Genomic DNA, 72,089 nt, shown 5'->3' on the forward strand with positions numbered 1-72,089 from the left:
CGTATGGGCCTCTCCACAGGACCACCCCCCCAGGTGCCCTCTGACCGTAGCCGACCCATCAGCGGTACGGATGTGCTCCAGCGCAACCAATGCCATCTTTTTGTCTGGGATGAGTGTGTGTGGGGAGTGAAGTGTGTATGTGGCTGAGCTTGTCAGCCTCTTGAGTGTCAATCCCGACCCCGCGAATCCGACACTGTTTTCTATTGGAAGTGAAAGTATTCCACATAGAGCCGGTGCTCGTCCCTCAATAGTCGTTATATCGGTCCAGGTGCGGTGCAAGTTTTGCTCTCGTGGAACTCCATAAATCCTGCCCTGCATCAAAACTTGGGGCAGGATTCTCCGAACCCCGCCGGATCGGAGAATCAGCAGGGGGGCGGCGTGAATCCCGCCCCCGCCGGCTGCCGAATTCTCTGGCGCCGGGGTTTTAGCAAGGGCGGGAATCGCGCCGCGCCGGTCGGGAGACGTTGGCAGCGCCCCGCCCCGGCGATTCTCCGGCCCACGATGGGCCGAGGGGCCGCCCGTTTTCGGCCGGTCCCGCCGGCGTAAATCACAACAGGTTCTTACCGGCGGGACCTGGCTCCACGGGCGGCCTGCAGAATCCTTGGGGGAGCGCGGGGTGACCTGGCCCCAGGGACTGCCCCCACGGTGGCCTGGCCTGTGATCGGGGCCCAACGATCCGCGGGCGGGCCTGTGCCGTGTGGTCACTCTTTCCCTCCGTAACGGCCGCTTGTGGAGAAGAACCCCCCTGCGCATGCGCTGGTATGACGCCAGCACACACTGGCGCTCCCGCGCATGCGCCAACTCGCGCCGGCTGGTGGAGGCCCTTTGGCGCCGGTTGGCGTGGCACCAAGCCCTTCCACGCCAGCTGTGTAGCGCCAAACACTCCGGCGGCGCCCTAGCCCCTGATGGTGCGGAGGATTCAGTACCTTCGGGGCGGCCCGACGCCGGAGTGGTTCACACCACTCCTCAGCGCGGAGTGGCCCGCCCCACCGGTTAGCGGAGAATCCCGCCCTTAGTCTCAGGAATGGAGAATCCATCCATATCTGTTTTAGTCAGCATTAATTCGCAAAGCAGGGCAATTCCCTGTCTTATTTCAAAAATAGTACCAAGGGATCCTTTCCATCCATCCAATCATGCAGGTAACCCCTTAGTTTAACATTTATGTGAAATACAGCATCTCGGACAATATAGAACTCCCTCAATACTGCGCATTGAATCAAAAGTGCACACTTAAATTTTGTGCTCCAGTTCTGGATTGCCGTTTGACTCTACAAACTTTAGGCTCCATGGCAACAGGGCTTTCATGGGGCCAAACTGAAAAAGAGGTCATCAACAGTGTGGACTTCAACTTTCATATCAGACTATGGAATCCTTTCACGGGCTGCTATGGGTTGTCATGGTAATACAGTAGGTTATTTCTGGATGGATGAGCTGAGATGTCTGTCACTTGGAGTTGAGTTCTTAAGTTAGCAAATATGCTGCAAAACAATAAGTCTGAAGCAGGTTTAAAGGAGTCAAGTACCGAGTCTAGAAGAACAGCAGCCCAAAGCCTGAGGTGATGTGCGGGTCAAGTTCCACCGCTGCTTATCACTCAAACCTGGCAGCTGCAGTTGAGGTAAGCTTTGAGAGTTCTTAGAAGCACCAGTGAAGTGATTACCTTCCAATTTTGCACCAACGCCCCACCTCCAGTCAATATATGTTGAGATCCGCAACATGCATTGTAAATATTTAAATAAATTTCAAATGAACGCCGATCTTGTCTAGTGTCCAAAATTTAGATCCCTTCTCCAATAGATACCTATACTTTTCAAGCAGAATTATCCTCCTTCTACTGCAAGGTCAAGCCTATATTATATTATATTAAAAAACAATATTTACTTCTTCTCTAAAGCCATAATGACGCTGGAAGTAGGCCGGTTTAAAGCAGTTGGCTGGATAGCTGGTTTGTGATGTAGAGCAAGACCAACTACGCAGGTTCAATTCTTGTACCGGTTGATGACATTCATGAAGGCCGTCTCAACCTTGCCCCTCGCCTGAGGTATGGTGATCCTCAGGTTAAATGGCCCTCAAAGGGGAAAGCAGCCTATGGTCCTCGGGCACGATGGCATCTTTTTAATGATGTAAGAGCAGAAGTAGGCCATGCAGTCCTTCGAGTCTGCTCCGTCATTTAATTAGATCATGGCTGATCTGATGTGATAATCCTCAGCTCCACTTTTCCGCCTCATCCCATAACCTTTGATTCTCTTACTGATCAGTAATCTGTCTATCTCAGCCTTGGACATACTTAACAATCTCGTCCCTACAGCTCCCTTTGGTAAAGAATTCAACAGACTCACTACCCTCTGAGAGAAGAAATTCCTTCTCATCTCTGGCTTAAATAGGTGAACCCTTGCTCAGAGATTAGGGAATGGGACTATTTGGCGCCGCCCTTTTGGCGCCGATCAATTGGCGCCGACCTTTTGGCGCTCATCTGTTTTGGCGCCGTTCATGTTTCATCTGGGGGCAGCTGTCTGACCGCATGAAGAGGAAGGATCTACAATGGTGTACACAGCTCAAGTAGCAGCAGGAGCGGGGTACTGACCATCAGAACAGGCTCTGTTCATTTCAGCAGAGACGGCCAATCCTCTGACTACCAGCGGCACTCGGGTGAAAGGCAGCGTGTTGCTCTGTTACGTCCTGATGAATTTCTTATTCTGAATTTTCTGCGTGAAATACAACAGCAGAGTTTGACATATTCTCTGTTTTATTCCAGGGGCAGGCTCAGTGGGATTGGGCTCATCTGAGTTAACGGTTCTGGAAGAGCAAACTATAATTTCTGGCTGTATTATTTCCACATCTGAGAGCTGTTATTACCCCTGCTACTACGGGGGTGTTCCAAGGTTTAATTTACCATGAACATCGCGGTATGGAAGTGAGTGTCATGATATCCCAAATTGATCATCTGTTCACCCGCAGAAGAGCGGAGACACCAATATAACTGTCTGATAAATAGACCTGACTGTGTTCGTGAATCCAGGATTAAACAATTCCCGCAGACAGGAGCAGGAAAGCAGATTCAGTGGAGCTGTGAGTACTCGCTGAGGTTTTTGTACGGGCCACCAGCTGCTATCTAATGCTGTGCCTCAACTGCACAGTAATAGACCGCCCCGTCATCCACACTCAGAGAGCTTATATTGAGGAAACAAACATTTCAAACATTTTCTTCTTTCAAAACCTGGTCTCTATTCGCATAAGAGCATAATGCACAGACAGACGGCACGCGTCAACAAACAGGCCGTCACCTATATTTCACGCCGACAGAGAAGCAGTAATAAATATTGTCGCGATATTTGACAGCTATAGAAAAGCATAGTACACCAAACGTCTACACAACAAAGGCGCCAAAACAGCTGGGTGCCAAAATAATGAGCGCCAAATCAATTTAGCGCCAAAATGGCGGTGCCAAATGATCGGTGCCAAAAGGGCGGCGCCAAAACGTACCCGACCCCAGAGATTATGCCTCTGGTTCTAGACTGTCCCACAAGTGGAAACAACCTCTTAGCCTCCACCCTTTAAGCCCCCTGAGAATCCTATATGTCTCAATATGTACCGTCGCCCCCAGGTCACCTCCCTACAACCTTGTCCTTGTGCATGTTTCCCTTCAGATACCCAGGAAGTGCAACCTGGCCAGGCAGTGGAGGAACAGTAGGATGATAGTAATGGTGAAGACAGAGCACTGTCGCCTGGTTTCTCACAGTAAACAGTTACAGTAGAGCCACTACGACGTAGGTTAGTGATGGATTCTGCATGTGCTGAGAGACTGAGAATGAGAGTGTCATAATATACACACAAGAATATGATGGTGCACAGACAGACATTGATTGACACACAGGATGACCAATGAACACACAGAACACAGGAACCAATCACCAGACAGGACACGGCCACTATAAAGCCAGAGGGCTCTAGTTTTCCCGCTCTCTTGGGATGCAGCCTCTGAGGCAGCCAGAGTCCATGAGCAACAACACGAACATCCACCACGTGGTAGTAAGATAGTCTGGTCAGGTTAGCCTCAGGTCTCCTGTCAACTCAGCATAGTGTCAACCCACAGTTAAAGTATGTTTAATAGTTAAGAGTTCAATAAAATAGAGTTGCATTTATTCAAATGTTGGAAGCCTGTCTCTCTCACTGCTTAAACGCAGTCCTCGCAGACCCAGCATACCCAACACATCAGAGAGCACCACAACAGGCAGGGAGCAAGGATCACACAGGTTCAAGCATTGTCAGAGGGTAAGTTTATAGTAAGTTCATAAGATATAGCAGCAGAATTTGGCCCGTCAAGTCTGCTCCGCCATTCGATCATGGTTGATCTCATCCTCCTTAGCTCCACTGTCCTGCCCGTTCCCCATAACCCATTACTAATTAAAAATCTGTTATAACTCCTCCTTAAATTTACTCACTGTCCCTGCATCCACCACATTCTGGGCTAGCGAATTCAACAGATTCACAATTTTTTGGTAAAAGTAGTTTCTCCTCAACTCTTTTAAATTTGCTACCCCTTATCCTAATATACCTCTCATTCTAGGATGTCCCACAAGAGGAAGCATTCGCTTCTTCTTTATCCTTTATCCTTACCTTTTAGCATTTTGTATACCTCAATTTGATTTCCTCTCATTCTTCTAAAGTCTGGCGAGTATAGGCCTAAACTGTTCAATCTCTCTTCATACGAAGATGTAAAGTCACACAGGGGAAGAATTTAACAGTTGGCAGGTTTACCTGAGTTCTACTGACACCCCCCCCTCACCCCCCACCCCCCCCCCCCCCACCCCTCACCCCCCACAAATTAGGTCAGATCTTTGGTAGAGAGAAGGGGAGGTGTCAGGGGTGGGGTGCAGGGGGGGAAGGGGGGGAGGGGGGATTTCCAGAACTTGAGATCGAGTCAACGAAAGGCACTGACACCAGTGGTGGTGCGATTAAAAGTTTAGGATATGGACTTCTGGTGGCGGCTATAAAGGAGTAAGTCGCACATTTGGTGGCTCCCGCTCAGGTCGGACTTTTGGACCTTATTTTCTACCGGACTCGAATTGTAAAACTGATGACGGAGGCAATTGTGTACTGAATTCCCACATCGGTGCATGGAGAGAAAGACTAGAAGTGCTCGTAAAGGCAGAAACAGAAAGACAGAGAAGGCTTGGGCTGAAGCTGCAGCGGGAGACAGCATGGCGGAGGACCAGACCTCTGGTTTGTCAACCCAGCGGTCAACGAAGCAGCTGATGCAAGTTATTCAGGAAGGCTTTGCTAAGCAGAAACAGGACTGCTTGCACCCGATAAAAGCGTCGATTGAGCGGCTGGACTTAGATTTGAAGCCCAAGATTGGGCGATCCAGAAGGTGGAGAAGGCGCTGGCTGAGCAGGAGGAACATAAAATTGCGATGGAGTTAGAGGTGGGGATGCTGAGAGACCAGCAGAAGAGGCTCCTGGAGAAGGTGGTGGACCTGGAGAATAGGCCCCACCGGCAGAACTTGAGAATCGCTGGGGCATACATCGCAGACATTTTTGAGAAGCTGCTGGGGGATGGGGCATTCCCTGACCCTTGGAGGTGGACAGGGCTCACAGAGCACTCGCGAGGAAGCCGCAAATGGGAGACCCCCTGAGGGCAATGGTGGTGAAATTCCACAGGTACTTGGATAAGGAACGCATTCTGTAGTAGGCCAAGCAGACACAGAGCTGTAAGTGGGACAACAGTATCCTGCGGGTTTTGAGCAGGGCCTTATTGGCAGGGGTGGTGAACACGGGGTAGTCGGCGATCACAATCTCAGACCATGCTCCGCACTGGGTTGACCTGCAGGTTAGTAAAGACTGTAACCAGCGCCTGCACTGGACGTTAGATATGGGACTTTTGGCTGACGAAGGGGTGGGCGAGCAGCTGAGGAAATGTATTCAGAACTACCTGCAGGTCAACGGCACGGGGGAAATTTCAGCAACGGTGGTCTGGGAAGCACTGAAGGCGGTGGTCAGAGGGGAGATTATCTCGATACGGGTCCATAAGGAGAAGGTGGACAGGGCAGAGACGGATTGACTGGTAAAGGAGATACTACAGATCGATAAGAGGTATGCGGTGACCCCAGAGGCAGGGCTTTTAAGGGAACGACGGAGGCTACAGGCGGAGTTCGGCTTGTTAACCACAGGGAGGGTGGTGGAGCAGTTGAGAAAGGCGAGGGGGGCGGTCTATGAGTATGGAGAGAAGGCCAGCAGAATGCTGGCACAGCAGCTTAGAAAGAGGGAGGCAGCCAGGGAGATAGGAAAAGTAAATGACGGAGATGGGAACCTGGTTGGAGATTCAGCAGGGGTGGATAAGGCATTTAGGGATTTCTACAGTAGGCTGGATATCGGAACCCCCTGCGGGGCCGGAGGGGATGAGGCACTTCTTCGAGGGGCTGAATTTCCCAAAGGTGACCGGGGAGCTGGTAGAAGGGCTGGAGGCCCCGATCGGGTTGGAAGAGATAGTGCAGGGTCTGAAGGACATGCAGTCGGGTAAAGCCCCGGGGCCGGACAGGTACTCAGTGGAGTTCTATAAAACGTTCTCTGGGATATTGGGGCCGGTGTTGATGAAGATGTTCAATGAGGCAAAGGATAGAGGGGTGCTGCCCCCGACGATGTCACAGGCCACAATTTTGCTGATTCTGAAGCGGGACAAGAACCCGGAGCTGTGTGGATCGTACAGGCCGATATCCCTGTTGAATGTGGATGCCAAATTGCTGGCCAAAATTTTGTCCTCCAGGATCGAGGATTGAGTTCCGGACGTTATTGGGGAGGACCAGACGAGGTTTGTTAAGGGTAGGCAGTTGGTGGCCAATGTAAGAAAGTTGTTAACTGTGATCATGATGCCCCCGGAAGATAGGGAGGTGGAGGTAGTGATCGCAATAGATGCCGAAAAGGCTTTTGATCGGGTAGAATGGGATTATCTGTGGGAGGTACTGGGACGGTTTGGATTTGGGCGGGGCTTTATTGACTGGATCAGGTTACTGTATCAGGCTCCTGTGGCAAGCATATGAACGAATAGGACAACATCGGACTATTTTAGACTGCACCGGGGGACGAGACAGGGATGCCCCCTCTCCCCATTGTTGTTCGCGCTAGCTATGGAGCCGTTGGCAATTGCTCTGAGAGCCTCAAGGGGCTGGAAGGGCTGATCCGGGTGGGGTGGTGGAGCACAGAGTCTCGCTTTATGCAGACGACCTGCTTTGTATGTATCGGACCCAATAGAGGGGATGGAAGAAATCATGAGGATTCTAGGGGAATTTAGCTGGTTTTCGGGGTATAAGCTAAATATGAAGAAAAGTGAGATGTTTGCGATCCAGGCGAGGGGACAGGAGAGGCGATTGGGGGTGCTGCCGTTTAGATTAGTACGGGGAAGCTTTAGGTACCTAGGCATCCAAGTGGCACGGGTATGGGACCGGCTGCATAAATTGAATCTGGCCCGACTAGTGGACCAAATGAAGGACGCTTTTCGGTGGTGGGATGCGCTTCCGTTGTCACTGGCTGGGAAGGTGCAGACGGTGAAGATGACGGTCCTCCCAAGATTCCTGTTCGTGTTTCAATGTCTCCCCATCTTTATTCCGCGGTCCTTTTTTAAACGGGTCAACAAAGTGATCACCGGCTTCGTTTGAGCGGGCAAGACCGCGCGAGTAAGAAAGGTAATGCTTGAGCAGAGTCGGGGAGAGGGCGGGCTGGCGCTGCCAAATTTTAATAACTATTACTGGGCGGCGAATATGGTCATGTTCAGGAAGTGGGTGGTGGGGGAGGGGTCGGCATGGGAGCGTATGGAGGCGGCTTCATGCAAGGGCACCAGTCTGGGGGCGTTGTTAACTGCGCCTCTGCCATTCCCGCCGGCACGGTACTCCACCAGCCCTGTGGTGGTGGCAGCCCTGAGAGTCCGGGGGCAATGGAGGAGACATGTGGAAGCAGAGGGAGCATCGGTCTGGTCCCCAATCTGTAATAATCACAGGTTTGCCCCGGGAAGTATTGATGGGAGGTTCCGGATATGGCAGAGAGCAGGGATTGAGAGAATGGTGGATATGTTTATAGAGGGGAGCTTTCTGAATTTGAGGGCACTGGAGGAGAAGTTTGGGTTGGCGAGGGGAAACAAATTCAGGTATCTGCAGGTGCGGGACTTCCTACGTAAACAGGTGTCAATCTTCCCACTCCTACCGCTAAGGGGGATTCAGGACAGGGTAGTTTCCAGAGGGTGGGTAGGAGAAGGGAGCATCTCGGACATTTACAAAGGAACTTATGGGGCCAGAGGAGACGCAGACCGAGGAGCTGAAGCGCAAGTGGGAGGAGGAGCTGGGAGGAGCGATAGAGGATGGTTTATGGGCGGATGCGTTGAGTACAGTCAACGCGTCCGCAACATGTGCCAGGCTCAGCCTGATACAATTCAAGGTCATTCATCGGGCTCACATGACAGTCGCCCAGATGAGCAGATTCTTTTGGGTGGAAGACAAGTGTGCAAAATGTTCGGGAGGACCAGCGAACCGTGTCCACATGTTCTGGACATGTCCGAAGCTTAGGGGATTTTGGCAGGGGTTTGCAGATGTCATGTCCACGGTGTTAAAAACAAGGGTGGCGCTGAATCCAGAGGTGGTGATTTTCGGGATGTCGGAAGACGCGGGAATCCAGGAGGAGAAAGAGGCAGACGTTCTGGCCTTTGCTTCCCTGGTAGCCCAGAGATGGATACTATTAGCTTGGAGGGACTCAAAGCCCCCGAAGTCGGAGACCTGGCTATCAGACATGGCTAGCTTTCTCTGTTTGGAGAAAATCAAGTTCGCCTTGAGAGGGTCAATGTTAGGGTTCGCCCGGAGTTGGCAACCGTTCGTCAACTTCTTCACGGAAAATTAATCGTCAGCAGAAGGGGGGCGGGGGGGGGGGGGGGGGGGGGGGTGGGTAGTTTAGCTTGGAGTAGGGGGTTAATAAATGTGGGACCTGTAAGGGAGGGAGACAGCTTTTGCACTATGTTTATAGTTTCATGTACATTGCTTATTTTGTTGTTATAATACCAAAAATACCTCAATAAAATGTTTATTTTAAAAAAACTTTAGGCTATGGGAAATCGGCCAGGAGTTAATTGGAATAGTTTAGTCTAGAGGTAACTAAGACATGCATGAGGGTCTCAGCATAAAGGAGTCCAGCATCAACATGGTGCAAATTGAAGCCCATCCCTTTCAGTAGAGAACTGGTGGCCCACTCTGCTCGCACAATGTGGACCCAAACATGAGGCAAGGTCTGATGGTCCATCTCATGTCTTCCATTGCAGAACAAACCAGGAGCCACCCAATGTCTGAGTGCTGCAGTGGAAGCTTAGTCTTTTGCCATCATGGCTGTAGATTGCAATGCTCAATCTGCTCCACAGCGGGGGAGCCATCTGCCCTCCAACTGACTGCTGAGACACGTACCACATGAGCGGCAGTGGCTCCCGCGGAGCACGACCCCGCCTTCCTCTCTCAGGATAACACTACCCATCCTCCCACCCCTGCTACCCCACCACTACCCCTAGTGATCTCTGTCAGCCAGCCAGCCAGCCCAAACTGCTGTCGCCCGTGCTGAGATCATACCGTCTAGAGCCGGGGTTTCGGGCTCGATGTTTCTATGTTTCTATGTCCTATGTTCCTATGTCCTTATGTTCCAGCACAGAAGTTACTTGAGGTTGTCCGCAAGGCCAGCTGTAGTCTTTCCCGCTGAAGGTCATCAATCTTCCACCATCCATATTGCAACTACTGGGATAGCACTGTTTAGGAGCACTAGAACAGGTAGAGCAACTGCAGACAGATTCTAGGGAACAGCACAAGGTGATTAGTTGCCTTTTGTTTGCACTATGGCCTGATTTTATGTATAAAATTGGTTTGAAATGTTTATTTTGTGGTGAACAAGCAGGCACAGCGATTGTCAGTGATAGAGGGAGAGGAAGATATCTCACTCTTGGTGAAGAAACTTAGATTTGCTGTTATTAGTATTGCACTTGGATGAGCTCCCTGCAGACAGCCTGGCAGAGAACGACTGTCCAGGTTGTCCCCCACCTTCTATTCATCTTCCTCCTCCACCTCATGCGTGGAAGGCTCTTGTTTATGCAGTAGCCCCGGTTTGATTTGTTGTGAGGACTCACATACAGCTGGTACAGCAGACTGCCGTAGAATAACGGTATCATGACTGCTGCTCAGATGCCAGACACTGCCCTGCTGGTCACACTGGATGTGAAGGGAGTAGAATCCATTTTGGCTCTGAAATAGGACAGATTTCAGGCCAGTGCCTGGAAAGTGATGTGGTTGCAGTTTATGGCATCCATGTGTCAATAGTCTATTTCCATAGAATCCCTACAGTTCAGAAAGAGGCCATTTGGTCCACCGGTTTGCACCAATCCTCTGAAAGAGCACCCTACTTAGACACACTCCCCTGCCCTATCCCTGTAACCCCACCTAACCTGCACATCTTTGGACACTAAGGGGCAAGTTTAGCACAGCCAATCTACCTAACCTGCGCATCTTTGGACACTAAAGGGCAATTTAGCATGGCCAATCCACCCAACCCACACATTTTTGGACTGAGAGGAAACCGGAGTACCCGGAGGAAACTCACACAGACACGGGGAGAACGTGCAGACTCCACACAGACAGGCTCCCAAGGCCGGAATTGAGCCCGGGTCCCTGGTGCAGTGAGGTAGCAGTGATAACCACTGTGTCACCATGCCACCCGACATAGAAAGGCTGCAATCCGAGTAAAGCCACGTACTCACTTCACCTATGTCAAGAAAGACTTAAAATTTAGTCAGTTCTCTTTGAAGAAAAAAGCCTATGTGATTTCTTTTAAACAACAGTAGATGCCAAAGATCAAGATCTCAAGCTCTGGCCTGGTGGGAGTCAGCCGCGCATAAAGGTCCATCACCAATGGCAGCCAGAACTTGCCCTGTTCGGAGGTGGGCGCTGCGGGTGCAGCAGATTTCAATAAGGATGCCCTTATCAAAATTCAGACATCTTGCACATTGTCCCTCACTGTGGTTCAAGCAGATGGATTTCTCCCTGAACGCACCATGTGGATATGGTCTTCTGCTGACAGCCCTTCTCCTCCTCCCTCTTCCAGCAGTCTGTCCTGCTTTGCGAGGCCTCTGCTCATTCTCCTAACCCTGCTCCATTCCAAGGGGATGGTCTACCAGTCCAGCCATCTCTGGAAGAAACTGATTCGTGCAGAGGTCTTATAATCGGCAAAAGTCCTTCAGCACGTGCCACACCACTGCTTGCAGGTGTTTGCAATGTGAAGGAGCTGAGGAAAGCACCAAACAGTTGCAGAATCGCTGTAACAGCCAGAAGGAATCAACCAGCACCTAATCTGTAAATAGTGTAAATGGCACCGGTGGGAGGCTTCCTTCCTGCTACTTAACCCATATTCAGCTGTGCAAGGCTAAAGCAGGATGTCAGCTGGAGCTTATTGAGCTCCAAGATAGCAGCGCCGATGTCAAATCGACATTGCACACTGATTAACACCAGGATCTGCCTGCTCTACTTGCATCTGGCAGACACTAGCTCTGTGCACTAATGCTCTCACCTGGCTAGCATTCGGCACAATGCATGATCGAAGTGTAAACACTTTCGTACCTGAGCAACCCCAGTAGTGCCTAAACAATACCCAATTTTGTGTCTCATATTTTTCCCCGATTTCTATTTTTTATATCTTCCTCCTCACCATTGTGACTATAATCTCACAATTATGGAGACTGCACTATGCCAGTATCCACAGGGGGCATCAGCCTCCGATGGAGATGGGGGGCCTGTACAGGGGCATCCCACCACTTTGAACGGGTACCAGAATGCCCAATCAAACTTGGACGGCCACCCATCGCAACGCCAAAATCCCAGCGGGGGGCAGTAGGAAGCCCTTAGGTGTTGAATTGTTACTTAATGGTCTTATCTGGGTCTCGGGTGCCTGGACTGGCCTCTCGATGCCTTCCCCTCACCCACCATTTCTGTAAAATTGCAGCAGGCACAAGTGGAAAGCTGCTGAGAAGAACACCAATGGCAGGGCGCCCCATCTCATTCTGCCACTCTCCACCTGCCAACCTTCCCCATGGAGGGGGGGGGGGGGGGGCCTTAAAATTCAGCCCAAGGAAAATTATATAGGCCTAAACTTTGTGCACGCTGTACATGGATGATCAGCGGGCCCGGAAGCAGCTGTGATTTTCACTTACTGCTGCAATTGGAACACAAACATGACTTCTCACTGGCTGACAAATGGAGACCTGGTGGGTGATTTACATTCAGCACAGGCAGTTCCCTAAGGCTGACTGGAGTTGGTGAGGAGACTCAGAGTGCTGTCCAGGAGAGACTATAAAAATTGGCATTTGTTATGGCCTCAGCAGCTGCTGGGCAGGCCAGATGGGAGGGCAATGCTGGTGCGCACTCTGCCACCTGCTTTTCAGATGAGTGCCTGTGCACTCTAGTGGAGGCAGTGAGGACACGCCAGGTGGGACATATTCGTGGCACTGGATGGCAAGAGAAGGCCACCACACCTGGGGTTGTGCTCGGACCTGCTAGGCCACATAGTGGCAGTGACCTCAGGGGGTCACAGCCATTTTGAAAGATGGATGAGGCACTTAGTCTCTGCTAGGTGCAAGTCCATCAATGATCTCACGCTGGCGAATGAGTTGCCTGTTGTCTCTTTGTGTTCCTCGTACAGAGCTCCAGACGGGCACAGCAGCTCCTCTGCCCCTCTGCGAGTGACCGTGGCATCTTCCAAGGCTGTGATCAATAAAGAATGCCTAGCTATGTCGCTGGGTGCAGCCTCCGAAACGGAGCCTACTCAGGAACCACCATCTAGAGGACAACTGCCAAGGCCATCAGGGTTGATGCGGTAGCAAAGTCAACAATCTGCCCCCAGTGCCGCTGACCAGTGAGGGGGTGAGTCACCAAGACGTAGCATTCACACATGTGGGTTTAAGGCACCGTGAGCACAAGGTGAAGATTTCACAGGCGACGGTTGTTCAGTTTATCAGTATAATGTATTGCTTTTGTGTAGCTGTGGCAACCGTTTCATTTTTTGTCCCTAGTTTGAATCACTGGCAAAAATATAAAACAAGATTTTGTTTCAATGCCTTGAGTATCCTTAATCTTTGCCATTGTCGCAGGCTTTATCCGTGCAATATTATAGACAGTAGGGGTGACAAACCTAACTGCAGAGCTGGTGAGATGACAGTAGCGTCATGGCATTATATTGTCAGAAATGTGAGTGAAGGAGACAGTGCCCTTGCCTAGCCGAAGGAGCATTGAATGGACTGACATTCCTGCCTACCTGAAGATCCATCATGTCTGCCTCCTCGTCCTCACCCTGTGCCTGCCTCTTCAAATCCTCATCAGATTTATGTAGAGTCTTGTTTGAAGCACGTGGAGCTGCCTCGGCATCCTCATCCTCGAGTGGGTCGCCCCACCTCCCGTGTCAGTGCCAGGTTGTACAGAGTGCAGCAGGCCACGACAATAAGTAGCGTTCACTCTGGAGGGTTTTGCAAGGCTCGCCTGGAATGGTCCATGTGCTGGAACCTCATCTTCCGTAGCCCTATTGTCTTCTCAACCACTGCCCTTTTGGAAACAGGACACCAATTGTACCTCTCTTCCACCTCTATCCTAAGACGCTGGAGTGCCGTCATGTAGACAATCTAAACATCACACGGGCAAAGTAAAATTCCAGTCAATTGCCCTACTAATGGCCTTAACCGGCCAATTAATTGTCAACGGCGTGCTGCCAACTCTCAAGTGCACTGGCGGCAGAAATATTCACGTTGACGTGTGCGACCAAAATCTGTTTGCACAACTTCACACGATTTTGGTCACTCCATATTTGAACTCCTTTAATACTTGGGGCATAAAATAAAAATAAGTCATGTTAATTGTAGGCGACCTTACCCATGGACAGAAGTAGCAAGGAAACTCTCAAAATGGAAATTCCAGTTACTCCTGCCCTGGCTGGATTCGAGCACAGCTCCTGGAAGTGTAACCCCTCATGTTCCAAGTGAGAAGGATTTCATTCTATGCACAAAGCAAACTGCGCTTCAAATCATAGGAACTCTTGCACAACAGTTGATTGAAAACACAGGAATGACCCCATTTCAACATTCTTTGGGGCTCTGACATGTTGGTGTAATTTCTCGCCCTCACACCTGAGCATTGTGTTCTCTCCCAGGTTTCCCAGCATTCCTCTTAACTTTCTGACACCAGAAAGGAACAGAAACCATGGAGCTGGAAGTAATCCTGTCCATTCATAGGAACCGCCAACACCCAACCCCCTCCACACCTTGGATCAAACCTATGAGACCTCAGCTGAAGCCATCATTTTAATTGAAGGGTTTCATTGCAGTTAAGAATGCTGGAATGCCTTTCGGCGTTGGTGGGCCTGGAACATCCCACCAGCAGGAATGGCGAGAAGATTTCTGCTATCTCTCTTTTATGGCAGATGTATGTCTAAGGGCTTTGGGCAAGGGAACAGTTGACCTTGGCTATGGTGTCTTCTATATACACAGCTGAAATCCAGTGTCCACTCTTTCACATAAAAAATGTTGACACCAGAAACCAACATGGAATAAGAGCAGGAGAATTTTCCCCAGTGTTGCCCAACCAACATCACTAAAACCGATTACCTGCTCGTTATCACAATGCAGTAAGTGGGAGCTCACTGTGCGCAAATTGGCTGCTGCGTTTCCTAAATGATAACAGTGGCAACATTTTCAAAATATTTCACTAGCCGTAAAGCACTTTGGGATGTCATGAACAGCGCTATATAAGTGCAAGCATTTCTTTCTACTTAACATAAGATCAGCATACATCGTCCAGCGTCCATCGTCCATGGGCAGCACAAGTGGATAGCACTGTGGCTTCACAGCGCCAGGGTCCCAGGTTCGATTCCCCGCTGGGTCACTGTCTGTGTGATGTCTGCACGTTCTCCCCGTGTCTGCGTGGGTTTCCTCCGGGTGCTCCGGTTTCCTCCCACAGTCCAAAGACGTGCAGGTTAGGTGGATTGGCCAGGCTAAATTGCCCTTAGTGTCTAAAAAGGTTAGGAGGGGTTATTGGGTTACGGGGATAGGGGGGAAGTGAGGGCTTAAGTGGGACGGTGCAGACTCGATGGGCCGAATGGCCTCCTTCTAAACTGTATGTTCTATGTTCTATATCCAGGCAACGCTCAAGTGGGTATGACATCTCCTCTTGCTGTAGAGCTTCCTTTTAGTGTGAAGGTCAGGTTTGAGCTGTGCACATGGGGTTTAAGTACATCATCCAGGCTTACTTTGTGGTGAAATAATAAGAGTGCTGCAATCTTTGAGCGGCTGACTAGCAGATGAGAGACTAAATCCACGTTGTGTCTCCCTTTTAAACATCCCATGGAGCCCTAAAACAGGTCTACTGATCATTTACCTCATGGTGGTTGGTTGTGGCTGCTACAAAATGGCCACATGATGAAACCCTACAGGAGGCCCAGGGATCTGCAACATCAGAATCCATGTGGCCTCAACTGAATACCATCTACGCAGATGAGGGGTTGGGCTAACCCCACTGCTCCTAGGATGGCTGGAACATAAATGCCCCGGCCCAGGTGTGGGAGACCCTTCAGGGAACAGGAGGAGTGTATAGTAACCTGTATAAAATCGCATTTTTCTACAGACCCCGCTTCTGAGTGCTCGCTCGCCTGAGGCTTTACACCACCAACATAACAGCAATCGATGCCCTTGAATTCATTATGAGAAGCGCTATTAAATGGCATGATCGCCTCGACAGATGCTCTATCTGTGTCACATGAACGCTGAACTTCAGAGTAATTTTATCTTTGGGAGAGGGAGGAAAAAATGTTTTACATTGAGTCTGGCCCAGAATATAAGTTTTTTTTAAAAAATTATCTGATTTAGGATTAATAGCAAACATCATCGGGAGGCCTCCATCCCATCTGTCTGGGCTTGCTTTTTTACCCAGGTCCCAGGAGTGAGAAGATGGCCTACTAACACACTGCACCACCCGGTCCCTGAGTGCTTCCAAGAATTTGATTTAAGAAGGCTTGTCACGAAAGTGTTGGGAAGTTGTACCATCTGTTGCAAATCTGCACTCAATACTCAACTATTGTGTTAACCTGAATAATGATGTTTACCCTCTGCGCAGCCTCGGATATATTTGTGCTATAATTCTTTCCTCATTTGAGCTCATTTACACAGTTTCCTGCCAGTCCGCATCCAGTTTCTCATGAAAGTGTCAGTCACTTCGGCGCATGATGTACATGTGAATTGTCCGCTCTGTGATGTGATGAATTAGAGGAATTCAGTGACTGAATGTTACAGATTCCCTTTACCATTCCCAAACCCCTTTCTTTTGTTTTAATTTTAATGTAAGGTCATGGCACTTCTCCAGGTTTTACACACGTGCTACAGCTGTTGTTAGGGCAGGAGCCCAGGGCGTTGATGGGAATATAGAGAGGAGTAGCTAAGTAAACAAAGAGAGGACATGCTTTACTGTAGTACCAAGAGATAATGACAGCTCATTGTACATGGGTTCTGCTTTCTCTCTTCACCGACACTCCATTATGTATAAGGACATTATTTATTTTCAGGATCCTTAAAACCCACCGAATGAGTGCAGTGCTTCCCTTCCTGAAACAAAAAGCTGATGGCTTCAGCTAGCACTACCCACAACCCCCAAGGCCTTCTGACTTGTTGACAGGAGCACGACTACTTAACAGCAAGTCAACTCACATCAGTTATTTCTTCCCTTCCACTCCCAAAGGCTCACACTGGGCTACAGGAGCCAGCCAACCTCCTGTATTTCATTCAGTAGCCATTCGTTCTGTGCAAAGTCATAAAGTGCTGGCAGGGCGGAGAATTCACATGCACATCACGTTTCACAATGGGGAGCATCACAGTCAACCCCATTCCTCTTCCACCCCAGTGTCACGGAGGAACAGAAACAGGCCATTCAGCCCTTTGAGCCTGTGCTGACACTCAATGAGATCATGGCTGATTTGTGATCGGATTCCATATGCCCACCTTTGCCACATAACTCTTATCTTTAGTGAATAAAGTTGTATCAATCTCAAATTTAAAATGAATAGCTCATCGAGTCAACTGCCGTGTGCGAAAGAGAGCTCCAAACTCCCACCGATCTTTTGTGCAAAGAAGTGTTTCCTAATTTCACACCTAAAAGGAATGGCTCAAATTCAGAGGCGGAGCTCCCTACTCCTAGACTCCCAAGCTAACACAAATTGCTTCTCCAAATTTACCCGATCTGTGTCCCCTAATATCCTGAATGCTTTGATCAAAACACCCCTCTTCTTTTTAAGTTCCAGGGACTGCAAGCCTACTTTGTGTAATCTCTGCTCGTAAATTAACCCTTTAAGTTCCGGGTATCATTGTTGCAGATCTATGCTGCCCTCCCTCAAAGGCCTTTCTAACCTGCACGTGTACATGTGTGTATGCACAGGAAGGTACCCGCACACACATGCACTCAGGCCCACCAGCAGGAGCTGCCGGGCAGCTATCAAGTCTGGGAGCCTGTGCTGGTTTCTCTGTCCTTGGCCTGGGCCAATACTATTACCTCTGTTGCCTCGACAGCTGAATTCACAAAGTTTATTACTGACTGTGGATCAGACCTTTATTGGTTCTGTGGCTGAGATCCACACTGGCAGCGCATTTAGCCACACGCTGTTCACTCACTATATTTTGCATTCCTTTTATATGCACTTATCAGGGTGCAGGTTGATGCTGCTGAGCACTGCCAAAAGGTATTCTCCCCTTTGCACCCTGTGACAGTATCAAGTACTTCCAGGTCAGGTATAGAGTGGACCACATGCATAAGGTCTTCACCACAGATTTCTGCAGACCACCCATACTGCACAGATATGATATTTTCATCTTCTGCACTCCAGCCATAATGTCTCTTCATCCAATGTGGAGGCTTAGTGGCCGCTGATGCTAAATTTGAGGGTCATTTTGAGCTGTAGTCTAAAATCCATTGGAATCTTAATTAAGAATGCCTCGACTAATTTCACAAAGTACCTATGACAGCTGTCAGAGGGAGAAGACTTTCATCTATCTGTCCTTGTGCTTTTGAACAGAGATCCCAGAAAACTACATCTGTCATCCAGTCCCCTTCAGTCTTGATTTTAATCCACAAATATGTCATAACGCCACTCTGTCGACAACCAGTCCTCGAGAATATCGTACAAAGTCAATCTCTGCTTCTATTGGAGTTGTTCTCTATTTTGTTTCTTTACCATAGCCACACAGTTCTCCTCCTCCAGAACAACAGTGGGGGAACACGGTCCCAGCTCTTCTTTTTATTCAGAACCCTGGATGAATCCCAAGGTCCTAAAGGAATGGAGAGGGAAAATCATAGAAGTGTCCATCATACAATGCAGAAAGAAGCCATTCAGCCAATTACTCTTGTGCAGGCACTTTTGAAAGAGCTGTACACGTTTTCCAACTCCCTCTGCCCTTGTATGCCCAAAGTTCCGCATGCTTGTTCCTTTTCAAATATACATTCAAAACCCCTTTGAAAACTGCAACCGATTTGGCTTTCACCACCCCTTCAGGCAGTACGTTTCAGACCACATCTCGCTGTGTAAAAATAAATTCTCCTTATCTCCTCCCTCAATCCCAGCTCCATGGCCAATTATCTTAAAACAGTATAAGGAACCATACAAAGAGCTTGTGTGTGGAGCTGTAGTTTTCAGTTCTGTGTTTGATTATGTGAGTCTGGTAACTGATCTATGCTCACTCTGCTTGATTGATTAAGCCTGGGTATTGACTCAGAGCAAAGTAAACAGACCCCACAGAAGCTGCTCCAAGTTGCGAGAGCTGGGACAAGTATGGCGCAGACATTTTATGACTGAAAAGATATTTTAAAACTTTTATAAATACGCATGTTGCAGAATCAGTAACTGGTATCATCTCTGCATTGTTCTGAGATATATAAAATATACAACACTGCCAAAAGTGGGTTGTGAAAACCAGTAGATTAAAGGAGGAAGAGAGGAGTGAAGGAGGTAATAAAACGAACCTTCTCGCCTCCGGCAAACAAAATACCCTGACCAGACCTTAAGGGCGGCAAAATGGTTTGTGGGACCTGCAAGGCTCCACAAGTTTACTGATGTGGGGGTTCTCATGTGACGTTACTGCTATCCACTATTGGACTACTTAACGTCGTAAAAAAACACTGGATACTGGAAAACTGAAATTTTAAAACAAAAATCCAGGAAATCATGGGAATACTCAGCAGTTCAAGCAGCATGTATGGAGAGAGGAATAGAGTTGAATGACTTGATGACCGATTATCAGAACTGCAAAGAGGTAGAATTGTAATGGGATTTTCGGGGTTCAGATTGCTATCCCTTGACCCTCGCTGCAGTGTGTACCTGTTTCACAACAAAACGCTTGAAAGGTAATAAGGATTCAATCGGGCTGACGTGGAGATGTTGGGCTGAATTCTCCAGTCCCCCAGCCATGTGTTTGTCGGTGGTGCGTCGTTCGCTGCTAGCAGGATTCCCTGCTTCAGCCGCTTGTCAGTGGGATTTCCCATGGAAGCCACTCCACGCCGCCGGGAAACCCACGCGGACTGGGGGTGCGCGGCCGACAGAAATAGGGAATATCCGACGATTCTTTCCTCTGTTGGATGATTCAGTGGCCAGAATTCTCCGGTCGTTGAGGTTCAATTTTCCTGCAGGCAGTGAGTTTTACAACAGCATGGGGTGGTTACAATGGGAAATCACATTGACAATCGGCAGGAAGATAGAGTCCCAATGCCAGGGAACAGCACGCGGACGAGAAACATGTGGCTGGCAGACTGGAGAACCCCACCTAATATCAAGGGGCCATAATGTTAAAATGTGAGCTGGGCCACTTAGAATAGATATCAGGAAGCATTTTCTTTTCACACAAAGGTTAATAGAAATCTGGAAACCCTATAGGCTGTGGGTGTGGTTTAGCTGTGGTTTAGGGTGTGGGTGTGGGTGCTGTAGGCTGGTTTAGCTCACCAGGCTAAATCGCTGGCTTTTAAAGCAGGCCAGCAGCACGGTTCGATTCCCGTACCAGCCTCCCCGGACAAGCGCCGGAATGTGGCGACTAGGGGCTTTTCACAGTAACTTCATTGAAGCCTACTCGTGACAATAAGCGATTTTCATTTCATTTCATTTCAATTGGAGTTTTGAAGGCTGAGATTTATTTTACGTTAAGATATTAAAAGATATGGAAAAATGGCAGGTAGATCGAATACAGTTGTAGATGGGCGATGATCTAGTTGAATGGGGGTGCAGGCTCTGGGGGATTGAAAGGTGACCACCTGTCCCTACCTCTCTATGTAAGTGAGGACCGGATCAGCCCAGCTATGTTGTACCAAAGGTTGAACAGCCTACAGACTGTCTACATTCATGCAAAAAATTGGCTGGAGAGAACTGCACTGGCATGAGTCAGCAGAGGAGCGATGAGAGAAATGGGAGGAAAAGGAGTTGTCATGTAAAATAAAATCCTTCAGGGGCAATGGGGGAGCTACATTTGTCACTGGGAAGATGTTCCATCTCTTTCTGGGAGATTGGGAAGCCGGTTTCAGCAGAAATCTGTAAGCAAAACTGCATCCCTGCCAACCATAGCCAGGAACAGGGGCCGAAGGAAATTATTTAAACTACTTAATTATTTAGGGCTGGAAGCTTTCCCCAGACCTAATGTCAACACAGGCAGGTTTGTGGAGTTTGGACACTGATGACTGTGGCTCGAGACAGCTGCAAAGTGAGCGTCCCTTCTACTTTAGGCAGGAGTGCAGACAAGGCCTTTTGAAACGCATTGATAACCCATTTCATGTTTGTGTGTATAAATAACAGCAGGCTGATCTCTTCCAGTCCACTCTAATCTCCAGATACTGCCTGTGGTGTGCCCTGCACAGTGAGGACTGCTGGCTTGCACTCAGATGCACACTGTCAGTTTATCTTTCTGCCCCGTCGACCGACAATGCACTTTTCAACACCTCCAGCCTGTACTTTGATAATATCTTTAATTATTCTGCCAGCACATTCCTGAGTGAAAATATGTGACTGCTGAAAAACAACCAGGATGCTTGTTCGACATGTCTTCGGGAACAATGTGTGAATTAAAAAAGAGACACTGCATGGATTGAGGGCTGTGTGTGTGTGTGTGTGTAAAGGATTTTTTTTCGTAACTCTTTGAGTGCTGGGTAGAGCGAATTACTTGTTGATACTCTGGATCAGCTCCAGGACTGACATTATCTCTGCGTGGCAGAATTGGTCGCACTCTCACTATCGAGTCAAAAAAGTTTAGTTCGTGTGGTGAACCACTGTTATTGTAGTTCCACGGTTGTTCCACTGTTACTTACAGCGCTGTATATATTCTCTGGTACCGTTCGTTCCATTGTTACTCACTGTGTTATACTGTATATTGTTGTTCTTCCGTGGCTCCGCCCCCACTCGGTGTTGTATATTTTTGACTGATCTGTAGCCCTGTCTCCAGTCTGGGTACAGCAGCAGACAGGCTACATCTTAGAGTATTAAAACCATTACTTTGTTTTCTACAACTTGCCTCGTGTGTAATTGATGGCGCATCAGTTCGACCCTCGGACCAACACATGTACCACAGCCTGGCACTTCATTGTAGCACTTCGAGAACGTTGCAATGCTGGAGCTGCTGTGGTTTAGATGAGATATTAAACCCAGGCTCTACCTGCCTGTTTAGGTGGACATTTAAGTCTCCCGTGTCAGTAGCTCATTGAAAAAGCACGGGGATGTTCCATAATATCTCCCAGGCTGACAATCCTCCTCAACAAACACCACTGGAAACTAATCATTCACCCAATGCGGCGCATGGGATGTTCTGAGCACAAAGCTGTTGCTGTGTTTGCCTGCATCATCGTGACCCCTGCACTTGAAAGGAACTCTTTATTTTGAGACATTTCAAAAAGACACGGTGGTTAGCACTGCTGCCTTACAGCACCAGGGACCTGGGTTCAATTCCGGCCTTGGGTGACTGTGTGGAGTTTGGGCGTTCTCCCCGTGTCTCCGTGGGTTTCCTCTCACAGTCCAAAGATACGTAGGTTAGGTGGATCGGCCATGCTAAAATTGCCCCTTAGTGTCCAAAGATGTGTAGCTGACGTGGGGTTATGGGCATGGGGTGGGGGGGGGGGGGGGGGGGGGGGGGAGTGGGACTAAGTAAAGTGCTCTTTCAAAGGGGAGGTGCATACTTGATGGGCCGAATGGCCTTCTTCTGCACTGTAGGGATCTATGGATTCATCTGTCGTGTCATCTTAGTTAACCCACTGATGCACGATCAATAACCCCCAAAGCGAGATTGTAGGACAATTGAAGGCTTTATTGAACTAGATGTTTCCCCCAGCAGCGCAGGTACAGAATGCGGCAGCTAGGGAAACACAGAGTCTTATACTCCGCCTTACTGGGCGGAACCAGCAGTTCACCAATGATCTTACAGTATCAGGTACGTCCAACACCAATGATCTTACAGCATCAGGTACCTCCAACCTAGGGACCATAATACCCCAAATACCGACTACCACACCCACATTGTTTTATAGCTCACCACATGACTGTTAGTCCATGCCTGGTCTGTGATTTATTCCCTCCTCATTTGCGGATGGAGGATTGCTGGAATAGCTGTCTTTCTAGAAAACTCTACTGTGCCACAGGTTAGCATTGGAAAGCTCTGGGAGCAGATCACCATTCCACATCCTTGAGCTGGGAAGGTTCCATTTTTCAACATCCCACATCCAGATTCAGACACACCCATTCTGCGAAAGGTGGTGGGACACCTGCAACTCTTACAATTCCCAGATGGACCATCTGAATACGAATGGTGTATTAGTCCCTATGAGGACATCTTGCTCTTTCTCCACCACTGCCAACATTGTGGTTTCTCTCTCAGTCTTATTTCTGGTTGATGGTTCCCCTGTGTGACCACTGCCCATAAATGGGCTGATCGTTCAAGTCAATTTTAAAGGAAGGCAGGAAATGATGGCGGGCCAGTTCTGAGTTCAAAATATCCACTTCATAGAACATAGAACATAGAACATTACAGCGCAGTACGGGCCCTTCGGCCCTCGATGTTGCGCCGACCTGTGAAACCAGCCTCCCCAAACAGGTGCCGGAATGTGGCGACTACGGGCTTTTCACAGTAACTTAATTGAAGCCTACTCGTGACAATAAGCGATTATAATTTTTTCATTTTGTCAGGTTAGTGCACCACACCATTTTATGCTGATTAAGAAGGAAAATCGTGCTGGAGGTGAAAGAGTATATAATACAGCAGGGTTTTTCAAAGTGAGGTTCGCGACCTGCGGGTGGGTAGCGGGCGTGTGTCGAGAGGTCGCGGAGCAATCGATCGCGGCATTCTTGCTGTGGTTCAGATTGCAGGCGAACCTACTGGCATTTAAATTGAGAATGGCGGATGCTACTCTCTTTTAAATGAGGAGGAAATTAGGCTGTGTGCAGTCTTCCGGCCATAAGATGCAACAATGAGTAGATCAGCATGTACTGCACGTACACTTGACATCAAACGCCCTGTATGTACATGCTTTTGGTATTTAATCATGGAAGAGAACTTCTTTCATTTTCTAGCTGCCAGCAAACAAGGCAAGAGGGCTGTGAAGATGGGTCGTTTTGTTACAAGGAAGAGACAGCCAGAGGTACAAATAGGCAGTGCACCTACTGGCCAGGATCTCTCATCTGAATCTGCTGAAGAGAGCTGCTGAGGAGTCTCCACCACAGGAAAAAGCAGTGCTTGTGTTGAAAAAATGAAATTAAATGAAATGAAAAAATGATAATCGCTTATTGTCACGAGTAGGCTTCAATTAAGTTACTGTGAAAAGCCCCTAGTCGCCATATTCTGGCACCTGTTCGGGGAGGCTGGTACGGGAATTGAACCGTGGTGCTGGCCTGCCTTGGTTTGCTTTAAAAGTCAGCGATTTAGCCCAGTGTGCTAAACCAGCCCCTGTTAACTCTGTGCAGAGCTCCAGGGCCTCTGGTTAACAGCCTACAAAGAATAAACTTAACTCAGGAACAAAGCAGTACATATATGACGTCTTAGAACATAGAACATAGAAAAATACAGCACAGAACAGGTCCTTTCGCCCACAATGTTGTGCCAAACTTTTGTCTGAGCTTAAGAACAAATTAATCAACACCCCATCATTCTACCATAATCCATGTATCTATCCAATAGCCGCTTGAAGGTCCCTAATGTTTCTGACTCAACTACTTCCACAGGCAGTGCATTCCATGCCCCCACTACTCTCTGGGTAGGACCTACCTCTGACATGCCCCCTATATATCTTCCACCATTCACCTTAAATGTATGTCCCCTTGTAATGGTTTGTTCCACCCGGGAAAAAAGTCTCTGACTGTCTACTCTATCTATTCCCCTGATCATCTTATAAACCTCTATCAAATCGCCCCTCATCCTTCTCCGTTCTAATGAGAAAAGGCCGAGCTCCCTCAACCTTTCCTCGTAAGACCTACTCTCTATTCCAGGCAACATCCTTTGCACCTTTTCCAAAGCTTCCACATCCTTCCTAAAATGAGGCGACCAGAACTGTACACAGTACTCCAAATGTGGCCTGACCAAGGTTTTGTACAGCTGCATCATCACCTCACGGCTCTTAAATTCAATCCCTCTGCTAATGAATGCTAGCACACCATAGGCCTTCTTCACAGCTTTATCCACTTGAGTGGCAACTTTCAAAGATCTATTAACATGAACCCCAAGATCTCTCTGCTCCTCCACATTGCCAAGAACTCTACCATTAACCCTGTATTCCGCATTCATATTTGTCCTTCCAAAATGGACAACCTCACATTTGTCAGGGTTAAACTCCATCTGCCACTTCTCAGCCCAGCTCTGCATCCTATCTATGTCTCTTTGCAGCCAACAACAGCCCTCCTCACTAACCACAACTCCACCAATCTTCGTATTGTCTGTGGTACACCACTGGTAACTGGGCTCCAGGTTGAATATTTGCCATCCACCACCACTCTCTGACTTCTATCGGTTAGCCTGTTCGTTATCCAACTGGCCAAATTTCCCACTATCCCATGCCTCCTTACTTTGTGCATAAGCCTACCATGGGGAACCTTATCAAATGCCTTACTAAAATCCATGTATACCATATCCACTGCTTTACCTTCATCCACATGCTTGGTCACCTTCTCAAATAATTCAATAAGACTTGTGAGGCAAGACCTACCCCTCACAAATCCGTGCTGACTATCCCTAATCAAGCAGTGTCTTTCCAGATGCTCAGAAATCCTATCCCTCAGTACCCTTTCCATTACTTTGCCTACCACCAAAGTAAGACTAACTGGCCCGTAATTCCCAGGGTTATCCCTATTCCCTTTTTTGAACAGGGGCACGACATTCACCACTCTCCCATCGACTGGTACCACCCCTGTTGACAGTGAGGATGAAAAGATCATTGCCAAAGGCTCTGCAATTTCATCTCTTGCTTCCCATAGAATCCTTGGATATATCCCATCAGGCCCGGGGGACTTGTCTATCCTCAAGTTTTTCAAAATGCCCAACACATCTTCCTTCCGAACAAGTATTTCCTCGAGCTTGCCAGTCTGTTTCACACTGTCCTCTTCAACAATCTGGCCCCTCTCATTCGTAAATACTGAAGAAAAGTACTTGTTCAAGACTTCTCCTATCTCTTCACAATCAATACGCAGGGCACAATTCCCCCCCCCCCCCCCCCCAACGCCGGGTGGGAGAATCGCAGGGGCGACGGGCATGTCCCGCCATGCTGCCCCAGCACCCGCACGCGATTCTCCCACCCCCCCCAGACCGGCACGCCAAGATTTACGGGCAAGATCTCCGGCCCAGATGGGCCAAGCAGCCTGCCCAATACGACGTGTTCCCTCCGGTGCCAACCACACCTGGTCGCTGCCGATGTGAACAGCGCGGAAACGCTGCGGGGGTGACCTGTGTGGGGGGGGGGATCGAGCACCGGGGGGGGGGGGGTGCTCAAAAGGGGTCTGGCCCGCGATCGGTGCCCACCGATCGGCGGGCCGGCCTCTCTGAAGGACGCACTACTTTCCTCCGCCGCCCCGCAAGTTCACTCCGACATTTCTTGCGGGGCGCCTGCGGGGAGGATGGCAACCTGCGCATGCGCGGGTGACGTCATTTACACAGCTCCGGTCGCGTAATTTACGCAGCGCCGCGGTCCGGCACGCGTAAATGACACGGTGCCGCTCCTAGCCCCCGGGGTTGGGAGAATAGGGGGCGAGGAGCGGCCTCCGATGCAGGAGTGAAACACTCCGGTTTTCACTCTGGTGTTGGCACTTAGTCTCCCATTGGGAGAATCCCGCCCACAATCTCCCACTACTGTCCTTGATCGGACCCACCCTCGCTCTCGTCATTCTCATACTTCTCACATATGTGTAAAAGGCCTTGGGGTTTTGAGGTGTGGTTTCATCAACTGTACTAATGCAAATAAGGATGCAAAGCCCATGTGTGTTATATGCAAATGAAAAGAGAAGTTTCAGATTTTGAAAGAGAAGTGGTGGATGAAAATGTTTGGGGTTGGGGCCCCAGAGTCAGTTATTAATTTACAGCTGACTCCAAATTAAAGACTACACTGCCGTACCTTACAACATTGAAAACAAGCCAAAAGTCAACGAGGCTGTCAGCATTCTAGCGTAGCATCTCCCAGGAGTATTCAGTGCTGAGTAAAGCAAGCATTTTGTTGCTATTACCCTTCACGACGACCTACATGTGTGAGGTTGTGTTTTCCGTTCTCACAAAGATGAAGACAGCACAAAGGAGCTGGCTGGACTCTGCACCTGATTTGCGTATTGCCCTCTCCTCCTGTGAACCTGACTGGAGTGAGATCGTGAGGACCAATCGGGCTCTCCTTTCGCATTAAAGGTAAGAGAACGTGGTGTGTGTCATGAAGGTTGGCCGGCATGGGTCCCGAAGGTCAGTCAGTTGGCAAAAGTGGGCCCTGAGAAAAAAGTTTGAAAAACACTGTAATATAGAATGTGCATCTATAATGTGGAGTGCTGATACAAAGGAAGGGATGGGGCAATGAAAACACTGTGCCTGACAAGCAATAGCTGGGCAAAAGATCTCCCTGGTGAAGCATACACACAAAGCAGCAGATTTATTGGCTGGTCTCAATCAGGGTCATACTTAGGGTCCAGCAATTTGCCTCACTGCCTCGTCAAAAGAACAGTAAGAAGTCTCACAAGACCAGGCTAAAGTCTGTTTGTGAACCTGCCTCCACTTCCCCTGATAAAGGAGAAATTCTCCGAAAGCTTGTGATTTCAAATAAAACTCTTGGACTTCAACCTGGTTTTGTGAGACTTCTTACTGTGCCCATCCCAGTCCAGCGCCGGCATCTCCACATCTTGAAAAGAACTTCAGCCTGGATTCATACTCTTAATCACAATACAGGATCCTTTGTAGGACCTGGCTTCATTGAGATTACCACCCCAACCTTTGGCCTACCTGCTGACAACCACTTTCTAGCCTCCGACTTCCTTGGGTAAGATATAGAAGCGCTACCACTGCGGGGGGAACTATACTAAAACCCTCAGAGGTGGAAAAGGGCAAAGAAGATTAAAGATTTGAAATCCTGTACAATATATCAAACAATGAAAACTGTTTACACGCCAAGGGAAAGATCACTGTCAAAGCCTTTAGTTACACTTGTATTTGTTTCTGTATTTACTGATCAAGGATTGAGTGTGATGAGCTGCATTCAAATGGATTAGGTGAACAGTTGATGTTTGTCAAAAATACTCACGCAGTTATAGAATTCCCCTTTTATATAAGTAACGGTAGAATTGAGCAAGGGACCACAAACCTGAAATTCTATCGAGGCTGGCTGCTGCAGTGGCTCAGACACTGTCCTTGTACACCTGGGATCTAGGTTCAACCCAACCCCACCTGACCAGGTGAAAATATCCTCCATCTGTTGCCTATGAGAATCCCACATGAAATGAGGCTGGGACATTTCATACTAAAAAAACCCTGTTCACAATCTCAGATAGATAGGATGGTTGGTGTGGGTCATGTTCAATTGTTCGGTTGTTCGGTGTTTAATTATGCGTGTCTGCTGACTTTCGACTGCTCACTGTACGTGATCAGTTAAGACTGGGCGTGGTCAAAAGAAAAAATAATCTAAAAGCTGAGGTTGTGAGTATGAGGGAGCAGACATTTTAAAGCATTGAATAAAATGCCTGCTCAAAAGTACAACTTGGAGTGGATCATCTCTGCATATCACCAAGGCATCAATACTAACAGTGTGAAAAATTGAGCAATTATACAGTTGGAAGTATTCTTCTGAGATTGGGGTTGTGGCATGTTGATGGAGAAATTTAAAGAGAGATTTTATCACAGTTTATTGTGTTATACCTGCTCTGTGAGTGTTTATGGGATTATTAGCTATTTGAGATTCTCTGAGATGCTTCCACCACTTGATTTAAGATTAATTACTGGCAGTGTAGACCCCAGGAGTATTAATGATGGTCAGGATGCCTTGGACACTGGGTACTCAAGGAGCAGGGAGCTTCCTTGGGATGGATGATGTGCTCCCTTGGTCCATCACGGAGGGTTTCTTGCCTAGGGGTTCAGTCCCAGTGCTGGGTACTTAAAGTTGGATCAAGATCTGTTCTTTGGTAGTAACAGCCCTCACTTTGATCAACACAAACTTCACATAAAAGGAAAGATTATAGAAGACAACTAAAGATTAAATGGTTAATTTAGCTCTACAGACTAATTTGAAGAGGCAGTATTGGGACAATGAAACTTGCGAACTAAGAACAGTAGTTGGATTTCCCTGATGAATAAGAGATCTGATATTGGTACTGAGCTATCCCGACAAAATAAGTCCCAGGGTACTCTAAATTGTTTTTAAGATGAATCGATGTTATTCACCTCAACCACTCCAGGGCAGCTAGGTAGCACAGTGATTAGCACAGTTGCTTCCCAGCTCCAGGGTCCCAGGTTCGATTCCTGGCTTGTGTCATTATCTGTGCGGAGTCTGCATGTTCACCCCGTATCTGCGTGGGTTTCCTTTGGGTGCTCCAGTTTCCTCCCACAGTCCAAAGATGTGCAGGTTAGGTGGATTGGCCCCGCTAAATTGCCCTTAATGTCCAAAAAGGTGAGGTGGGGTTACTGGGTTACGGGGATAGGGTGGGAGGTGTGGGCTTAAGGAGGGTGCTCTTTCCTCGGGCCAGTGCAGATTCGATGGGCCGAATGGCCTCCTTCTGCACTGTAAATTCTATGTCTATGGTCAACATTTGAAAAAACATCAAGGTAATGAGGTTTCTCCTGAATTCCTTACCGGGGGAAATCTTAGTAATAATTTTATTTTTGTGACACGAGGTCTGGATTCCCCCCCCCCCCTCCCCCCCACCCCGCCAATAGCAGCACAACATGTTCCCAATATCAATGCAATCAAATTCCTTCATAGCTTTAAAGAGGTCATTCCCTCAGCCTTTAAGTTTCTCAAGAAAAGGAACTGAGTCAGCCTTCACTTGTAATCTCTCTGCTTTGGTATCCTCCTTGTGAAATGTTTTTACACCTTTTCCAGTGTCTCAATATTCTTTCTGTAATATGTAAATCAGAACAGTACATAGCACCTCGTTAGGATTTTCACTTCTGATCCCTGTCCAGTGGATAGCACGCATGTGGGTAACCAGATGAGGACAGGGTTGGTCTGGGCTGCGACGCTCCCAGGGGCTAGCGAGAGGGAAAACCATCCAGGATTCCTGCTTCAACTACGACTCACTGAATCTTGATGTACCTGACATGACAATGTTTGAAACTGACTCTGAGTGCTCAACGCTTACAATTATTTGCCCCCCAACCCCCAGTCTCACCTGCCTTGGTGAGCACATTTACAAAATTAAATCAATTCTCCTCTCTAGGCATGACAAAATTACATCTGTCCAAGACGTATCAGATCCATTAGTGGTTGCGGTTACCAGGCCAACATGTTCTACATAGTGGAAAAGAGGAGAGGAAGCAGCAAATGCAGGCGCAAGAATATGAGGCGCAGCTAAGTACACCAGATGGTTCAAGGACTCTACTCCAACACAAAGCGTGCGAGAGCAGGCTCTTGTGATCAATGGCAGACAGAATCTTGCATCATTATTGTAACAACATGGATATTGTATGGGAGATGAAGGGTTAACAATGTCATGTAAATAATCTAACCACCAGATAGTGATCAAGAGCAGTCACATAAGATCACGTAACACCCTTGATTCTGGGGGAAGGTGTTTCGGCATGAGAGAGAGTAGTCGTGTGTTTGCGAGTTCTGTCGACAAAGTTATAGCATAGTTTAGTGAGCAACCTTTTGTACTTAGGAAACAGTGCAAATCTAGTTATAAGTAGTGTTAATAAATTAGCTTTGTTAATCAACTTAGCTTGATGATCTTTGTTGAAAACTATATATTAAAGCCATCCTTACCAAGAGAACAGAGAACATCACAATTATCAAGCTGTGAAATTCATGTTTAATCTAGGAACGTGGAATTTTTACCTCCACTTTATCACAAGCATTCAACAAATTAGAAATTGCTGTGAACAAATTCCCTTTTTAAGGATACGCATAACGTTTTCCGATCGTAACAGGAATATATAGAATAACAAGAGCACCAAAAAAATCATTTTGTCGTACATTGTTCCACTAAGTTAAGCAGACAACGGGCCAAAATACCTGATGTGAAGCCATCTGGCACTGGACAATGGCCAGACCGGCTAAAACAAGCACTGTCCAAGACAAACTTAGATGTCTGGCCAACCCAGAAAGTCTCCCAGAGGTAGGAATGCTTTGGGTAGCCATGCCAACCTATTTTCAGACCTATTTTCTCCCTTCACCCAACCCCATCTCCACACGACAGAAAATATTGAACTCACAGGGTCAAAAAAGTTTTTAATGTTTATTAAATCAAGCAACATACTCATGAACGGCGCCAATCACAGAATGTGTACTCGCAGAAAAATGCAGTTGGACTGGGGTAGGCGGAGGTCAGTGTGGAAGTGGTCCGAGATGGATCCATCTGTGATCAACACCATCGGAGTTTAGAGAGACCAGGTGAGAGGGCAAGATTCAGAGACAGCCAAAGGGAGGAGGGTTCACTTAGAGGGGGAGGTTCTGGGAAAACAGGAGAGCAGTAAAGTCAGAGGAGACAGAACAAAGGGAGTTGAGGTAGAGACTGAAACCAAAGAGAATTTTCAGAGAGGAAAGGAAGGAGAATGTCTGAATAAGGAACAAAGAATGATGCTCAGAATGGCAGCTGGGAGAAAGATTATTAAAGAGGGGGGGGTGAGGGTTTTTTTAAACGGGATACAGGTCTCACTGACGAGGACAGCAAATATTGCCCATCCTAATTGCCCTTGAGAAGGTGGTGGTGAGTTGCCTTCTTGAACCGTGGTGAAGGTACATCCACTGTGCTGTGAGGAGAGAGTCCCTTGATTTTGACCCAGCGACAGTGAAGGAACGCCGATATATTTCCAAGTCAGGATGGTGTGTAACTTGGAGGGGAACTTCCAGATGGTGATATTCCCATGTGTCTGCTGCCCTTATCCTTATAGATGGTAGCAGTCATGGATTTGGAAGGTGCTTCCTAAGGAGTGTTGCTGAGTTCCTTCAGAGCATCTTGTAGATGGTGTACACAGCTACCACTGTTTATTGGTGCTGCAGGGAGTGCAAATAAAATGGGCTGCTTCATCCTGGATCCTGTTGAGTTTCTTGAGTGTTGTTGGAGCTGCACTCATCAAAGCAAATGCAGAGTATTCCATTACACTCCTGTCTTGTGTTTTGCAGATGGTGGTCAGTCTTTGGGGAGTCAAGAGGTGAGTTACTCACCACAGGATTCCTATCCTCTGATCTACTCTTGTAGCCACAGTATTTATACGGCTATTCCAGTTCAGTGACTGATCAATGGTACCTGCAGAAATTTGGCAGTGGGGGATTCAGCAGTGGTAATGCCATTGAATGTCAAGAAGCAATGGTTAGATTCTCTCTTGTTGGAGATGGCCATTGCCTGGCACTTGTGTGGTGCAAATGTTACTTGTCACTGCTCAGCCTAAGCCTGAATACTGCCCAGATCTTGCTGCATTTGGACATAAATTTCTTCAGTATTTGAGGAGCTGTGAATGGTGCTGAACATCAGTGAACATCTTCACTTCTGATCTTAGTGCAAAAGTACTACAAAAGAAAGGGTAGATAAAGATAAACTTTTTCCACCCATTGGAGATTCTAGAACTATGAGGGCATAGTCTAAAGGTTAGGGCCAGACCATTCGGAAGAGATGTTTTTTTTTAATTGAGTGTACCCAATTATTTTTTTCCAATTAAGGGGCAATTTAGTGTGGCCAATCCACGTTACCTGCACATCTTTGGGTTGTGGGGCTGAATCACACGCAGACATGGGGAGAATGTCCACACGGACAGTGACCCAGGGCTGGGATTCGAACCCGAGTCCTCAGCATTGCAGTCTCAGTGTTAACCACAGCGCCACATGCCGCCCTATCAGAAGAGATGTTAGGAAGCACTGCTGCACACAAAGGGTGGTAGAGGTTTGGCATTCTCTTCCAAAAACGGCAATTGATGCTAGGTTAGTTGTTCATTTTAAATCTGAGATAGATAGATTTTTGTTGAGCACAGATATTAAGGGATATGGGCCAAAGGCAGGTATCTGGAGTGAGGTCACAGATTAGCCATGATCTCACTGAACGTCAGGACAGGCTCAAGAGGCTGAATGGCCTACTCCTGTCCCTATATTCCTCAGAAAGGTAATTGATGAAGCAGCTGAAGATGGTTGGGCCTAGGATATTACCTTGAGGAACTCCTGCTGTGATGTCTTGGAGCTGAGACGATTGACCTCCAATAGCAACAACTATCTTTCTCTGTGCCAGCTATGACTCCAGCATGTGAAGGGTTTCATCGATTTCCACTGATTCCAGTTTTGCTCGACCTCCTTTGCGCCACACTCGGTCAAAGTCTACCTTGATGTTGAGGGCAGTCACTCTCGCCTCGCCTCTGGAGTTCAGTTCATGTATCCATGTTTGAACCAAGGCTGTAATGAGGCCAGGAGCTGAGTGCACCTGGCGGATCCTGTGGTGAATGTAACTTAGTAATTCACACTGTATTTACCAATACCATTGTAAGCGCAGTAGCGTTATCCGACCACTAGGGGGAGTCGCTCTGGGAATGCTCAGGAGTTTGTACAGGGCTCCACTCTTGGCTCCGCCCACAACTCCTCCCCCTAGACTGCTGCAGAGCCAGCCTGCAGTTCATCGAGAGTTCAACGGGTAACAGGCTGGCTCTGTAGTAAGTAGATTGAATTGATGGTTCCATCAGATCCCAAACTAAGTGTCAATTTATTGCTAAGCTAGTGTCACTGGATCGCATCACTTTACTGCTGATCAAGTGTCAGCTGATGGGTGGTAATTGGTTAGGTTGAGTTTGCCCTGTACAGGACACATCTGGGAAATTATCCACATTGCCAGGTACTGGACCAGCTTGGCTGGAGCACTGGAAGCAAAGTAAATCATCTTAACATGCATTGTTAACTTAATAAAATTATAATTAATAAAAATGAAATGCATGGACAAAGGAACATGTATAAATTAAAGACCATTCATTAGTGACACTCACAGAATCATGGGCAATCATGAAATGTAACTCCCAAAACGCCAATAAAAGTCTCAAAATACCATTTAATTAAAAGCAAGTTTGACTTGCAGTCAGCGTAAATCAGAGGCCCTGTTATTATGCTCTAAGTCACATCAATCTATATAATATACACCAGGGATGCTAATCACTGTTCCAGGGATGAGGGATTGCAGTTATATGAGCAGACTGAAGAGACTTGATTGTTTTCTTCCGCGCAGAGTTGGCGAAGAGGTGATTTGAGAGGGGTGTTTAAATCACAAAGGTGGAGTAATAAAGAGAGAGACAATTTGTGTCGCAGTGGTAGCATCCCTACCTCTTGGCCAGATGCTCTGGGTTAAAGTCCCACTCCAGGACTTGATGACCACAGGAGGTAATATGGCCAAACAAGTTGGGCTGGATTCTCTGATTTTGGGGCTATGTCTGGAGGATCAGTGGCATTTTATGTGGGAAAAATCGACGCGGCCCCAGCTTCGATCCTCCGACAGGTGAGGGGCTAGCAGCCGTGCTATGTAAAATGCATGGCCTTCCCGATATAAAGGCCTGGAAAATTGCCAGGTCTGTGGCCGCGCATTTGCATGGCGATCATCTGCAGCGGTCGTGGCGTACAACATGGACCCGACCTGCCAGATAGTGCCCCCTCTGGACACCCCTTTGTCACCCCCGGGCCACACCCCACCGATTCCCCCAGCCCTCGCTGAAGCCCACCAGGCCAGCAGCATGGTTCCAGCCTGACTGTTGGCGGCGCTGGACACAGTCCGCAGCCCACACGCTAGGTTCTCGATCACTGAGACCATGAGTCAACCGCGTGGTCGGGAACTCGGCCCATCGGGGCGGAGCATCGGAAGAGGGTCTTCAGGTACCATCCTGAGACCGCCCCAAAGACACGCGCTGTGCTCCTCGATGATGCCATTTTGGAGAGGACGGAGCACCCGAAAACAGGCACCGCCCCCGATTCCATCGTAAAAAGGGATTACGAAATCAGCGTCGGGGAACGGAGAATTTTGTTTCTGAGAATTCTGCCTGTTGATTATCAGCCTGGAGGTCCTTCCAAAACGTCTGATGGCAGGAGGTGAGGGGATCCTGGTCAACAAAACTGCAGAAGGCAATGGCAAACCATTACAATACTTTGGGAGGGGGGACGCTAAAGAGAAGAATCATGAGCCTTGATGCTCACTGGGCTAAATCGCTGGCTTTTAAAGCAGACCAAGCAGGCCAGCAGCACGGTTCAATTCCCGTACCAACCTCCCCGGACAGGCGCCGGAATGTGGCGACTAGGGGCTTTTCACAGTAACTTCACTGAAGCCTACTCGTGACAATAAAGTGATTTTCATTTTTCATATATTCCCTCAATCAAACTTTCCCCTTTCAAGAACCACTGAATCACAGAAAGATACTAGTAAAATCATAATAGCCAATTTTTGGCATCTGGTTAGAAATATTGTCCAATATATATGCAGCATGGGTGATTAATATTAAGAGCAACAATTTTATAATACAGCGATAGTTTGTGTGCAACCCAGAGGTGATCCAGCCATGGCTATAAAAACGAGTATAAATTTTAGTTTAACAGCATTGTGCGATATTGTTAATTTGACAAGAAAATATCCCATGAGTTATTTACAACACTGTGCCGACAGTAAGACTGATTGTAGTGACTGCCTCAGCCCCCATTAATATGCTCTGACATTGCACCTTTTCGACAAGGTGACAGTAAATTCATATCAGGTTTTCTGGTTGGCTTTTCAAAAGGGATTGGATCCACAAATCTGCCCGAAGTTTGGGAGCAGCAGCCGTTCCTATTCGCTGCCTCCGTCAGGACAACTGATCCGAAGGTCCGGCTGCCAACTAAAGCTAGTCTCTCAGGTTTGCTGCTTAGTTTGGATTCCGCTTACAACAGCGGGCTCAAGCCCGATCCCGTGCCCGACCACCACCCGCTTCCCACCATCCCCACCCACCCCCCTCCAACCATCCCCCAGGACCCTGTGTTTGGCACTTGCTGCAGCCCCTATCCCTGATTTGCCAAGCGTAATCTTGCACCAATTCAATAACAACCCATTGTCACCAATAGCCTCTTAGGGTATGGCACCTGAAGGAGGAGGAAACCCACACAGACACGGGGAGAACATGCAGACTCCGCACAGGCAGTGGCCCAAGCCGGGAATCGAACCTGTGGAGCTGTGAAGCAATTGTGCTAACCACTGTGCTACCGTGCTGCCCTTAAGATCTGAAATTGTTGAACTCAGTGTTAAGCATAGAAGACTGTACAGTGATGAAACAAAAGAGGAGGTAATGTTCCTCAAGTCTACCTTGAGCATTGGAACAGTGCAAGAGGCCGAAAACGAAGGGCCCAGAGTAGGAATGGGGCGGAGAATTAATATAACAGGTGATGGGAAGCTCAGCATCAGGTTTGTGGACTGATTATAAGTGTTCTGCAAAGTGGTCACCCAATGGCATTTGATCTCCCCAAAGTAGAGGGGACCAGATCCTGAGCAGTGAACACAGTCAACTGGGTTGAAAAAAGCACAAGTGAATCAGTGCTTTGCCCGGAAAGGTTTGAGACCATGGACTGCATGATGGAGTGAGAGGAAATAAAAGGACAGGTAGTATATCTCTTCCACTTGGCTGGAAAGGTGATTTGCAAATGGGATGAGGTGTTGGGGGTGATTAAGATCTGGTCTAGGATGCCAGGGAGAGAATGGTCCCCATGTAATGTGGGAAGGAGAAGGGAAGATGCGTTGTTGCTGGCATGATGTTTGAGGTGGCATTCATTGAATGTGGCAGTGATGAGGTGGAAGGTGGGGACAAGGAGAATTACTTGTGGTCCTGAAGGGAGGAAAAGGGATGTAAGTAGAAATTGGTGAAATAGGACAGAAATGGTCAAGAGGCCTGTCAATCATGCTGCCATGATGTGGAGATGCCAGCGTTGGACTGGGGTGAGCACAGTAAGAAGTCTTACAACACCAGGTTATAAGTCCAACATGATTGTTTCAAATCACTATCTTTCGGAGCACTGCCCCTTCCTCAGGTGAATGAAGAGGTAGGTTCCAGAAACATATATATAGACAAAGTCAAAGATGCGAAAATACATTAAATACTTGCATTTGCAGGTAATTAGGTCTTTACAGAGAGAGGGATAATCCCAGGTTAAAGAGGTACGAATTGTCTCAAGCCAGAACAGTTGGTAGGATTTTGCAAGCCCAGGCCAGATGGTGGGGAGTGAATGTAATGCGACATGAATCCAAGGTCCCGGTTGAGGGGTTGAGGCCGTACTCATGTGTGCGGAACTTGGCTATGAGTTTCTGCTCGGCGATTCTGCATTGTCGCAGAACCATGCTGCAGTGGGGGGAGAGGGGGGGGGGTATAGATGGCTGTGGTGGAATCCTTCATCCACCGCCCTTTCAGTCTCCCTCAGATCTTCACTCCAACTCCCAAAGTGCTTCGGTGGGTCCTAGGAGACAAGGGGCATCACTTGAAGACACGGGGCTGAATTCTCCGATCGCCAACACCGATATCGCGTTCGGCGAGAGGCCAGAGAATCCATTTTTATGCTGGGATCGGGGGCGGAGGTGTTTGTCCAATGCTCCGCCCCCTCGAATACGCCACAGGCCATCAGGACGGCCTCAGGATGTCACCTGAGGCCCTCCCCCGATGCTTCGCCCCTGATGGGCCAAGTCCCCAACGGCGTGTGCCGCGTGTCCTCACAACTTTCGGGGACCTCGCATGGTAGCTGCGGACTGTGTCCATCGCCTCCACAGTAGGGGGGGGAGGGGGAGCCATTCCCCTGGCAGGGCGGGCATCGGTGGGACCTGGGGGGACTGGCCGCAGGTGGTCCGGGAGTGGCAAGGGAGGTTACGGGGGCCAGTTTTTGGCAGGCTGGGTCTGCGCGCCGCCGGCGCCATATTGTACGGCCTGGCCGCCGCCGCGCGCGTGGGCAGCCACAGACCCGGCCATTCTGCGGCCGTATCCACAGGTACCTGGTGCAGCTGCTATCGGACGGAGGATCAGTGCGGGGGCGGCGCCAACATTTTGGTCGTAAGACCAGACGGATCCTGCGGACATAGCCGCAGGATCAAAGAATCCAGCCCATGGTCACTCACTCCTCCAGGGGAGCCCCAGACAAAGGCACAGAGGTGACACAACCAATGCCACTGGCTCAGTAGGACAACATGTGAGAGAGCCAAAGGCCTTCTGAACAATTGCTTCTGGTGGCACCCTCCAAAACGCTCCTGTGAGGGTATCAGTCATTGTGGTGAGCTCTCGATGACATGGCTGACCAGAGAGGTGTGGATCTTTAGCATGATGAGACACAGGAATGAGGCAGCTCAATGGGGGAGGAACAGGAGCAGGAGGTGAAAGAGGAGGAAGAAGAGGAGGCAGAGGGAGGTGAGACTGGACAGAGAGGTGTGCCGGTCACATGACGGGGTGGCTTATCCTGCCACCGTCGGGGAAAGACGGGGAAAGACTCCCTCTTTTCCGTCACAGCCTCCAGAACCAGTTCATCAATGAAGTAAGGACAAACCCTGCACTGCCAAGTCCCCAGCTCTTCTGTGACATCTCACTTCCCTCTGGCATGTTGAAGACTTTTAACCAGACCTTAGATCTCTCCTTCAGGTCAACTAACAGCCTCAGTGATGGTAAATTCAGTCCTACACTTCATCTGACTGACCTCTGTCCTCACCTCATTGGCTCTAAGTGGACAGGTCACCCATCTTCATACCAATTAACTCCCCATGAAAATCTGAACTTTAATTCGCTTTTCACCAGAGGCAAACCCAGCTTCTGTTCCCAGCCTCCATGGCAAAATATTTAGCCCTTGGAGGCATTCTGTCACAGAAGGAGGACATTTAGATTTAGATTTAGATTTAGAACAGTACAGCACAGAACAGGCCCTTCGGCCCTCGATGTTGTGCTGAGCAATGATCACCCTACTCAAGTCAACGTATCCACCCTATACCAGCCCATTCAGCCCATCAAATCTATACTGGCTCTCTGCAGAGCAATCTAGCCAGTTCCATTTCCCTTCTCTAACCATGTAACCCTGTAAATGTGTTTCCTTCAGATGCTAATCCAATTTCCTTTTGCAAACATTCATCATCTCCGCTTCCACCACCTGCATGGACAGCAAGTTATAGATCATGGCCGGAATTCTCCAGTTGTTGGGATTCTCTTTTCCCGCCAGCAGCATACACCCGCTCATGGGTTTCCCAGCAGCATGGGCTGGCTTCAATGACAGGTGCTGAGAATAGGGAAACCCGCTGCCCTCGAATGCGCCCCGCCAAGAGACACGCTGCTGGTGGAACCACAAAGTCCTATCCATTTCACTGGCTGCGTTAAAGGTTCTTCCTCACAGATCGTCTCTATTGCTTGTCCATGCCTTTAAATCTGCGTCTTCTAGTCATTGTACCATCAGCTACGGGGAACAATTTCAGTTTGTCGACCTATCTAATCCTCTCAGAATCTTGTCCACCTCTATCAAATCTCTCCTCAACTACCTTTGCTCCATAGAGAACAACTCCACCTTTTCCAACCTAACCTTGTAGTGAAATTCCTGGTCTCTTATCCCTGGGTAATTCTGGTCATTCTCCTCCTGGCTCACTCAAGGGTCCTCACATCCTTCCTAAAGTGTGGTGACTGGAATAGGAAGCAATAATCTATTTGTGGCCTAGCCATAGCTTTAAAACATTCACCCTTAGCTTTCCTGCTTTTGTACTCGTTGGATGCGATCCAGCGACCCTCGTTATGCCCGACACGGTTCCGGGAGCAATGGGTGAATCACACGAGAGCCCCAAATTGGGCTCCACGTTGGATGCTGGGCCGATCGTGAGTCACCCGTATTGCTCCGTCGGGCGCGATCTGGATCTTGCCCTCGCTGGGCATATTTAAATGAGCCATTAGGCTCAGTTAAATACCCAGACGCCAGATACACCCAGTGCCTGCGAGACCTCGACAGGGCGCTGTTTAGCACAAACGTGGACCAGGCGTAATGGCACATTGGGGGGTCTCGCAAGCCATTAGAGACCGCCCGGTTGTCGGGGACAAGACAGGGTAGCACCATGATATCTCCCCGGCACCCGGTCATGTTGGCACTGCCAGCCTGGCGCCGTGGCAGTCCCACCTGGGCAATCTGGCAATGCCACACTGGCACTGCCAGAATTCCTGGGTGGCACCTCCACGCTAATAGTGCTAGTGTGCCCATGTGCCAGGTTGGCACTGCCAGGGTTCCGGTCTGGGGGACATTGCCCTTTGGAGGGGGGGCTGAGGGTTGCATCTCAGGGGCCTCGATAAATTTTGGGGGTGAAGGGGGGTCGAATAAAGCAGGGATGGAGCCTGAAAGGGGGAGGGGAAAAATGCCGACCCGATCTGCGAGGAGCTGTTCCTGCTGGCGAGATCAGATCACCAGCAGGAAATCTCTCTGAGTGTGGTCTCCATGGGGAGAAACTCCCTGAGGCCCCAAAAAAGCATAGTCCTATTGAATAGCGGCGTGATTCTCGGCACTGCAGCCGCTGACAAACACCCTGCTAAATACGCCCCAAAGCGGACTTTAACTGAGGTCCACTGAATCACGCCATTATCTCCAATTACTGTTACAAAGTGTTGGTCACAGTTTGGTTGGTCTGAATGGGTAGCATATGTCAGTGTTTTTCAAACTTTTGTGACCGGGATCAATTTTTACCAACCGGCCATCCTTCGCCAGCCAATCTTTGCCACCCATGCCGGCTGACCTTCGCGACCCACATCGCCCGAACCTCGCGACCCACACCACCCAGACTTCACAACCTACCATTTTCAATTACCTTTAATGTGATAGCTGAGCCTGCTTGGTCCTCATGGTCTCACTTGCTTTATCATTCAAAGCTACATTTCTGCAAAGGACTTAAACAGATCATTTAAGTTCTCACTGCAGCCGTTGAAAAAATTCAAGAGGCTTGTCCTCAAACTCACCATGTTTAATCTTCCAATGCCTTTGAAGTTTTGAGGGTTTTAGTCTTTCATTTGTTTGCATATAGCACACATGAGCTTTGCATCCTGATTTGCATTGGCAAAATTAATAAACCCATACCTCAAGAAACCATCTTCATACTGCTTTATTCTGAATTCAGTTTCTTCTTAATGGGTTGTTCATTGGAGGCCCTGGAGCTCACACCAGCACTGCTGGTAGCTACAAAATGGAGGAATCTCATGTGATGTCAGTGTACCTTTCAGCCGCCACTTCTGGAGAGAAGATTCCATTGATTTGTTTAAAGGGACACGCAGGCGCAGGACGGACGGCATTTTTAAAAGGCGGTCATGGCCGTTGGGCACTTCTCCCATGATCGAGAGGAGGTAGGACGTGGTGTCACACAGTTGACATTCAAGGTTGACCAATCCATCAAACAGCAACCGGGCCTCTCTTGTCAACAGATTTAATGACATTAGGCTGAGGGAATGGAATGCTGCAAGTTCAGAGGAAGGTAAATTAGACTGGCTGAGTGGAGAAGGGAAATAGAGTTGGCAGGTGTGATGTCGACAGTCCCCAATGAAAATATAACAAGGAGAAGAGGCCAGAGGGGTGGATGCAGGTGAAATGGGAATTTGTCCTGCTCTTGAAATACTGCCATGGGATTTTTAACCCCCACTGTATCAATAGACTGAGACTTCATGTCAATGACTCTTCTGAAGAAAGGTACCTGTGGCTTTATTATCCCTTTGCAGCGTGGAATGCTCTATGACCTTCCTTCAATCAGAGTCAGCTGGTTCGACACTAATAACAAGAATAAGAATAATCTTTATTGTCATAAGTAGGCATACATTAACACTGCAATGAAGTTACCGTGAAAAGCCCCTGGTCGCCACATTCCTGCGCCTGTTCGGGTACACAGAGGGAGAATTCAGAATGTCCAAATTACCTAACAGCACGGGACTTGTGGATGCAAACTGGAGCACCCAGAGGAAACCCATGCAGACATGGAGAGAACGTGCAGACTCTGCACAGACAGTGACCCAAGATGGGAATTGAACCTGGAACCCTGGCACTAGAAAGCAACAATGCGAACCACTGTGTTACTAACATCTGCTATTAAAATTTGGGTAATATGGTGGTCATTTCAAAAGGATCTATTTTTAAGCAATTCAGCTAGTTCTAAGCTTCCTCTTTCCTCTGCACTAAATTCCTTGGCTTGTGCACTTCATTGTGCTGAAATGATTTGCCACTATTGTACGGTTTACTTGAGTATTGTCTTTTTCCCTTTTGTTACTTTATTGGGCCATTGTCTCCATCTTTTCAAGCTTGACCACTTGATGAATAAAGTACCTGTCAAATGCTTTTAATATCTCATCAAAGCTGGCTGAGGATTCATCAAGGAATTAGGATTATTTCATCAGAAAGGCAATTTCACCAAATAAGTATAAAAACATATTAACAGGACTTTCTTTGATTTCCTACTTGATATTGATATACTGCAGTAACTTTAAAAACTTCTTCTCCATGATACTCAATTTTGCAACTGGTTGACCTTTCTATTAGCCCAAATGGATCTGGTGGGGCTGCTTTATAGTTGCTTTTCAGCTCAGGGAAGTACAGCTTTAAATACTAGTTAACTTTTAAAGATGGTGCTGCAGTAACTGTTCTTTCAATGCTTATTCCCGGGCTTGTTGGGTTTTGGCAGGCTCCCAATGAAATAGTGGATCCAACCTCAAAGGAATTGATTTTTGCAGCAAACCTTTTAATCAAAGATATGGCTCTGTTAGAACTATTTCTCAAGAAACAGACCTGGTTAACAGTGAAACCAAAATTAAGGACAAGGACAAATCTCTCCTGTAGATGAAGAAAGAAAAGACAGAAATAAGATTGAAAGATGTACATATCAAATCTGAATTGGAGCACTTTTGGAAATGCAAACAAAACTAAAATCTTCAATGAATCAAACTGTTCAGATCTTGTGCAACACATTTCTGAGGTGTCAAAAAGGTACAAGGAGACTTTGAAAGAAACAAAAAGATTGCATGTTGTGAAGAATGCAATACATGAAACTCTGAACCATGTGCAGACTTAGTATATATCTCCAAGAAAAACACAAGAAGGAAATAACAACACTGAATTCCATTGTTAGCAAATTAAAAAGCGAACTGGAAAAACTCAACCAGAAATACAGCCAGCACAACAGCAAGCAAAAAATGTACTCAAAGGACTCACTGTCTTGATAGACTATTTGATTCATCAATCCATGACCCTGGAAAAACACGAGGAGCTTTAAAAAAGTAGTTCAATACTACTTCAGAAAAAGTTGTGTCCGAACTATCAGTAGTGACAAAGAAATACACTGAAATACAGGGTGAGAGTGGAAGAGCTGAAAAAGACAATAAACAGTTAAAAGAACAGCTGATATTCCTTTGTGGACTGGTCAAATGCGAAAGGAGCACCTAAACCTTCGACAGCATGAAGAAATCAAAACCAACTTGAACAGAAGAACAAAGGCGAGTCGACTCCATTGAATTACAAAAAAGCTCAAAACAAAGCAATTGAACTTCACAATGAAGAGGAAAACCAATTGAAGAACCTTCACATGCTACAAGGATCCCGAAGATCAAAGTTTTCCCCTCTGGACAATTACAAACAGAAGCAATATGAATTTAATATCACTCTGACAGATCTGAAGAACCAGTTGTTAGAGAAGTCTCAGCAATGTTCAATGTCCAGGAGGAAAATATCAGGATGCAACCTTAAGGTATTGAAAGAGAAATCATAGTTATGGTACAATCCTGTTGAAGAGTTTGAGGCAATGAAAACATCACTGAACAACAGTTTTGGAACTACGGGAGCAACAAAAAGTAGAAAATCCCACTGTCAGAAAAAGAGTTCTCAACCACTTCAGCGGCATACTCATGCGAAAGTAAAAGTTCTCACAAAGAAACAATTAGCAGCTCGACAATTATAGAATGTGAGTTCAAGGGATAGCACAGAAGAATTAGGCTCTTCTAAGGGAAACCTCTTCACTGCGGAGAACCCACGCTCATGGTCGAAAGATGAGTTTGCGATTGATAAACAAGATCTGATCAAAACACTGGAGTGGCTCTCACAGGAAGTAGAACACTTGACTGAGGACTTGAAACACCTAAATAATACCTTGTTAAATTCAACAAAGATAGCTCTTCACTGAGAACTTGATGAACTTCAAGTATCAGAAGTATCTGCTAAGTATCATGTAAAATGCTTGAAGGGTTTGATCATGATTCAGAACAGTTGATTGAATGCAGAATTAACAAACAAAACTGACGAAATTCTTGAGCTTTGGTCCAATCTGAAGAACATTAAAAATGAGATACGCAGTATGGAAGAGCAAATTCAAAAAATGTAAAAGTAGAAAAGGAAAATTCGAAGGACTGGGTTGTGGGTCTAATGAGTGAATTGAATGAGTTTAAGAAGCAGTCAGTGACCATGGAAGGAAGATTCTGAAAGCAACTGGATGCTCAGATTAATTTGTCAAGATTGTTTAGGGATTCCGCAGCTAACTCGGGAATAAAGACAACTGAACACACCAGAGTAGTTGCCGAGCTGAATGAAAAGATGGAAAACAAATTGGAAAATAAGAGAGTAGGCAAATAATTGGGTGAATTTGCGAAGCAAGTTCCACTTTTGAAATGTCAATTTCCAACAAGATCACAGCGGACCCCAGGGAGAAAGAAAACCTGAGTTCAATCTATGAATGAAAGGAGTGAAGAAATGGGACAAACTCATGATGGTGTCCAAACAAAGAAGATGGGTTGTCGATGATGAATATTTCAATTCCAAGGAGCGCAAAAAGTAAATCAGATGGAGACAACCAATTGCCTGAAACACAGAATGCTACGACTTCAACTCCAAGCCAAAAAAGCTCCAGAGCTTTCCCAAAGCAACTGAGACTACCACTCCTAACATGACAAGACCGAGACCTGGAAAAGCAGTGAAGGCTCCAGAGCGTCTGAATTAATAATTCAGAGACGTGAGGGGAGGGGGGCAAAGGGTTGCATGGAAAGATTGTATTGTAAATATGTTTGGATAAAGATTTGAGGGGAGGTGTAACATAAGGGTGTTCAGCATAGCAAGGGTTAATGTGGAACTGGAGAGCAGTGCCACCCACATTATGCTGGAGAGAGTCCCATGATAGTGGACTGGGTACAATATTGGTCCAGCAGAAGCCAGCATGGAGATCGTGCCTAGTCAGGGTTATACCTTAGTTATATATATCATTATGAGTTGTTAATAAACCCTTATTGTTCAACCACACAGGTCTCTCAGTAAGACATCAAACAAACCACTACAACAGTATGTAACTTTTGCAATCAGGAATTCTCAAGAATTTATTTCTAAACAACTTTCATCAATGGAAAAAACATAATTTTAAATATGCCTTTTGATTTGGAGACCAGAGAATAGAATAGAATTCCTACAGTGCAGAAGAGGCCATTCAGCCCATCGTGTCCAGACCAACCCTCTGAAAGAGCACCCTACCTCGGCCCACTGCCCTGCCCTATTCCTGTAATCCCACACATCCCTGGTTATCTGAAATAATCAAACCTGTATGGTTTGAAATGCAATAAGAAGGATATTAGCAGTTAGCATTGAGAAGACTGCCCCCTGTAACTGAATGTGCCCATTAACCATAACCTCATGGTGTTTATAACTTCTTTTCTACATCCTTTGGGATCTGTTCCAAACACCTGTCCCATCTTTAGTATCTCTAAATCATTTTGTACTGGAAAACTGTGTGATAAGAGACAAGACTGACGCACACCTGGATCAAATTATAAATACCATCTATTTTGTTAAACCGCCTACTTCAGACTCATTGTGTACATTCCTCGGTGGTAGAACCTGCTGCTGATTCTCAGTTTCACAAAGGGGTACTTGCTAAAGCAGCAGAGGGGTCAGAGTTGGGCAAATAACAGGAAGACTTTCTTCAGATACAGGATGATCACCATGAAAACAGCTCTACGATTTAGGTGCATGCCATAGATTATTTTGAGATATAGTCTAAAATGATCTTTGTTTCCTGGATGTACATTAATGGATAGACAATCATGGATGGTTACGGCCATTGGGCAAACACAATTTTGATGTTCCAGTGAGCTGCTAGATTGTGCAGGGTCTTGGAGAAACCTGCCTGATGGTAGAATGGCCCAGTAACCCTGCAATAGAAAGGAGGGCAACAACCCAACCGGTATCACCCTGATCGCTACCTGGTGATTATCTGGTGACCCCTTATCGGGTGAAGACAAGCCGGGGCTAAAGTTATTGTGCCCATCGCTGTTGAAGAGGTTGCAGGTATGTATCATCAGGCTTCGTGCAGGAGGAGTGGTCACCTCGATGAGTTGTTAATGAGAAGCTGAAACCGATATAGTGCAGTACTATATGTAGATAAAGGAAGGAAGCTGGAGAGTGAAAACAAAATATCCACAATGGGCCATCATTCTGTGAGTATTCAACCTGAATTATACATTTTTTTAAACATTGACTGGGGACTGAAGCTCACTTTGACAACTCATGCCAATGATTCCGAAGCTCAGTGATATTTATTTTCTCTGGTATTCTCATCTAATACCCCCTCCTGGGATGGCACAGTGGTTAGCATTGCTGCCTCACTGCACCCAGTGATCTGGGTTCGATTCCAGCCTTGAGTCACTGTCTGTGTGGAGTTTGCACATTCTCCCCGTGCTGCGTGGGTTTCCTCTGGGTGTTCCGATTTCCTCCCCACAGCCCAAAGAAGTGCAAGTTAGGTTGGATTGACCATGTTAAAATTGTCCCTTTGTGCCTGGGGATGTGCAGGTTAGGTGGGGTTACAGGGATAGGGCGAGGGGGGTTGGGTGTAGGTAGGATGGCTCTTTCGGAGGGTCGGGGCAGATTTGATGGACTGAATGGCCTCGTTCTGCACTGTAGGGATTCTATGACATGACATGAGATGAAGGCACAGCTTCTTGTCCGGGAACAGATTCACAGGAACCTGTGGTGGGGTGTCGGTGAATAATGATCAGGACTGAGGTGCCTGTCCAACTACTGCTGTCCCTAGCTCAACATTAACGCCCAGCCACTGTTGCAGCAGAGATCATCTGTTTCCTCAGCATAGACCCAGGATGGAATCCATTGAAGAAGTCCCTTGATCTCAACAAAGGAAGCGCAGCCTGAAGAGGGTTAAATGTGAGCATTCATTAACTGCTTCACTTGTAATTAATTGGCCCTGACGCACTTATACGATAAATGTACCAGGTTTGCACGTCAAGTGACAATGGATAATGGAAACTCACACTGGACTACTTGCTAAAGTATGGTAAATGGAGTATTATGTGCTTTTAATATGTGATAGTTTTGAAATGCTGCCAAGATAAGCCTTACAAGTATAACCTCGATGCTTTTGAATTAATTATTTTGAGCTGACACATAGAACATACATTGTGCGGGTCCAAGAAATTATAACACTGGGAGCAGGCAGCCAGCAAGAGTCTCTCACGGTATGTCAGCAATGTATGTGTCTGTTTTCATTCTTCTGCTAAATACCTTTAAGAAAATGACAATAGGCTCTATAATATGTGGCTATGCACTGTGCACTCAAGCAGCTCAAATATAAGCTCTGGCTCTTTTTATATTTGACATGCGGAGGGACGTTCAGCTCCCACGTTAAGGAAGTAATTGAAAGCTGATCTAATCTTCTCACTCCGTTACGGACTTTGCCAAGTTCATCCAGTTGCAGCCAGCAGGGATTTAGGAACGAACACTTGAATAATGGCTGGGAAATGGCAGCGAAAGCTCATCCGAACTTCAATTTATCGCTCAGTGGGCCTTTGCAGACAAAATTGAATCAGGAGCCCTAGAGCAATTGATTGGGGCTTAAAAGGGAGCAAGAAAAAGAAAGACGCTACACCTTTGATATAGCAATACATCCCAGCCCGTTTTATCGGAGCAATTACCAAAAATCATTTGACACTGAGTTACACAGAGAGATATTAGAATAGATTAGACATTTTCAAAGTGGGGATCGCGACCCGCGGGTGGGTCGCGGGCGGGTGTCGGGAGGATCGCAGCGCTGTCCGTCGCGGCGTTCCCAATCGCGTGGATTTGCGCGCAGCAGCACCTGGCTTTTAACAATGCCAGCTGAGAGCAGCTTTGAAAATGACGGCCGTAACCAGATAAAAAATGTGGCACATGTGTTCCCACTCATCGGAGCGCATGCGCAGAACCAAGCAAGAAACATCACCCCCTCCTGACGTCAGCACGCTGACCCAGAAGAAGATTTGTATTTGAATTCCATGCAATCTTCCTGCCTGAAGCGCCTCGAGGCAGAGAGCAGGTCACGCGCCCCGGACGCTGACGTCACGTGCTTTGGGTGTGATTGTGAATCCTCCATTTTGTCAGCAGAAAACAAGTAAATGAGGACCAAGCAGGCTCACCTCTCGCATTAAAGGTGAGAGAAAATGGTGGGCCGTGAATGTTGGCCGGCGTGGGTCGCGAAGGTCGGCCCATATGGGTCGCGAAGGTCGGCCGGCGTGGATCCTGAAGGTTGGCCGGTTGGTAAAAATGGGTCCCCCGGAAAAAAAGTTTGAAAAACACTGGAATAGATGACCAAAATCTTGGTCAAAGAGTTAGATTTTGAGCAGAGTCATAAAGGATAGAGGGGCAGAGTAAAATAGAGAGGGAATTCCAGACCTTAAGGCGGGGGCAGCTAGAAGGAAAGGCCACCAGTGATGGAGCAATAAGAAGCAGAATTGGAGGAGCGCAGGGATGGCAGGTGTTACACAAGACGTGCAACATTTTCTTGAGTGATTTACAGAGAACCCATCTGAATGAATGCAATGGCGTACTATTGAGGGTATTGCAGCGTAATAGGCTACATTTCTAGGCTCACAAATTCTGCCCGAACCAATGTTCCAGTTTCAACCAATGAATTTGAGAAGTTGCTGATTGAAGGCAAGAGAGAATTGGGGAAATATAATTTACATATTTTTTAAATATATATTTTTATTAAATCTGTAACATTTTATACATAAACATCAATCAAACAATAACACATATATCAGCAACCTCAATAAACACATTCAAACAAAAACCATGCCAATATTTCCAACCCCCCCCCGCATATACCACCCACCCAACAGTAACAGATTCCTGAGGCAATAAAAAACAGTTGCCATCTTTGAGAGAACCCGTCAATCGCTCACCTCACCTTGAAGCTGATCTTCTCGAGGTGCACGAACTCCATCAAATCACCCAACCAGGCTGCGGCACTAGATGGAGTGGCCTGCCTCCAACTCAGCAGCATCTGTCACCGAGCCGACAATGAGACAAAGGCCAGAGCATCCGCCATCACCCCAGTCCTCAATAACAGCTGGCCTGACACCCCAAATATTGCTATTAATGAGCAGGGCTCCAGATCCACAATTAAAATCGCCGATATGGTGTTGAAAAAAGAACAAAGAACAAAGAAATGGGCAGCACAGGAACAGGTCAACATGGTAGCATAGTGGTTAGCACAGTTGCTTCACAGCTCTGGAGTCCCAGGTTCGATTCCTGGCTGGGTCACTGCCTGTGCGGAGTCTGCACGTTCTCCCCATGTCTGCGTAGGTTTTCTCCGGATGCTCCTGTTTCCTCCCACAGTCCAAAGATGTGCGGGTTAGATGGATTGGCCATGCTAAATTGCCCTTAGTGTCCAAAAAATGTTAAGTGGGGGGTTACTGGGTTATAGGGATAGGGTAGATTCAGTAGGGTGCTATTTGTAAGGGCCGGTGCAGACTCGATGGGCCGAATGGCCTCCTTCTGTACTGTAAATTCTATGATTTAGGCTTCTATGATTTAGGCCCTCTGTCCCTCCAAGTCCCCGCCGACCATGCTGCCCATCCAACCTAAAACCTTTCACACATTCAGGGTCCATATCCCTCTATATCCATCCAATTCATGTATTTGGCAAGATGCCCTTTGTACATCACTGTCATATCTGCTTCCACCACCTCCTCCAGCAGCGAGTCGCAGGCACTCACTACCCTCTATGTAAAAAGGTCGCCTTGCAAAATTCTCTAAAATTTGCACCTCGCGCCTTAAAACTATGTCCCCTAGTATTTAACTCTTCCACCCTGGGACTATCCACTCTGTCCATGCCCCTCATAATTTTGTAGACTTCTATCAGGTCATCCCTCAACCTCCATTGTTCCAGTGAGAACAAACCAAGTTTATCCAACCTTTCCTCATAACTAATGCCCTTCATACCAGTCAACATCCTGGCAAACCTCTGTACCCTCTGCAAAGCCTCCACATACTTCTGGTAGTGTGGCGGCAAGAATTGAATGCTATATTCCAAGTGTGGCCGAACTAAGGTTCCATCCAGACCCCCAAAAATGTACCAATTTGGGGCAGCATCAGAACATGTGCGCATTATTCGTAGGCCCTCTTGAGCACTGCTCGCACCTTTCCTCAACACCCTCAAAAAACCAACTCATTCTGGCCTTGGTTAGATGTGCCCTGAACAGCATCTTCAGAGCTGTGTCAAACTTAGCCTCGTGCAGGATAACGTAGCATTCACCTACGGAGAGACTCACTCCACACCTCCTCCTCCAAAATGGGACCCAGCTCCTCCTCCCACCTCCTCCACTGAAACTTGCTCTTCCCCCATGATCTGACCATATAATCCGGAGGTACTGCCTCCTCCAACACCGCCGATGGAGAATTCCGCTGATGGTCTTTTGAGTCTATGGCGACCAGCAACCTTCTTGGGTTCACCACCCAAAATCGCAGCCTACAGCCTACAAATTCTACAGCCCTTGCTGTAGAAAACAGCCTTTCCTGTTGAAGGCCGCACGCCTCTTCGCCAGCTCAGTCCCAATGTCCTGATATACCTGCACCGCCTGTCCGACCCAGTCGATATTCTGAGTCCTCTTCACTCACTCCAAGACTCTCCGCTTCCTTAAGAAATTATGAAAGCGGATAATCTGTGCCTGCGGTGGCTCACTTGGCCTTGGCTTTTGCCTGAGTGTCTGCTGAACTCTGTCCAGTTCTAGAGGGGGGAAACACCTCATCCCCTCCCACCAACCTAGAATAGAATCGCCGAAAAGAACTGGGTGGGTTTCGAGCCCTCCATTCCTTTCGGCAGCCCCACCAACCTGAGGTTTAACCGCTTTGATCTGTTCTCCAGATCCTCCACCTTCAGCTTCAGGACTTTGTTGTTACCCACCATCATCAGCAACTCAGCCTCTAATGAGACAAGCCAATCCTCATGCGGCGACAGGGCCTCCTCCATACCCTGTGCTTTAACCACGTTCACGGTCTTCACAGTCTTCACCAACCGCTCCTGAATCGGGCCCAAAGCTTCCTCAACACTGGCTTTAAAGGATTCTTTTTTTTAATAAATTTAGAGTACGCAATTAATTTTTCCAATTAAGGGGCAATTTAGCGTGGCCAATCCACCTACCCTGCACATCTTTGGGTTGTGGAGGAGAAACCCACGGAAACACAGGGAGAATGTGCAAGCTCCTCACGGACAGTGACCCAGAGCCGGGATCGAACCTAGGACCTCAGCTCCTGTGCCATCACTACCGCCAATGTGTCTAAAGAAGCGGGCGTGGCGGTCACCTTCACTCCTTCACCTTCTTCCAATGGTTTGCCCCCCTGATCTTTCTTCAAGGCGAGTATCTTTGTCGACATTTTCAACATGACACCATCGAGGAACAGACCCACCACAGGCATTTGGTCATCAAAACCCCCCCGAAAAGCTGGGTAAAAGGGATCAACTGGGAGACACTTTGCGTGCGTCTTGCTCCTACAGGAGTGTGTCCATGTAATTTATACCTGAGGGATTTCTCTCCCTGGTGGTTTGGTGTCTGAATCCACCATCTTGTGTGCAGCATGAGCAGTAAATTGACTTCAGCACCTTAGAGGAGATTCTAAATCAGATAGTATTTAAATCCTGGTCGTTATCCAGTGGTCACTGCTGGTAAATCTGTTGTGAGCGTATTGGGTCAGGACAGGATGGAACTTGTCTGAGGTCATCGGTGGTTGACCAGACTGCCAATATTCTCGGAAGAATAATCACTTGGCTGAGATGCAAGAGGTTGGCTAGTGCTCGTGGGAATATTCCCAACAAAAGTGGCTGCCTTCAGAACAGCAGGGAAAAGGACATATCTGAAGAATCCTGTTTAACCATGAAGTAGATTTTGTTAAGTGGATTATGTTAACAGCAAATCTTTAATAATAACTCATAACTACATACATAGTTACGGTGAAGGGTACAGGTATGGAGTTGACCTTAGTCTCAGTCAAAACACAACTCTGTCCATCTCAAGGCAGACCGTGGCTCTGGGTCATGTTTCTCCTTACATCGCTGTGTGTGCAGTATGTATTGAGTCCCACATTAACCCCTCATGTATCAGACACGAAAGCTACTGGGATATGCAGGTGAGACACTAATATCTTAGAGTTGTGGGTCATGACCTGTAATTTGTATCAAATCATGAGTTCGTACCGAGAGAATGAGAAAGTGACGAGGTAAACAGAAGTTGAAATGAGGAGGTATATATACATACCTCTTCCTCGCTTGCACACAAAACTTAAAAACATTGTGGCCTGAGGCTTGATGATTATTTCCTGCATGTTTTGTTTTCCCTTCAGATTTCCAGAACCCATGGTATTTTGGGTCACGTAGCCCTTTGAGCACTTCATACTCTACTGGTGAAACATTTGCCCTTTGGACAATGGAGGAGAAGCATCGGAAAGCGATGATGTTGTCATCCGTGCCTAAGGTTGTTGAGAGTTAAAGGAGGAGGCACCATGGTGCAGCATAGCCACATTTAAATAAGCTATCATTTATGACATTCATGGCCATTTCAGTACTGTGGCAGACATGAAAGTCTAATTGAGGAGATTCAAATATGGCGCCACGGGAATTTCTATTGCATGAAATTGTGTCCGATTTAACCTGGGCAGAGAGGACTACTGCAACTAATTTAATTCAAGAAGCACCCAGTTGAAGGAAAAGGCACCATGTGAGATTGTCCCAAATAGTTCCCAAATCAAAGAGATTGATTTGGACAAAGGACGAGATTAAAAGTGACAAAACTAATTTTGGACCTGATAGAAAACAGACCATGGTGACTCTTGCCCCATCAGTCTCAACTGGACTTGAACCCAGTTTACAAAGTGATTTTTCAATTAAATCATGCAGCATGGCTCTGTAGTAGGTGGATTTCACCAATCCCAATCTGTAGGAGACAGGAGGAACAGTTAAACTCCATTTCACAAATGCACCCTTGAGCTGATGACTAGGGAGCAGCATTGACATGTCTATGAGCAATAGATTGCACCATCCGCCCTGCCAGCCACATGTGATAGCCAAGTCAGGGAGAGGGAGGCAGATAAAGGAAGAAGAGGCAGTCACAGCAGAGTTTATCTTTCCTGTCCTGTGATTATATGATCCGGGTTGGGATTCTCCATAGCGATTTTATCCCCTGCTGCTGCTAGCGAGGACGGAGAATATTGGTGTGTCATTCGTTGGCGCCAGGATTCCGTACTCCGCCGGTTGGGGGTGTGCGCTGCTGGCGGGATCAGAGAATCACGTGCCAGATAAATAATGAACTATCCTGGGCCAGAATTCCCTGCCATCGGGATTCTCTGTTCCCTGCCGGCAGCGCATCCCCACCCTCCGGTTTCCCTGCACCATGCGGTGGCTACAGTGGGAAGTCCCATTGACAAACAAAGAATCCCGCCTCCAGGGGGAACAGCCGAGAAACACACGGCTTGGGGGGGGGGGGGGGGGGGGGGGGGGGGGGAGAATCCAGTCCCTGATGTCATATTTTGGTAAAAACAGATGCCCTACTTGTGTATTAATTGACAGTCACTCCAACAGCTAACAAGGCAAAGGTTACTCTTGCACAACACTCCCCGATGGCAAGGTGAATGAACGCACTGCCACATGTGGTAGCCAGCTGTACAGAAAGGGAAATTGCAGATGTTAGATGATCTGTAGGAGTTGGTACAGTGGTTAGCACTGTTGCCTCACAGCACCTGGGTTCAATTCTGACCTCGGGTGTGGAGTTTGCACTTTCTCCCCTTGTCTGCGTGGGTTTCCCCCGGTTGTTCCAGTTTCCTCCCACAACCCAAAGATCTGCAAGTTAGGTGGATTGGTCATGTTAAATTGCCCCTTAGTGTCCAAAGGTGTGCACATTAGATGGGGTTATGGGGTCAGGGAGGAGTGTGGGCCTGGGGTGCTCTTTCAGCGGGTTTGTAAAGACTCGATGGACGGAATGGCCTTCGACATTGTAGGAATTCTATTGTACGATCTCAGCAAATGCAACACATGTGACAAAAGAACTCCTGCCCGATGTAGCAGAGATTTCATCCAGGGGCTTGCCTTCTGGTCACTATTTAGTGATTCCAGCTAAAAATTGGCATTGAATGGGAACGGGGAGGAAACTTTCTGGGCTACCTGCTGCGTTTAGCCTTACACATCATTAAACAGCTCCGGACGAGCAGGAGAGAAAAATATGAAAGGAATCATATTGTACTTCTCTCAGTAAAACAGCTCATTGCACACAGGAACTGGGTGTTCTGGGGGTAGCACTGATGATCAAACTACACCATGTCCTCTAAACCTTTTAATGCTAGAAGGATTATGGGTAAGGCAGATGAATTTAGGGCTTGGATTAGTACTTGGAACTATGATGTTGTTGCCATTACAGAGACCTGGTTGAGGGAAGGACAGGATTGGCAGCTAAACGTTCCAGGATTTAGATGTTTCAGGCGGGATAGAGGGGGATGTAAAAGGGGTGGAGGAGTTGCGCTACTGGTTAGGGAGAATATCACAGCTGTACTACGGGAGGACACCTCAGAGGGCAGCGAGGCTATATGGGTAGAGATCAGGAATAAGAAGGGTGCAGTAACAATGTTGGGGGTTTACTACAGGCCTCCCAACAGGCAGCGGGAGATAGAGGAGCAGATAGGTAGACAGATTTTGGAAACGAGTAAAGACAACAGGGTTGTTGTGATGGGAGACTTCAACTTCCTCAATATTGACTGGGACTCACTTAGTGCTAGGGGCCTGGTCGGGGCAGAGTTTGTAAGGAGCATCCAGGAGGGCTTCTTAAAACAATATGTAGACAGTCCAACTAGGGAAGGGGCTGTACCGGACCTGGTATTGGGAATGAACCCAGCCAGGTGGTAGAAGTTTGAGTAGGGGAGTATTTCGGGAACAGTGACCACAATTCAGTAAGTTCTAAAGTGCTGGTGGACAAGGATAAGGGTGGTCCTAAGGTGAATGTGCTAAATTGGGGGAAGGCTAATTATAACAATATTAGGCGGGAACTCAAGAACCTAGATTGGGGGAGGATGTTTGCGGGTAAATCAACATCTGACATATGGGAGGCTTTCAAATGTCAGTTGAAAGGAATTCAGGACCGGCATGTTCCTGTGCAGAAGAAGGATAAATACGGCAAATTTTGGGAACCTTGGATAACGAGAGATATTGTAGGCCTCATCAAAAAAGAAAAAGGAGGCATTTTTCAGGGCTAGAATGCTGGGAACAGATGAAGCCTGTATGGAATATAAGGAAAACAGGAAGGAACGTAAGCAAGGAGTCAGGAGGGCGAGAAGAGGTCAGGAAAAGTCATTGGCAAATAGGGTGACGGAAAATCCCAAGGCCTTTACATAAAAAGCAAGAGGGTAGCCAGGGAAAGGGTTGGCCCACTGAAGGATAGGCAAGGGAATCTATGTGTGGAGCCAGAGGAAATGGACGAGGTACTAAATGAATACTTTGCATCAGTATTCACCAAAGAGAAGGAATTGGTGGATGTTGAGTCTGAAGAAGGGTGTGTAGATAGCCTGGGTCACATTGAAATCCAAAAGACGAGCTGTTGTGTGTCTTGAAAAATATTAAGGTAGATAAGTCCCCAGGGCCTGATGGGATCTACCCCAGAATACTGAAGGAGGCAAGAGAGGAAATTGCTGAGGCTTTGACAGAAATCTTTGGATCCTCACTGTCTTCAGTTGATGTCCCGGAGGACTGAAGATTAGCCAATGTTGTTCCTTTGTTTAAGAAGGGTAGCAAGAATAATTCAGGGAAGTACAGACCGGTGAGCCTTACGTTAGTGGTAGGGAAATTACTGGAGAGAATTCTTTGAGACAGGATCTACTCCCATTTGGAAACAAATGGGCGTATTAGTGAGAGGCAGCATGGTTTTGTAAAGGGGAGGTCGTGTCTCACTAACTTGATGGAGTTTTTCGAAGGGGTCACAAAGATGATTGATGCAGGTAAGGCAGTGGATGTTGTCTATATGGACTTCAGTAAGGCCTTTGACAAGGTCCCTCATGGTAGACTGGTACAAAATTTGTAGTCACACGGGATCAGGGATGAGCTGGCAAGATGGATACAGAACTGGCTAGGTCATAGAAGGCAGAGAGTAGCAATGGAAAGGTGTTTTTCTAATTGGAGGGCTGTGACTAGTGGTGTTCTGCAGGGATCAGTGCTGGGACCTTTGCTGTTCATAGTATATATAAATGATCTGGAGAAAAATGTAACTGGTCTGATTAGTAAGTTTGCAGACGACACAAAGGTTTGTGAATTGCGGATAGCGATGAGGACTGTCAGAGGATACAGCAGGATTTAGATCGTTTGGAGACTTGGGCGGAGAGATGGCAGATGGAGTTTAATCCGGACAAATGTGAGGTAATGCATTTTGGAATGTCTAATGTAGGTAGGGAATATACAGTGAATGGTAGAAATCTCAAGAGTATTGAAATTCAGAGAGATCTAAGTGTACAGGTCCACAGGTCACTGAAAGGGGCAACACAAGTGGAGAAGGTAGTCAAGAAGGTATACGGCATGCTTGCCTTCATTGGCCGGGGCATTGAGTATAAGAATTGGCAAGTCATGTTGCAGCTGTACAGAACCTTAGTTGGGCCACACTTGGAGTATAGTGTTCAATTCTGGTCGCCACACTACCAGAAGGATGTGGAGGCTTTCGAGAGGGTGCAGAAGAGATTTACCAGGATGTTGCCTGGTATGGAGTGCATTATCTATGAAGAGTGGTTGAATAAACTCAGTTTGTTCTCACTGGAACGACGGAGGTTATGGGGCGACCTGATAGAGGTCTACAAAATTATGAGGGGCATAGACAGAGTGGATAGTCAGAGGTTTTTCCCCAGTGTAGAGGGGTCAATTACTAGGGGGCATAGGTTTAAGGTGTTTAAGGTGAATAAACAACAGCACCCCGGAAGATAAAAGCAGTAAAACGCTGAAATAAGAATGCTGGTCTGACCTGGGACTGTAATTTAAATGCAAGCTTGCAAGCTTTGAGTGACCTTTCAATCATGGAGGGTCTCACAGCGGAAGTTTTTATCCGTAGTGATTTTACCACCGTTAACCCAGGAGTAATGGTTCCATCCCAGCAGCCATCAGATAACTCGGCCTACGGGCGGCACGGTGGCGCGATGGTTAGCAATGTTGCCTCATGACGTCGAGAACCCGGTTCAACCCTGGCCCCTGGGTCATTGTCCATGTGGAGTTTGCACATTTTCCCCTTGTCTGTGCAGGGCTCACCCCCACAACCCAAAGATGTGCAGGATAGGTGGATTGGCCATGCTAAATTGCCCCTCAATTCACAGAATACTAAAGTGCAGAAGAGGCCCTTCAGCCCATCGAGTCTGCAACGATGGAAAGAATTGGAAAAAAAAAGAATTGGGTACTTTTTTATTTTAAAAAGATAACTTGACCTGGAGTTCCAAAGTGGAGCTGCCTTTGTGTGGCTTAGTTCCATGCCTGACACTGACCAACTTGGTTATTTGGGGGGTCTTCTGGTGCATAATGTTGAGGTGATACTGAGTCTTCAGTCTAAGGAAGCTCAACCAACAGCGGGGGCGAGATTCTCCGATCCCCTAGCCACGTGTTTCTCGCTGGCGGTGACACTCTCCCTTCCCGCCGCTTGTCAATAGGATTTTCCATCTGAAGCCACCCCATGCCACCGGGAACCCCGTGGGTGCACTATCGGTGGGAAAAGAAAATCCCAGAGAATTCCAGCCCAGGTCTCTGATTTGAAATCTATTCTCTCGCGGGGTTTGGGCGTCGCTGGCAAAGCCAGCATTTGTTGCCTATCCTTAATTGCCCTCGAACAGAATAGTTTGCTCGGACATTTTGGAGTCAACCACATTGTTGTGGATCTGGAGTCATATGTAGGCCAGACTGGGTGGCAGCTTTCCTTCTGTAAAGAATGTTAGTGAACTAGATGTGTTTTTACACAATTAGTTTTATGCCCACCGTTACTGAAACTAGCTTTCAATTCCAGAATTATTAATCAGCTGAATTTAACTGAACAGCTCTGGAATTTAAACACATGGGAATAGGGCTTTATGCCCTTTTGGAGGGCCAGTGCAGACTCGATGAGCCAAATGGCCTCCTTCTGCACTGGCAGAGATCCTATGGGATTCTATGGATTACCTTGGATCTCTGGTTTACTAGTCCAGTGACATCATCACCTCCCCTGTTTAATCATAATCCCAGAATATGTCAGCACCTTCAGAAGAGGAAGGGACAAATATTGAGGAGTGTCTTTTTAATCATATTTCTGTGAGCAACTGGTCCAAGTACGCAAACTTACTCACAGACGGTTGGCAGGTAGTTGCTTTGTAAAGGATATCAAGTAGATCTTGTAACCACATCTACAGACTTTCCCAGTATAGGGCACTGAATAGCAACCAACAGGTGGAATGTGACTGATTATATCTCTCCCCAAACCGCCCCCCCCCCCCCACCCCCAAACCTAAAAATGCTTAAGCCAACCGTAGGTTCAGCTACCTTTGAAATAGCCTAACTCATCCGCACACAACAGGTGTTAAACCAGCAACCTGTCTGAGCTCCCAAGCTCAGGGCTACTTTAAACAACACCTTTACCTGACGAGCCAATGAGAGAGTGAGCGAAACTCTCGATCTGCGCCATTGCACAGCCACTTCCTCTTAACACAGCCACAAAATGGCAGTCAGAGTTGCTTATCTGTGGCTTGCATTTGAAAATGAAAATCGCTTATTGTCACGAGTAGGCTTCAATGAAGTTGCTGTGTAAAGCCCCTAATCGCCACATTCCGGCACGGCTGGTACGGGAATTGAACCCATTGTGCTGCTGGCCTGCTTGGTCTGCTTTAAAAGCCAGCGATTTAGCTCAGTGAGCTAAACCAGCCCCTTTCCAACCTGACACAAACACTCTCAGGAAATAAAGGGCAGCCACAGCCAACAAATAAAAGGCCGTTTGGAATCAGGATTTGGTTTGTAAAATGTTTAAACTCTCATTAAATAATTATACCCACGGAGAGATGATATGGCAGCTGAACAGTTCATTCTTCAGATATTCAAGCCACAGAGGGCAGCAAAATGTGAATTTGACATGTTCTTGCTGAATTCCACTGTCTTTTTTCCTCTTTTGGCTAATTTATAGTTTTTCATTTTTCTTGAAATGTTGCCAAATGCCAGTTTTTTTTTTAACTTTCAGGGAGTGGAAAATTTACTGTTGCTGAACTTCTTGAAGCTTTAATTAAAGTGACACAGCAAGTGGAAGTTCGCACTCAGAGTTACACCAAACTATCGCTATCGATCAGTGCTTATTCACTAATCCCCTCCCACCAATTACACACAAACTCCTTAATGAATCACTACTCAACCACTGAGGATTGGCATGAACTAGTTGAGTTAAAGAATAATTGGGTCCCCTTCAGACACCCCAGAGTTTAGCCAAGGTGTCAACCTTGGCTCAATGATAGGTTGTCTCGCCTCTGAGCCTGAAAATCATGGATCAACTCCCACTTTCCAAAACCTTGGGTGCACAACCAAGGCTAACACTGAAGCGCTGCACTATTAATTGTGCCATCTTGCAAATGAGACATCAAACTGAGGCTCCTTCTATCTTCCCAGGTGGGTGCAAAAGATCTCATGGCATAATTCGAGGGATAGCAGGAAGTTGCTCCAAATGTTCCAGCCAATTTTATCCATCAACCACATCACTAAACCAAGTTGTCTGGGGATGTATCTCATTGCCATTTGTGGGTCCTTGTTGTAACAAAGTGGTTGCTGTGCTTCCACTCATTACAAAAGAACCTGCACTTAATTGGCTGCAAAGAATATTTATGTTGTAATCTGTCTTAAAGTGACATTATGCTGTTATCTCTTAAAGGCATATGACAATTCTAGGCACATATGAACATATGGATAGAAAGCTTCAGAGCTGTAGAGCTGTATGCGCTGTGTTCTGCTCCAGGCTGAAGTGAAACTGAAGCTGGATTACATGACACACTTCCCTTCAAGTGACAGCATGCTGCTAACCCTTAAAGGCACATTACAACAATCCCAAGATTGTGAAAGGCGCTGTGTCAATGCAAGTCCTTTCCTTTAAAAGGACCTCTCCCTTTAAGGAAAATAAATGGCAATAGGTTAGCCCCGAATGTCTTTGCTCACCCCAACTGCATCACTTGATTCGGTGAGAGGGTCTCTGGACCTGGCAGACTCTCAAGAAAACTGCAGAACATTCAGAGACAGAGGATCCATATAAGTAGCCAGTTCAGGTAGCGAGAGGTCAAGGCACAGGGATGCAGTTGATATGGACACAACTCTCTCAATTTACTTCCCTCCTAATAACTGCAGACACTGAGGAAATGATACCTATGTTTGTGGTCGTACCAAAAGCAACAGTAAATTATAAAAATAAATACCTAATACAGCCACAGCAGGGGAAGGATATGCTGTTGGTTAATTTCCAATACTTGGTGGTGTCTGGGTAATTAATCATCATGTGAAATATCCTTGCTGTAAAAATTCCAATCATCTACAAGGCAAAGGAAAATTATGCTTAACTGATGGCAACTTAATCTGTAAGGATGGATGCCCCGGTGTTTCCTGCGAGTTTGGCTAAGGCTATTGGAACCTAGATCGGATCTTCAGAATGTTATTCACCCAATGAGCAGTGAACACGTGGGTGGATCCCTGGGCAGGGTAATGAAGACAAAAAAACTTGGGATCAGTTTTGAAACAGTTGGTGGTCGTGACAAGAGGAGGGAAATCTTTACTCACTAGTTGGTTAATTAGGCTAAGTCAAAAGACCTAACCGGCACTTCCTTTGTGAGAATCCATACAACATTCACGCAAGGAGTTAGCTGTTAATCACACCATCCAGTCTGGAATTATGCCATCCCAGGAGGGCCAAGTTTCATTCCCAGTATCTGTCAATAGACCTTAGCAGTCGGCAGTTCCTTATTCAGTACCAGCACTCATTCGCAAGGGAGAAACAAGGAGAAGGAGCAGACAGTGGAGTTCAGAAAATAAAACAGAGAGAGATGTAAAAGACTGGTTTCACCCTCACACACATAACGGGCAGAGTCTTGTGCCCTCCCATGTGGCGAATCTGATGACAAAGGGGCATTTCATCAGGAGGGAAGAAGTCCATTGGAGACTCCTCCACCTTTCTGCACCCACCCCAATTAACTCTGCATCAAGCAGGCTCCTGGGTGTTCTTCCCTTCCCACGACCAATTGAGACCCTTAAGTGGGCAATTAAGCATCTCTTCCCACCACTGGTAGTCACCTAACGGTGGGAAAAGGAGCTTACCCTGTGGGTAATATGACATTCAAACGCGGGGTTGTTTCTCGAGGGTTCCCAGTAGCCTCTCATTCAAAGGCACAGCGTCTGGTTGAGAGACCAGGCATCAAAGGGGGAGACCATTTAGATTCACCCCTCCCCCCAGCCCTTGCTGCCCCATCCCCCGCAACCTTCTTCCTGCAACCCCACTCCCCCACTTCCCACTGTCGCTAACTGTGCCTGGCTCCCTCCTTGATCTGAGGCCTCGGGTGGGTGTAGTGCCAGCAGCAGACACCGCATTCCCAGTGGCGCTGCTGAGTACAGAAGAACTGCTGTCCTCTGATTGGCTGACAGCTCTTAGTAGGCAGAGTTTCGGGCCCTCATAGTCCTTGAACCTAGGGGAAGGCTTGCCACTGGCCTCTGATGTACCTGAGTGGCACAAGGTGCCCGTGGGTCTTTCACCAGTTCTCCAGCCAGACGACAAGACCCCAGTTGCATCCAGACGATTCCACCCATTGTCGCCGAGCATCAATTACCAGGCCGTTCCACTCCTCACAGGCAAAATATTAAGTGCCATTACTATCTGCTACTTATAATTAAAACAAATATTGTTGTAAATGTGCAGCAGGCCATCAGCAGCCGGATAGAATCATAGAATTTACAGTGCAGAAGGAGGCCATTCAGCCCATCGAGTCTGCACCAGCCCTTGGAAAGAGCACCCTACTTCAGCCATATCCCCGTAACCCAGTAACCCCAACTAATCTCTTTGGACACTAAGAGCAATTTATCATGGCCACCTAACCTGCACATCTTTGTACTGTGTGAGGAAACCGGAAAACCCGGAAGAAACTCACGCAGACACAGGGTGAACATGCTCCGCACAGACAGTGAACCAAGCCAGGAATCAAACCTGGGACCCTGGAGCGGTGAAGCAACAGTGCTAACCACTGTGCTACCATGCTGCCCTAATGATGAGTAAAGACAATAATGTCTAGGATGCCATCAAACTGATAAGGAGAGAAGATGCGGCAGATCAAGAGAAAAAATATCATGCATTTGTTCACCACTTTTCATAGGCTCAGGTCACCCCAAAGAGGTAATTTTGAAGTGTCGCCACTACTGCAATGTAGGAAGTTCAGCAGGTATTTGCACACAGCAAAATCCCACAAATAGCTGTGTGATATTGAGCTGATAATCTGTTTTACTGATGTCGGTTATGGATTAAATATTGTCCAAGACTCGTCTTATTTAGAATAATACCAGTTGGGCTTTGATGTCCACCTCAGAGTGCATATAGAGGGCCTTGGTTTAACATCTGAAAGATCATGGGCGGGATTCTCCGGTATCTGGCGGGCGGGCTGTATCGGCGCCAAAGAATGGCGTGAACCACTCCAGCGTCGGGCCACCCGGAAGGTGCGGAATCCTCTGCACCTTCGGGGGCTAGGCCAGCGCTGGAGTGAATGCCGCCGTGCCAACTGACGCTGAAGGGCGGCCAGCGCAAGTTGGCGCATGCGCAGGAGCGCCACCATGTTCCCAGAACCGCTGGCGTGATTCCTGTGCATATGCAGGGGGTTTCTTCTCCGCGCCGGCCATGGCGGAGCTTTACAGAGGCCGGCGCAGAGGGAAAGAGTGCCCCCACAGCACAGGCCCGCCTGCAGATCGGGGGCCCCCAATCGCGGGCCAGGCCATCGGGGGCGCCCAACCCCCGTGCCGGATCCCCCCGTGCCCTCCCGAGGACTCCACAGGCCGCCCTCAGAGCCAGGTGCCGCTGGTACAGACCTTGTGTAATTCACGCCAGCGGGACTGGCCAGAAACGGGTGGCCGCTCGGTCCATCTGGGACGGGAGAATCGCCGGAAGGCCACTGCCAATGGCCCCAACCGGCGCGATCCCTGCCCTCGTCAAAAAACGGCGGCGGAGAATTCGGCAGCAGGCGTCGGAGAGGCGGGGCGGGATTCACGCAACCCCCCCCCCCCCCCCCCCACCCCCGGCGATTCTCCGACCCGGCGGGGGATCGGAGAATCCCGCCCCTCCAACACTGCAGCACTCCCTCAGTACCACACTGGGAATGTCAACCTGGAGTTTTCTTTGCACAAGACCCTGGAGTGAATCTTGAAACTCCTCCCCCCCGCCCACCCCCTCTCCCTCAGATGTGACACGGTGGGCCAGGCAAATCAAGAAGTAGCGATGTCAAGATTGAGGATTGAATTCTTGCAGGTTAGAAGTCTAGAGGAGGGAAAACATTCTATAGTTTTGAAGTCCTGCGCAAGAATAAGTTAAAATAAGATTTGGCGCCTCCATCAAAAATAAAGACAGAGAAGAGGAAGGAGAAATCCTCCTAAGTCTTTAACCTAACATTTCTCCTTTAGGTGCTGTCACATCCATTGCTTTCTGCTTTGTGTTCTGGCTGCAGCCTTCGCTAGCCAGCAGCACAGACAGTAAAATCACTTGCCTTCTCCTTTAAGTGTTCATCTCCGTCAGAATCTGGTTCATGAAACATCATACTGTAAGCCTTTAAGTGGCTTTAAGCTGCCCTATTGTTTGAATATTGAGCTGCATTTTTTCCCATAAATTAATTTACTATTGTTCGTACTTGGACTGCTTGCCGAAACCATTGGGTGACATCAAGAAGATATAATTGTTTTTTTTTTTCATTTTCTCCTTCCTTCATTCCACGAGACAGTGAGCCATGTTAGCTTCCGGAACTATGGATATCTGGTACTCCCCTTGCCTCACATGAGTATGGGGGTATAGTGGTTGTGTTACTATATAGGGGTATGGTTGAGCTCAGTTGGTTGGACAACTGGTTCATGATGCAAAGCAAGGCCAACAGCATGGGTTCCATTTCCGTACCGGTTGAGGTTATTCATGAAGGCCCCATCTTCTCAACCTATGTGGTGATCCTCGGGTTAAAGGGGAAAGGTCATATGGTCATCTGGGACTGTGGCGACTTTACTATAGACTAATAACTTGGGTTCAAATCCCATTACAGAAACTGCAGGATCGAAAATGTTATCTGTAATAGTGATCATTTAACAAGCAGATTGTCATTAAAAAGTCACCTGGTTTGCTAATGACCTTGAGGGAAGGGCTTTCCCTTGTCTGGCCACCTGACTCCAACAGATCTATAATGGCCAAGCAAACCATTTAGGTTAGGGATGGGTAATAGATTACTGGCCTTACCTCCATGATGACCACATCCCAGGAATGTTTTTTTTTAAAGCAGTAAGTCAATCTTCGTGTGTGAACCTGAATAATGATGGCCACATCTGGAAATTGGCCGATTGGCTGAGGGTGCCGAGACAATTGGTGTTTTCAAGACTGAAATCAGATTTGTGTTTGGTATGCCTGTCAAATGTTGTGGCCCAATGGATAGCGTTCGCTGCAATGGATAGTGTTCGCTGCCTCTGAGCCAGGTGCTCCGCGTTCGGGTCCCAGGACTTGCTCAGCAAGGAAGGTGTGTCTCCGTAACGTGACCAAACAGGGTGAGTACTACCTGCAAATCCATCCATTATGTACCCATGTCAGGTAGTCAGAGTGTGAGAGATGTGAGAGTTAGAGCCATATGGTGGGTAGGAAGTCGGTGTCTCCAGCATCATGATCCAAGTTCCAGACTACAGCATGAAAGTGTATGTTGCCACAGCAACTCTGACTCCCTGAGTGAACTCTAACGCCACCACCAAGCATATCAATGAACATGGAGTGAAGGTGGGTACAGGGAACTAAAGTACCTCAGCGATAATCAAACTGAATGGCTCAAGGGGCTGACTCTGCTCTTACCCTATCAGGAAGACAGAGAAGAATACAAGCTTTGTAATATTAACAAAAACATGGACGGCGCGGTGACTCAGTGGTTAGCACTGCTGCCTCACAGCACCAGGGATGCGTGTTTGATTCCAGCCTTGGGTGACTGCATGCTGTTTGCACGTTCCCCCCATGTCTGCATGGGTTTCCTCTGGGTGCTGCGGTTTCCTCCCCCAGTCCAAATATGTGCAGGTTAATTGGATTGACCATGCTAAATTGCCCTAGTGGCCAAAGGTTAGGTGGGGTTGCAGGGTTAAAGGGATGGAGTGGGGGAATGGGCCTAGGTTAAGGTGCTCTTTTGGATTGTCGGTGCAGACTCGATGGGCTCCTTCTGCACTGTCGGGATTCTATGAAAAACTGTATTAGGAGTTCTATAGGAAGACAATCTTCACCCAGTGAGTAGATTTGATAGCAATGCTCTGTTGTTGATCCACAATTCAGTTTCCTAACAATTGACTGGTTGAAAAAATTAACATGTTACAATTAATTTGATTGTTGACTGGCAACCAATGTCTAGGTTCACACTAGATAAACAGCCACTTGGCTGAGATACTGGAGACAGCCAACATGGTGAAGCCATGAGGCTTCTGCAGCAGAAGAGAACCATGACAAAACGGTAGCATTTTTGTAAAGCAGTTACATCGATTTATTTTACTTGTACACATTGATAGAACAGGGAATGGATTCCGTAATGAAGCTCAGGTTAATAGCTTTCAATACACTGTGTCATGGAATGATATAGCGTAAATACACTATGTACCATTATATAATATGTAGAAGCGCCTCTTCCTCGGTGTTGCTCAGCATTATCTGGGATACAGAGCACAGTCATGCCATTCAACTTTTAATTCAAGTCATTTTACCTGATTGCAAATTGCTGAGGTAATTTGAAGCAGAATTGCAGCTAATTGCAAATTTCATGCTGATGGCCGGTGACTGGCTTTATTCTCTTTTGAGAAATAAAATGTTTTGCATCTGTAACAGAGTGTGACACCCGTTGTGTGATATCTGTTATGTGACACCTGAGGTGTCATATCTAGATGATTATTAGAGAGTGCTGTCCCTGCCTCAGAAAAAGTGTACGGTTAAAGCATGGGGTAAATTCTCATCTTCACCACCTGGCTTGCGATCCAGTAGAGTGGATTACCTGCTCATAGTAGATCCTTTGTCTAATTTTCATTCTTTTGAGAAGGTTCAGGCCAGGCTTGTTGAACCCCCCCCCCCCCCACACTATGTGGCCCCCGGAGCAATTGTTGAAAATGTTACTAAGGCGGCTCAGTGGGGTTGAAGAATTCTGCAGGGATGTATCAGCAGCAAACATGGGGGGGGAGATAAGGCTGTGACTGGGGAGCAGAAAATGGCGGCAACTGCAAGTCCGTTGTGGAGATAGAAGGAGCGAGATTCTGGAGCGTGCAGGCTCTCCGGTCGCCATGGGCCGAAGTCCCATCGTCTACAGGCCAATCCCGTCGACGTGGTTTCAACCACCTCTGGTGGCGGCGGGTTTGGTGGTGCAAGCAGGCCCCCGGCTCTCCCATGGCTCTGGCTACATTCCGCTGATTCTCCGCACGTTCCCCTTGCTCTCCCCGCATCACCAGAGGGGAGAGGCATGTATGTGGTATGTGTGTGGGAGAGGGGTGAGTGTATGTGTGCATGTGTGAGAGAGAGAGAGAGAAGGGGGAGTGAGTGTGTGTGTGTAAGAGAGAGAGGGAGAGGAATAAGTGTGTGTGAGGGAAAGAGAGGAGTTTGTGTGTGTGTGTGTGAGAGAGAGAGAGAGAGGGGTTTGTGTGTGTGTCTGTGAAAGGGTGAGTATGTGTGCAGAATGAGGGTGTGTGTGAGATGACGAGGGTGAGTGTGTGTGTGTGAGGGACAGGGGAGCGCATGTGTGTGAGAAAGGGGTGAGTGTGTGTTTGTGAAAGAGAGGGAGGAGTGAGTGTGTGTGAGAGAGAGAGGGGGTGAGTGTATGCGTGAGAGGGATGAGTGTGTGTGGGAGAGAGAGGGTGAGTGTGTCTATGTATGTCTGTGTGTGAGAGAGAGAGATGGTGAGTGTGCACATATGAGGGAGAGAAAGGAGTGAGTGTCTTTAGCAGAAAGTGGAATGTGAGTGTATGTGGGAGATAGAGGAGTGGGTGTGTGGGAGAGGGAGAGGATGAGTGTGTGTGTATGTGGGAGAGACAGGAGTGAGTGTATGTGGGAGAGAGAGATGGATGAACGTGTATGTGAGAGGGTGAGTGTATGCGTATGTGAGAGGGAGTGGGTGAGTGTGTGTTTGGGAGGGAGAGGTGAGAGTGTGTGAGAGAGAGAGTGAATGTGAGGGAGAGAGAGGGGGTGAGTGTGTGTAGAAGAGGGAGGAATGTGTGTTTGTGTATGTGGCCTGTGTGGAGTTCGCACATTCTCCCCATTTCTGCGTGGGTTTCACCCCCACAGCCCAAAGATGTGCAGGTTAGGTGGATTGGCCACGTTAAATTGTCCCTTAATTGGAAAAAAAATAATTGGGTACTCTAAATTTATTTTTAAAAATTGTTTGTGTATGTGTGAGAGAGAAAGAGAAGGGGATGAGGGCGTGTAGAAGAGAGAGGAATGTGTGTGTGTGTGAGAGGGTGAGTGTATGAATCTGGGAGAGAGGCAGGTAAGTGTGTGTGGGAGCCAGAGAAAGGGAGAGAGAGGGGGTGAGTGTGTATGGGAGAGAGGGGTGAGTGAATATGGGAAAGAGCTGGAGGAGAGAGTTGTGTCTGGTCACTCTCAATCTCAGGGTTCTCATTCACCCTCAGCTCCACACACCAACAGGCTCTCTCATAGTGAGCGAGAGGCAGTGTGTGAGCACCCTGAGATTGGGGGTGAGCTGGGTGCACACACCTTCACACTCTAATGGCTGTCTTTATTTATTACTCATTTTTTAAATTTAGTTTATTGGTGTGATTTTATTTTTGCTCAGCAAGTTGTTTCTTCACATATCACATTTTTTAAAAAAAAACATGTTTAGTAATAATAATAATAACCGCGTATTGACACATGTAGGCTTCAATGAAGTTACTGTGAAAATCCCCTAATCGCCACATTCCGGCCATTTGCGCCGGTGCATTTGGCGCGGCGCCGGTCGCGAGGGCCGCCGATTCTCCGGCCCGAAGGGGCGAGCGGCCGTGCAGAAAGAGCAGAGTCCCGCCGGCGCCGTTCACACCTGATCGCTGGCGGCAGGAACTCTGCACGAAGGGTCGGGGGGGATCTGCCTGTGGGGTGGGGAAAAGCGCTCCTTCACCAGGGAGGGGGTCTCCGAGGGGTCTGGCCCGCGTTCGGGACTTACCGATCACGGGCTGGCCTCTACCACCCCCCTCCTCCCCCCCCCTCCCCCCCCCCCCCCCACCCCCCCCCAGGCCTACTTTCTTCAGCTTCCGGCCCCAGATCCCCCGTGCCATGTTGTGTTGGGGCCGGAGCATTGAAGAAGTCCCCCGCGCATGCGCGGGTTGCCGCGGCCCAACTGCGCATGCACAGGTTGGCGTAGCACCATTTGGCCCTGGGAGGGGGGCTGGAGTGGCGTGAACCACTCCAGCGCCGTGCTGACCCCCTGTGAGGGCCAGAATTCTCCGCAACTTTAGGGGCTAGGCCCGCACCGGAGTGGTTTCCGCCATGCTAACTGGCGCCAAAACCGGCGCCAACGGCCTTTGACACCCGCTGCCCTGCATTGGGGCTGGCCGAAAGGTCTTCGCCGGTCCGCGCATGCGCCGGTGCATCAGCGGTCGCCGATGTCACCACCGGCACATGCGCGGAAGGGGGGGTTCTCTTCCGCCTCTGCCATGGTGGAGGCCATGGCGGCGGCGGAAGAAAAAGAGTGCCCCCACGGCACAGGCCCGCCTGCCGATTGGTGGGCCCCGATCGCGGGCCAGGCCACCGTGGGGCACCCCCCGGGGTCCGATCGCACCGCACCCTCCCCAGGACCCCGGGGGCCCACTCGCACCACCAAACTCGCCGCCACCAGAGGTGGTGGAAACCACGTCGACGGGATTGGCCTGTAGACGATGGGACTTCGGCCCATCGCGGGCCGGAGAATCGCCGCGGGGGCACGCTGATCGGCGGAGTATGATTCCCGCTCCTGCCAATTCCCGGGTGGCAGAGAATTCCGGCCACAGCGGGGGCGGGATTTATGCCCCTGGTTCCAGTACTGAGTATGATTCAGTGTTCTTAGATGAGGGGAAAAAGCGCCTTGGTGTTTCTGTCAGGGTAAATCATTCTTGACTCTGGGTCAGAAACTTAAACATTTGTACCACATCACATGGATCCAAAATACAGGCTGGCTTTCCAGTGCAGAATGGTGGAAATGATGCATTGCGGAAGATGCCATCCTTTATATGAGACATCAAATATAAAGTATTTAACTAAATTACATTACCATTTGAAGAAAGGCACAAAGTTCTCTAACAGTTTGGGCTAACATTCGTTTGCCAGGCAATAACACAAAAAAAACTGGCCATTATCACTTTGTCATTTCTGGGATCTTGCTTTGTGGAATACAGGAAAAGTAGAGAAGGAGTAGGCCTCAAGCCTGCCTTACCGTTCAATTAAGTTATGGCTGATCTGCATCTCAACTCCATTTACCTGCTTTTGCTCCCTATCCATTGATACCCTTAACTAACTTACCTTAACATTCACCTATTTCTGTCTTCAATACTCCAGTTGACCCAGTACTCGTAGCCTTTTTGGGGGGCAAATTTCAGATTTCAAAATGGTTGCCGCGTTACATATGAAGCACTTTGATATATCTCTGGGCGATGTGGCAAGAAGCTATTTAAATGTAACACACTCTTTCATCCCAGATTGTCAAGTCATTTATTGGTTGCAGGTCTATTCCAGTACCTATGCTGCCGACTTCCCCGCCTTTGGGATTTCACATGGGCAGTTATGTTTATGTCCCTGAGTCTATGGACAAGATTCAGTGCTGTTACACCTGCTGGTCTGCATTCTCCAGCCCTGTCAGATGTGAAATGAAATTAGGAAACAGGAAGGAGCAGAGGATCAAGACAAGGCCCCTCGAGCCTATTCCACTGCCCAATTAGATTATGGCTGATCTGCGTCTCAACTCCTGTCTTGGTTCCATTAAATGGTTTTTTTTTTACCTTACTGAGTGATGCACTATCAATTACGACGAGACGAGAGTAGAGAGTAATCGAGGCTTTATTAAGCAGAGATGTGTGCCCTCCTGCAGCTGCTACCGGAATGGGAGCAGCTCGGATGTGCATACACATTTATACTCCGTCTACTGGGCGGAGCCAGCAGGCAAGGATTTCCCCCCGTACCTATAGTACAGGAGCCTTACCGTATTACCTCTAATAATCATCGTTACAACTACTATACAATCAGTGGTGACTACCACATTGAGGTATGGAAGTGCAGGCTACTTATCTCTTGGGGGAATAACATGGACTCCAAGAAAGTATTTAATAAAAAAAACTGCATGACCGTTACTGGAAGGATTGATGTGGCTTGTCTGTAGCGGGCAGAGAAGACAACAGCTGTAGGGAATGTGCGGAGAGTTTTATTGAAGGTGTTAAGAGTAGATGGTGAAAGTGACCGGCTTCATGAGATGTAATAGGGATGATATTACCAACAAGATGATTGCCTTGTGAGAGACAAGTGTAAAAGACAGTGGCCCAGACATTGAGAAACGATCCCTGTGCAGCGCACTCTGCACCTCATGGAAAATTGCTCCTCCGACCTGATTAGAATAGTCCTGGTAAGGCACCGGCACCAACCCACAACCCCAGAGGTAGCTGGCCAGGCCTGGGAAGCAGGGAAGGTATCTTGGACCTTGACCAAAGTATCTGGGAGAGCACAGGTGTGAGAGGAGACGCAGAGGGCGACCAGCACAATGGCGGCGTCCAGTTGTGTTCCATTTTTAATGTGGAACTGAGGGAAACACACCAGCTCCCCTTGGTGTCACGACAAGGTGAGTGACACATTTTTTGGGTGGCAGCCGTAAACATTGGGCGGCATATTTTACAGCGGTGGAGACGGTCCCCTATTGGCCGGCAACCTGCTACTGGCCGGCAGCGGGACCTTCTGGTCCCATCAATATCAACAGCTTTTTCCGTGGTTCGCACTTTCTGCCACCGGGAACCAACCACAGCAGCAGGGTGGTCGCCATTGGTGGGACTGGGCCTTCCTGCTGCGGGGGAGTTCACCATTGCCAATACCAGAAATCCCCGCCGGCAGGAAGGGCCAGAGAATTTTGGCCATTATATGCAAATACAACAGGCTAACACAGATTTCAGATGCATCAACAACAACGTATAATAGAACTTCCCAAGCCACTTCATAGACACAATATAAAACAAAACATGATACCAAGCTAGAGAAGGCCATATTGGGTCAAACAACCAAACCTTTCATCAAGAAAGCCGGTTTTAAGGCATTTTATAATGGAGGAAAGTGAAACATGGAGGCAGAGAGATTTAGGGAGGGCCTGTAGGGCACGGTAGCACAGTGGGTTCATTTCTCGCTTGAATCACTGTCTGTGTGGAGTCTGCACGTCCTCCCCGTGTCTGCATGTCCGGGTGCTCCGGTTTCCTCCCACAAGTCCCAAAGGACGTGCTTGTTGGGTGAATTGGACTTTCTGAATTCTCCCTCAGTGTACCCGAACAGGGGGCGGAGTGTGGCGACTAGGGGATTTTCACAGTAATTTCATTGCAGTGTTAATGTAAGCCTACTTGTGACACAAATAAAGATTATTATGAACCCAATCAACTGAAGGAGTTGTCAGCAAACAAGAAACAATTAAAATCGGGGATGCTCGAGAGGCCAGAATTAGAGAAGCAAGGCCGAGAGGCCTATGCAGGAGTCCTAACTAAGATGGTGGTCGGCATGCTTCAGGAACAGCATGGGTGACACACCAATTGGATTCTCAGGCACCCGTTAAATGGTATTAAAATTGGCACAGTGCAATTCAATCAATGGCTGTTTACCAACACAATGGTTTCAAATTAACACTTTTTTATTACTCCATTGATTGATTGATTGATATTTATTGTCACATGTTCCGAAGTACAGTGAAAAGTATTTTTCTGCAGCCAAGGGAATGTAGA

This window comes from Scyliorhinus canicula, chromosome 16 (assembly GCF_902713615.1).
Source record: "Scyliorhinus canicula chromosome 16, sScyCan1.1, whole genome shotgun sequence".
In the NCBI taxonomy this organism is placed as follows: Eukaryota; Metazoa; Chordata; class Chondrichthyes; order Carcharhiniformes; family Scyliorhinidae; genus Scyliorhinus; species Scyliorhinus canicula.